This window comes from Carya illinoinensis, chromosome 15 (genome assembly GCF_018687715.1).
Source record: "Carya illinoinensis cultivar Pawnee chromosome 15, C.illinoinensisPawnee_v1, whole genome shotgun sequence".
In the NCBI taxonomy this organism is placed as follows: Eukaryota; Viridiplantae; Streptophyta; class Magnoliopsida; order Fagales; family Juglandaceae; genus Carya; species Carya illinoinensis.
The window spans coordinates 5,450,097-5,522,185 of record NC_056766.1 but is presented as its reverse complement, the minus strand read 5'-3'; the positions used below and the strand labels follow the sequence as shown (position 1 = coordinate 5,522,185).

General features: G+C 35.7%; 4 protein-coding genes across 19 annotated transcripts in view; 2 read left to right on the top strand and 2 right to left on the bottom strand.

The window, feature by feature from the left end:
* LOC122297333 (ubinuclein-1-like) overlaps positions 1–5,465 on the bottom strand; it is a 9,487-nt gene extending 4,022 nt beyond the window's left edge. The window contains exons 1-5 of one of the 3 annotated variants that reach the window (XM_043107368.1): positions 4,915–5,465; positions 3,520–3,606; positions 3,163–3,255; positions 2,954–3,030; positions 1,211–1,811 (exon numbers count right to left, since the gene is read on the bottom strand). In XM_043107368.1, the coding sequence (XP_042963302.1) occupies positions 1,211–1,811; positions 2,954–3,030; positions 3,163–3,255; positions 3,520–3,606; positions 4,915–5,157 (1,101 nt within the window). In that variant the 5' untranslated portion in view covers positions 5,158–5,465. The remainder of the gene's footprint in view (positions 1–1,210; positions 1,812–2,953; positions 3,031–3,162; positions 3,256–3,519; positions 3,607–4,914) is intronic. The other 2 variants (XM_043107369.1, XM_043107367.1) reach the window with 2 other exon arrangements.
* A 27,737-nt stretch (positions 5,466–33,202) lies between these two features.
* LOC122295826 (agamous-like MADS-box protein MADS9) lies at positions 33,203–35,825 on the top strand. The gene is made up of 7 exons (XM_043105083.1): positions 33,203–33,584; positions 33,775–33,841; positions 34,477–34,538; positions 34,612–34,714; positions 34,832–34,861; positions 35,102–35,146; positions 35,386–35,825. Exons 1-7 carry the CDS (start codon positions 33,397–33,399, stop codon positions 35,524–35,526), a joined length of 636 nt encoding a protein of 211 aa, XP_042961017.1. The 5' UTR covers positions 33,203–33,396; the 3' UTR covers positions 35,527–35,825.
* Positions 35,826–42,815: 6,990 nt separating this feature from the next.
* Positions 42,816–63,668, top strand: LOC122296217. 8 transcript variants are annotated; one of them, XM_043105738.1, is made up of 19 exons: positions 42,818–43,059; positions 43,233–43,288; positions 43,433–46,259; positions 46,557–46,677; positions 48,269–48,435; positions 48,577–48,656; positions 49,599–49,730; positions 49,863–49,979; positions 50,743–50,835; positions 56,302–56,379; positions 56,752–56,808; positions 57,439–58,255; positions 58,346–58,401; positions 58,797–58,876; positions 59,045–59,127; positions 59,248–59,327; positions 60,320–60,399; positions 61,658–61,703; positions 61,880–63,668. In XM_043105738.1, exons 3-19 carry the CDS (start codon positions 43,490–43,492, stop codon positions 63,131–63,133), a joined length of 6,111 nt encoding a protein of 2,036 aa, XP_042961672.1. In that variant the 5' UTR covers positions 42,818–43,059; positions 43,233–43,288; positions 43,433–43,489; the 3' UTR covers positions 63,134–63,668. The 8 variants fall into 8 exon arrangements, with proteins under 8 accessions (XP_042961673.1, XP_042961672.1, XP_042961668.1 ...); XM_043105734.1 differs by having other exon boundaries at positions 46,470–46,677; XM_043105737.1 differs by having other exon boundaries at positions 43,433–46,262.
* An 802-nt stretch (positions 63,669–64,470) lies between these two features.
* LOC122296219 (glutathione S-transferase TCHQD) lies at positions 64,471–68,608 on the bottom strand. Of its 7 annotated transcripts, none has more exons than XM_043105744.1 (4): positions 68,590–68,608; positions 67,677–67,711; positions 66,431–66,758; positions 64,471–65,406 (listed from the first exon to the last, which is right to left on the bottom strand). In XM_043105744.1, exons 3-4 carry the CDS (start codon positions 66,637–66,639, stop codon positions 64,815–64,817), a joined length of 801 nt encoding a protein of 266 aa, XP_042961678.1. In that variant the 5' UTR covers positions 66,640–66,758; positions 67,677–67,711; positions 68,590–68,608; the 3' UTR covers positions 64,471–64,814. The 7 variants fall into 7 exon arrangements, with proteins under 7 accessions (XP_042961678.1, XP_042961674.1, XP_042961677.1 ...); XM_043105740.1 differs by lacking the exon at positions 68,590–68,608 and adding an exon at positions 68,407–68,583; XM_043105743.1 differs by lacking the exon at positions 68,590–68,608 and adding an exon at positions 68,350–68,367.
* Positions 68,609–72,089: the final 3,481 nt, after the last annotated feature.

The following is a 72,089-nucleotide window of genomic DNA, read 5'->3' as shown; positions in this document are numbered from 1 at the left end:
AGAAACAAATTAAGACTAGCACAGACATGATACACAAGGAAAAAACTACCATGATTTTTTGAAGAAGAATATAATGTAGCACTTTTTCAGAAAGAGCCAGTATATCCAAAATTTATTTGCAGCATCTTCTAGTTTTCCTTGAACTCAACCAAAGAGAATAAAAGGAGATAAAAAACAAGCTTATTTCAAGAATGCACCAAGGAAATGCCAGGTAAAAAGTATGGCTCCTGCAGCTTCACGTACTCTTTCCATGGTCGGGTTCAAAACCTAAACTTCTACAAAATTGGTCTTACATGTTTTACATATGTCAATTTCTTCAGACCTCAGTCGCTCTCTTTAAAGCCTAGCAAAAATAAATATTTTGATAAGTAAATATGACTCATGGAACCATATGGGATTGAAACTGTAGCTTCACCTTCCATCCCTTCCATATGGAGAAAGGAGTTGATTTTAATCCAAAGAAAATTGACCTAGCTAAAATATAAGACCAGTAGCTCTTCTTGAAATCTTGCATAAATGTTCATCCTCTCTAGTCATCATTCATAAAATGTGGCCTAATCAACAGGGGAAAAAGGAAGACGAGGTTCATAAAAATAACATATATTAGTTTCTCTTCTGACAAATTGATGCGCTAGTTTTATGAACCTGTTTCTCATTACACTTCAAATCTAATTAAAAAAAAAATTCCACACTTAGTTTGAAAATTAAAACAGAATTATAACCACCAAAAACAAAAATATAAATGGCAGATGTTTTTCAATAACATAAAAAATCAACCAATGCGTCAAGGGATCAAAATATGTGATTTGTACATCTCAAAAAGACATGTTAACCTCCACAACCGCACTGTCAAACACTGGAACAGCTACGTCTGTATGCCCTTCTCTTATCTCTCCCCCCCCCCCCCCCCCCCCCCCCCCCCAAAAAAAAAAAAATCCAAGTATCATTTCCTGTACCATGGATCATGAAGTGGATTTTGATCAAGCATACACCAAATAAAATACTAATGTGTTTGAGATATAGAAATGTGTGCACACGAACATCCAGTGCATACAACTGAATCCTCATCCCAGTACATAGAGTTTCAGATTTTGCCTAGCCTGGCATAACATGTCCCCATCATGATGTATGGTCTGTATGTTATGGCAATCAATGCATTAATAAAGGGAAAGGGTAATTTTTTGTTTTAATCAGATAAATAGTAACTTACTGTTGTTTGCATGGCATACTTGTCCACAGAAAAATTGTTGTCAGATGGTTCACGGATGCCATTCTTTTCTTTTGGCCTAATTGACAATTCCAACTGATCGACATTGTTCGATGGCCTTCCAGATAAAGATTTAGATTGTACATGATCACTATTGTCAAGGTATTTATGCTGTGAAGCTTCAAAGGATGCACTTGCTTCTTTCAGTTTGTCACCAGGGTTCCTAGATTGAACGACTCCTGTCTTCTGCCTATCAGCATCCCTTACTTCGGCTAGAGATACAGAAGCATCACCATTAGAAAGTTTTTGAGATACAGAGGGATCAAATATCATTTTGGCATCAACATCAACAGATTTCTTTTTGGAAGAAATTCCAGTAGCACCCAATTGATTCTGGATTTTCGCATCTTGGAAATGTTCACTTGTTACAGCCAAATTTTGTGAGGGACTAGAAGAGTCATTCTTCATATTTGCGGCTGCCGTCTTGTCCTTCCTTACATGTTTAGATGATGCATGAAATTCATCATTTCCACCGTGACCCTTTCCCAAATCTTTTCTGCGCCTCTTCTTTGGTTGCTGGTTAAGTAATACAGTAGGTTCGTTTCTTGTATGAGAAAAAACAGTTCAGTTATATGGGGAAAAAAGAAGCCAAAGATAACAGAGCTTCACTTTCTTCGATTCAACTAATTCAGAATCTACAAAATTGCCAAACAGAATGTTGGTAAAGATAAAAAAAAATTGAAAAGAAAAACCAACATTCATAACATAACCAACAAGTAACTCCAGGAGTAGGTAAAATAATGACATATAATAAATTTTTTTTTTTTTGATGAAATGATGGAAACAAGGAAACATAAAAAAATGAATGATGGAAACTCAGGTGATTTGAAATGATTGTCTGCCAGTTGAAATACTAATTCCTGACAAGGAGTTCTGCATGCTCCCATTTGTTATGCTTGGGAAGAGATGTAGGGGAACAATGAATGCAAGGTGTACGCCATATTCTTGTAGAGAAAGCTTCAAGTATAGAGCTGCAGAGGGTGCCGAGGAATTGAATAATTCTTTCAGACCTTGTGAATTCCCCATGGTTAAGGATTTATTGTACTTGAAGCTTATTGCTTGTGTGAGCATAGGATAGCCTATCTTAATGATTTTATTTTTTCCAAAAATGTCCACCATGGTAATATATGGCCATCCATCATCTATGTTTGGTGGTGGGGGGGGGGGGGGGGGGGGGTAGGAAGCAATTAACCATCATATACCATTATAAACACACATAGCTATGATCTTGAACACCTTATACAGATCAGCCCAAATAGACACATTGACCATTGACTACAATTTGCCGTACAAAAGGCACACCAGGATTTCTTTTTATCTTTTTGACAAACTAATAGGTGCCTAAATTGTTTAATATGCCGATTTAAGCCAAAAAGGGGCAAAACTAACAATTCAGTGGTGAATCTGCTCTGTCCTCAACCTTCCACTCTGCTCCACTGTACCTGATAGCTAAACTAAATCTTCAACATCCCCTCTTCTTTGTTTGGGCAATGTAACCTCAAACTAAGGCTACATACTAATGCATTGGAAAGGATCTACTGTTTGGGTAATGTGCCCTAACCTAAAAGCAGGAAAAAAAAATAGAGTATAGCTACCTAATGTGACTCTGATAAGAGTCATTTTTTTTTTTATGAATGCGACTCTGATAAGAGTCATAGAGTCAAGAAAAGGTTCATAGAAACTCACATGCGTTCCAACTTCCCCCTATTAACAAAAAACCCACCATGTTTTATAGCTGAGTTATCAACTTCAAAATATTCATCCTGCAGAAAAGATAGAGAGACATTACATAAGCAATATATACCTTTTAAGACATCAATTTCATAACAAGAATCCTACCACTTAGAGCTGCAAGACAATAAACCCAGATATACAATAAAAATGATAATACTCACCAGCTCAGCATCATCTATGAAAGAGTCTTCCGTATCATATTGATCATCATCAGGAAGATTGCGTAAATCTTCGTCATCACTACTATCCTTACCCTGAGAATTATTCATATACATATTATTATTTTTTGGATAGTTAATTATTCATATTCATATTATCATATTATATTGCACATATGCTAATATTCTTTTTTTTTTTTTTTTACCGATCAAAAAAAAATATTCTCTTGCACATCAGACAAAAGATAAATATCTCAGAATCAATTGTTCATCTTATATGTCTCAGAATCAATGATTCTGCAAAGGCATCCTAGATAAAAGAATAACAAAGGGAACAGAATGCAGAGGACATGCACATACCATGTAGAGACGTTCAATCTTCTCAATGACGGCACTAAAACGATTTGGAGCAGCTGCATCATTCTCTTCATTCTCAGTTGGCTGCCCCTAGAAGGTGAGGCACAACTAAAAAGTTAAAGTGCATAATGAAACCAAGTTTTCGTGTACAGTGAAGACACAGAAGCAGATGAATGAAAGACAATGTTTGTCGTAACCAATATGGTGTCTATACTGATGTAAATGAAGATGAGTTCACACTCTTAACACCTACAAGGTCAAGCATGCAACCATATAGAATTTTGTAAAGACCAAATGCATGTCTTCATGCTGCGGTATATGCATATAGCCATTCAAAGAAAAGACATCAATACCTGATGTATAACAAATCGTGTGGCAAGAATATGAGAAGATCATTTTTTTTGAGTATTATGTAGAATGAAAGTGGGATTAGGTTAAAAGTTTGGGAAAATCTAGTCCCAAAAAATTCTAGAGAACCATTCAGTAATCACTCGATCACCATACTTACAAAAAAAACTACTCGATCACTATGGACATAACATGCCAAACCAATCCCCAGTTCAGCCATAAAGCTCCATCGGTAGGATTAACAGTATAATTTCTTTATCCCTAGATACTTCTCTGGAATGAAGTATTTGGACGACTAGATATGGCTTGGGTCATGCCAAAAACAGTGGAGGCAGCTTTGGCTTGTTGGGCAAGCTTGAGAGGTCGGCAACCTCTTAAAGCTATATGGAAGATGATCCCTCTTTGCGTTATGTGGTGTTTGTGGCAGGAGCGCAACGAGAGGACTTTTGAAGACCAGGCGAGATCGATGGAGGAGCTTAGAGCTTTATTTTTTAGAACATTATGTAGTTGGGCTATTGCTGTTGACTTCAATGGCATGGCCCTCCACGAGTTCCTTGTCTCTATTGTGCCTACCTAGTTAGGGCATCTTGCCTATTTGTAATACTGGTTTTTGCTACTTGATTAATAAAATTTGTTTATTCATCAAAAAAAAAAAATTTCTTTATCCCTAACACGCTATTCACAACAGCAATCCCTCCAGTTAAGTTCAAAACAATACCTTAAAACTACACATACTCGGAGACAATAACAAAACAAACTAAGCATTGGACATAGTTTCCTTATATCCAAACGAATACATGAGAATAACAATCGCCCACACCCCATCAACAGAAACACAATTAACGGTAAATATGGCGTAAATGTTTCACCGAAACAAGTCAAACATTACGTCTTCCAGACAAAGCTCAATTACACCGTATCCCCATGCCAAACATACCAAAACCCAATTATGTACACAATTACAGACATTACACGGATGTATCTATATGTGTGAGTGTATGTATGTATGTATTACATGTATGTGCAGATATTAGGTTGAGAGGAACTCACCGGAACGATGCGAGACTCGAGGGCAGGGTGGACGTTGGCGGGCGCCTCCGGAACGGAGGAGGAGGTGGATCCATTGACCTTGTTAGCGTCTTTCAGAAGCTTCTTCCACGATACAATGGTGGTCTCTCCGGGTCGAAGCTCCACCGTGAAAACCTGCCGGTCTCCCGCTTTGACAAACGACGACGAAGCCCTCGAAGACTCGCCACCGCCACCGCCACCGCCAACTGCCTTCTCTTCCTCCATAAAAACGAAACAGACGGCGGCGGGTCAAGAATTCTATGGCGTCCGGATCTAAGGTTGGAAAATTGGTATACGAGACGACATACGAGAGCCCTAGCCCTAGGTAGACCGAAGGGAAAGGAAGGGAAAGGCAATTGGTTTTGAGAGAGATTGCGCGGGATACAAAATGTTTTAGTGGAGGGTTTTAATTTTTGATTAATAAAGAAGGAGTATTAAAATGATTTTTAACTGCAACATTTTCTTGCCGTTTGTTTCCTGAGAAAGTGAGAATGGGGTAAGGCAATGGGGTGGGTCTAAAGTCCAAACCCGGTTAGAATTTGGCCTATTCTAACTTCCAATATAAGCCCTTACATATTTTTATTATCCAAAAATTAAATAAATACAATAAATAAATAAAGTTATGATTGAGCCATCAGCTTAAAAACTTCCATTCCATTCCATTCAAAAAAGTGAATAAGGAAGATATTTTATATTTTATTATAAAATTTTACACATAAAAAGGACGATACTACTATACCGCCCAACGTTTTATATTTTACGGTTGGGCTGTCTTTGCCAAAAAAAATCTTTTTATATTTTTTAATATTTTTAAATATTTTTAAAAAAATAAAAAAATATATCAATATATTTAAAATCACTAAATAAAAAAAATTTTGACCAACGGTATACTCTAGCGGCCAACTACGAGTGGCATACAAGCTTTACTCCCATTGAAAAAATATTTTACATAAAATATCCTAAATATTGCAAAACTTATTTCTAACATAACACCTAACTATGGGCAAAAAAAAATTATTAAACAACCTTGAATTATTTAAAGAAATGGACACACTTTCCGCTCTCTAAAGCTCTATTTAGATTGTAAGATGGTTTCATCATATCTAATCTCATTTCAGCTCAACATCTAAATATCATAAATACAAACACTTTTTAATTTAAAATTTTTAAATTTTTCATATAATCATTACTTAATCATTACAACTTTCTCAAACTTATAAACAAAATAAAAAAATAGTTTAACTTTTTCAAATTTCAAAATAAAAATAATATTAAAAATTTATATTCTAACAATATTTTAATTTTATAATATTTTTATTCAACTTTTTTCTCTCTTTTCCCAAAACTCTATAAAATATTTTAACTCAAATTATTTCACTATTATTTACAAATTATTCTATTACTATTCACAAATTTCTTATTTCATTTCATCTCATCTCAATATCCAAATGAGGCCTAAATAATTAATATGTAAACTTTACATTACAAGCCACCAAAGCCGAAACTACTAAAAACTAATAAGGAGCACCTTCATCCAATTTTAATGGTTAAAATATATGAAAAATGTTTCAAAGTAGGTGACATGCAGGAATTGTTTTCAGATAGGCCCAGATGGTAAAAATGTTTTATCTCATCCCATCTTATTATTATAATCTTTTCAAATTCATATACAAAATATAATAAACAATCCAATTTTTTAAATCTCAAAATAATAATAATATTAAAAAATAATATTTTGTTCAATTTTTATCTAAAATTATTTCATCTCATCTTACTATGCAAATCGTAAAAGTTAAAAGTAGTATTATATACAATTATGGAATATGCAAGTTAATAGACATTGAGTTTTTTCATGTGAATCTTAACTTTATCAATTTTTTTCAAAAAAAATACATGGGACTTACACAAATCTAAGAATTGGGTCTACAGGGCAGGCTCCTACATCCATCCCTTTTGGCCCCCGCCTAAGTCAGGCAGGGGCATCCACCCGCATACGATGGGCAAATAGGTGGATTGAAACCGATTTGAAATGTCAAGGGGCGGGTGTGAGACTAGGTCTTGGGCCGAATTTCACTCATCTACCTGACCCAACATATATAATATATATCATATGGATTAAAAACACAAAACAAAAAACAAAAAAACCTACATATAAATGCTACATTTTTCATTCTCTCTTATTTCCAACTTCTTTGTCATCTTTCCTTCATTTTCTCTTCTCTCATATGTTCGTCTCTCCCTTCGTTTCATGCATCAATAGCTGTTTAGTGTGTTCACCATTAAAGGTGTATGTTGAACCCAAAATTTCAAATTTTGTGTAATTATATATCTACACATGGATTTTGATAATAACAAATGAATTCAAAGAATAAAGGAGTCTCAAACTCAAGTTGTTTACCCAATGGAGTCAAGCACATCAAGGAAACAAGTATAAGTAAGAAGGGAACAAATTCACATTAAAGTCATAGAGTAATGTTATAAATCTCTTAAAAATTTGAAATTATGATTAAGGTTCAAAATTAATATTTTATCATAAAGCATTAAAATACATTTTCCACATGTGCATAAATATTTTGAAAATTAAATTTGAAAATTTTGAAAGATGATTGATTATCATCTTTCACATGTGCATACCTTGATTAAATGGTTGAATTTTGAAAATATTAAAAATGATTGATTGTCATCTTTCACATATGCATATTTTATTTGAATATTTTCAAACGTGATTGATGCTTTTTTTGACTTATGCAAAAGGTAGATGATTTTGTTTGAAATTTTTGAAAGTAAAGTGTACTCCTTTTGTCATATACAAAAAGTAAAAGATTAGATTTGAATTTTTTAAAAAGTAAAGTGTACTCATTTTGTCATATGCCAAAAATAAAAGATTAAGTTTGAAGTATTTGAAAAATGAATGATGTTGTTTTTGACAATTGAAAAAGAATAACCTTTTATTTGAATTTTTTGAAAAAGTAAATGGTATTGTTTTTAACATGTGAATCTTTTTAAATTTGAATATAAAATCTCATATGCCTATAAATAGATCATTTGAGAGTTTCACATTTACAACACCATGAGCATATAACATTCATTCAAACCTTTCATTCTCTCTTCTCTAAACATTGAGCCTTAATTCTTATTCATTTTGAGAGATATAATTTGCGCTGTATTATTTTTATTCCACTCATTGAAAAGTGTTTTCTGATAACCTACCTACTATCAGCTCTTGTATAAGTAAAAAGGTGTGCATAACCCTTGTGCTTGTAGAAAATATTCTATACAGGAAATAGTTGAATCACTATGTGTAAGATGATTGTAAGTGTAGAGGGTGTTCTATACGGTTCCTTTGTAACGGTGTTGTTCAAAGGTGTAATAGGTTTCTATCTCCACCTGAAGGAGATTGAATAGTGAATTTGGAAATCCTCAAGGGATAACTTGAGGCGAGGACGTAGCCAGTGGGGCCGAACCTCGTTAACATACTAAGTTTGCTTCTCTCTTACCCTTACTTTTTATATTTATTGATATTTCGTATTTTGTTTATATTTTATATTATATATTTAATTTATAATTGTTATTTTTTTTAATACAACTCAATTCACCCTCCTTCTTGTGTTAGTCATCTGAGCAACAGTGTAAGACTATCTGTTTGGATCGGAAAAACTAACCAAACTGATAATTTTATTGGTTGATCTTGGGATGTGAATTTTTACATTGGACTGGATTGAGATGGACCGAATGTATATATATTTTAAAATATTATATATAATATATTATTTTATCTAGTAATTGTATAAATTAATTATGTAATTTTCATTTAAGGGATCACCATTGACCATATATATAATAAATTTATTTAATATTCATTAACCATATATAAAATAGTAAAGAGATTACTTAATTTTAATTCTCTTAATTTAATTAATTTGTTTATTAATTTTTCTTTCAAAAAAAGAAAAAGATGGACAAAAATGTCAATGGATCGACTGGATCGATAGCTAACGATCTAGTCTGGCAAAAATAATGGATCGAAATTTTTGGTTTGTGGTCCCTTTTGGACCAATAACACCCAATTCATCACCCTCTATTCTCTCCTATTTCTATCATCCATCTTCTCATTCTCTAAGTCAGCTTCTCTATGCTGTCGTGGGTCACGGCCAAGCCTCAATCTGCGACGGTAAGACCATGGCTTGGTCACGGGCTTTATCACTCAAGACCAAGGGCACAACTGTGGATATGTAAGTTAAAGACACGCGACCGCATCATGCCTTTGAAAGTTTTATGACTCATGGTCACAACCATGTCAATCATTGGCCATAAAAGGTTCATTCACAAATCTCTAAAAATTTGTGCACAGATCTTTATGACCCATGACTATAGCCATGACCCATGAATCTGTGCATAGATACAATTTTATAAGTTTGTTTTGGGTTTTTATTGGATTTGTGAGATATTTTATGATTATATACAACTTTATCAGTTTTTTTTTAATGAAAAATGTATTGTTGGACAAGGTGGCCAGATGATGGTAGCGCCAATCCTCTCACCTGGCAAGCGGATGTGGATAGTCACTTTGCCTAAATGGGGATGAGGTGTGGAGGTAGATTTAGGTCCCATTTGGAACTTGAATTGGAGTGAAATCATCTCAGTTCAATTCAATTTAATCTAATTTTAAACCGAGTCTAACATCCAAACACACAACGTCTCAAAAATCACTAAACTCATTTCAATTCAAAATCTCTTTACACGTGGGACTCAACCTTTTTCAACTTCTCATAAATACATCTAAACTTATCTTAACATTCAAATACATCTAAACTTATATTAGGTTGACTCTACAAAATTCACTCAACTATATCAACTTAATTTAACATCCACACAAAAACCTTAGTCACCCTGCACAAATAAGGATGAGGTGCAAGATGTGACGTCTCCAAATCCCCACGCCCGAACACGAGGAAATCGAGACGTCCGGATGGTGACAACCCGGGTCACCATCCCATCGACGGGTGCCAAGTGTGTGCAAGGCAACAAATGTGCACGAAAGAACACGCAGCGGATAACTAAAGTCATAACTAAGTACCAGAATTTTTCTTAACGTAATACAAGCTGTTTAAAACATACATAGATAAAATATTACAAAAAACACAAATACAGCTTTTAAACCAAATTTAAAACATAGCATCAGCAACCCGACGGAGCCGCATCCTCGGGCTCAGCCTCCTCCTCTTCGTCCTCTAACTCTGCACCAAAAGTTATGGAACCAAAAATGGTACCGCAGGTAAGTAAAACCCAAACACTATCAGATAAAAACACATAGAACGCAAACAATATGCATGAAACATGCCAATGCACAAAACCCAAAGACACAATTTTCCACACACGCCAAAAACCCATTTGGCCCAAAAACACATCCTTTCCAGAAAACACTCCAAAGTCACATTTTATCCGTATGCACCATGACCTCCCCTAGGGGTCATCCGCACACCCTGACTCTAGTGCCACACCGCAGAGTACCACCACACATGTGACACCTAACGAGCGATGCCCAGTTCCGTGCCCCGCACGTTCGTAGCCAAGCATCCTCTAGCCCTCACCAGCGAAGGGCCACGGAGTCGGAGCGTAGAGCGATGCCCGGTTCCGCGCCCGGCGCGTTCGTAGCCAAGCAACCCCTAGCCCCCGCTCCCGTCGTCTGACATCACTCAGTTTATTCCGCTCCCGAGTGACCAGAGGAGCTCCACCGGGATAATACCTCATCCCGGCTTGGGGTCGTAATACACACGCACCCGTAAGACCACTTACGCCAATACACAGGCCTTTCACACATAAACAAAAACACACGTGCATGCACCATGAAATGCCATATCAATGCATAATAAGATAACCAACCAACATAAATCAATAAAACAAGCAACTCCGTCCTCCATCCATCCGACCCCCGAACTCATCGGACTCAGTCCGGAATCAACCAACCAGCAAATTAATTAATTGAAAGAGCAATATATACTTAAATCTGAAAATAGGGTTTGGAAAATACTTACAGCGCTTTATGGCAATTTTAGAAAACACGCGGCGTTGCAAACGGCGCCGGAAAAGCAACGTCACAGTGAAAATTCACTGTGGCCGTGGGTTGTGAAAAACCCACTTTTGAACGGGGACAAACTAGGGCTTGGGATTGATAGGGAATGGTCTAGGGATGATTGTGAAGCTATTGGAAGTGGTGGTTGGCCGTGGGTGGCGGCGGAATAGCCGGAAATAGGCCGGATTTCCCAAAAAGGAAAGCTAGCTCGTAGGAGCTGTTCCGGTGGTCGTTGGAGGCCGGAAATAGGTGGGTTAGGACGGCAAGGGACCGGTGATGAAGTGGTGAAGAAATGGTGGCCGGAGGTGGAGCGACGGCGGCGGATCGAGCTGAAAACCGTGCGGGCTTTGAGGAGCTTTTCCGGCCAAACGGCCGGCCGGATGAGGGAGATATTTGGTGGGAAGGTGCGCCGGAGGGAGGGGGTTCGAACGGTGCCGGTGGTGTCGACCACGGTGGCCGGACGGCGGCGGGTCGAGGGCAGAACCAGTTCCGGCGTGGGTGAGGAGAGAGAAGAGAGAGAAACCGGGGGGTGCTCGAGCGGGAAGAGGAAAAAGAAAGAAAAAAAAAAAAGAAAGAAAAAAAGAAAAGAAAGGAAAAAGAAAGAAGGAAAAAGAAAAAAAAGAAAAAGGAAAAAGAAAAGAAAAAGGAAAAGAGATGTAGAGAAGAGATGAGGTCCAATTCTCATTCCGGGAAACAAAACTAAACCGCCAAAAAGAGATTAAAAACCACAAAACGACTAAAAGAAATAAAACACAACGTCAAATAAATTAAAAACTAATTTTAAAACGTAAATAAATTAAAATAATAAACTAATATATTAATTAAAATAAAAACAACCATCTCAGCGAAAATACACTCAAAAGCGGGTCATCACATCCTCCCCCCTTAAAATAAATTTCGTTCTCAAAATTTGTGAGATCAAACATCAGCACCAAGCAGAAAACAATATACAACTCGGATTATACTTGAGAAAATCATACCATCAACCATTTCCACACAAGTATGAATAAAGCTCTCTCCAAATATACTCCTATAAACAATTCCATCACATTTGCACTAATCTCCCAGAGACGCATCACGTCTAGAACTCTTAAAGTGGCCACTTAAACAGAAATCACCATATCCACAAGAACTTCAAAACCGCACCCAACTAAATTCCAACAATTAGTATCTTTCCACAATAAACTGTGTTAACCTCAATCAGCTCCTGTGTTATAACCTCCAAACCTTCATTTTACATTATATCTTGGTAACCTAATAATCACTCCCAAAATAAACCATCAATCAACATAATTTGTACAACCAAATGATTAACTTCTTACTAAAACTTCAAGTCATCACTAATTTTCCAAAATCAGCACAAGATTTAAACACCTAATTATCTCCAAAATATCACGCTTCCGTGCGCACTCTGATAACTCGCCAAAATGCAAAAAGACTATATCCTCATAAATTAACACCCTTGAGTACAAGCTAACTCTAACACCTGGAAGCAAGAAAATCCTTTACCACACTTTGATAGAAAATCATATACTTCCAAAAATCACAGATCTCTATTCATTCCTCAGTTGGCCATCGCTGCTCTAAACGAAAACCAACATTCCGCAAAAAAAAAATCCATTGATTGATGACAGAAACCAGTACTAAACAACCTCCAGGCCCCAATTTGAAAATACATAACATCATCTCAAAATACACCTGTCTCTTCTAAAGATAAGGACCATCTCCAAAAAGCTCAATTCCTTCCCAGCCAACCAATGAGAGCGCCTATAACCTCTATCCGATATCCCATACTTCCAACTCATAACCTATATTATGAATTACATCTAATCTTGCAATAACAAACTCACTATAAACTACCATTGACATCACCTAGATATAATCGAAACGCTCTTGGTAACTCACCCACCTACTTGTACTCTTAAAAACTCTAGTTTTAGCACAACTAATTCCTTCATAGCACTTCACAAAAAACATCTCAAGATAGGCCATACTGTTTAAATCTTCAATCCATCAAAAACTATTAAACAACATTCAAGGATCCTACTGCTTTATTACTTCATACATATGATCATGCTACCCACCTTTGATGCATAAGTTTCAACTTCCAAGATTCATTACTTCATACACCGCACATGGTGACCTAACGATCTCTTTTCAAGTTAAATAACCATATCCCCAATTCTCCCAACTGGATACTTGATCTCCAAAGAAAAGTATAGCCTCACCAATTTAAATTCCTATGACTTAAGTCGCAATTAATTCTCAAGATGAATACAACCGTCGTTTCAAACCATCATTCCACTGGGTAACCCGATTCGACTGTACATTCCGTTCAACTTACCAAACGACTCAGAGCCAAAATCTCTTGAATTTAATATTATCACACAGATCCCTCTTCAACTCCTACCAAGTTAAAAAAAATAGATGAGACTAGGACCAGCACTCCCCAAAACCATACGCACTTACCATTACTACTCATCGATCTCATGTACTCTTGGCCAACACCACAAATCATTCAAACGTACAAGTGATCCATTACTTCCATTTCCAACATCCGTACCTTATCCTCAAAATAAACAAACATTCATTTTCCAAAACCTGCATCATCTATTATCCTCAACTCGATATGAACCAATCCTAAAACCTGTCACTGTGACCTCGAGCTATAACAATTATTGCCAACCAACATTCCATTGAGTAACACGTTTCGACTGAACACTCCAATCGATTCACCACTATCACGTGTCGATCTCATACGTCCTTAGCCGAAACCAATAGTCATTCCAACACACAAATAGTCCATTACTACTATTTCCATCATCTCGACTTATATCCGCAAATCAACATGAATCATTCCTATATTTGCTTAACTTATACCCTTAACATCAGCAAATAACTATCGCTTAAAGCTTTATACTGAAAATGACCTTAAACCTACTAATAATCCGTTCCTAAAAGTCTCCAGAACATGAGGTCTCAACTTCAGTCGAATTCAATACCAACAATTAAACTATTGTTTCCAAAACCTCGATGGATCTATTTCTTCCGAACCGATAAAAATCATTTCCTAAAATCTATCACTACAACCTCGAGTTAACAATAATCATTTTCTAAACTAGCTCGATATCTTCAATCCTCAAAGAAATACACGAATTAGATCATTACTTCCAATCCTCAAAGGAATCTACTCTAGAAAAATTTTCATATCAAAAACTCAACTCGAATCAACCCCATTTTTAATTATTACAAACCAATCACTCACTAGAGTAGATCAAGCTACCGCACTAAGTCTGTAAAACTAAGAACTCAATTCTTATTATAAATCAGTCCTTCGACTCTGCAATTCTAAAACCTTAAATCAAATAAGAATCTTCCTTCGAAACTTCTAAGATCAAAGAACTTACATCCCATAATAGAACAATCGACTCCCAAATCTTTCAAATTCTAAAACATTAATAGATAATAAATTATTTTCTGAAATTCTCAAGATTGGTGGCTTTAATCCAAATCATTCACCTTAAAAGCTTGTAAAATCTAAAGCCCCAGTTGCTACCAAATTACTCATCCAAATCACGAAATCTAAAACTCGAAATTGAATTATTTCCCCCCCAAAGCTTGTCGAACCTAACACCTTAATTACCATAAACTTATTTTCCTAAAATCTATAAGACTCCAAACTTTAAAACTTTGCTGAAACTTCATAAAATTTAACATCGAAATTTGTTGAACTTACAACCTACTACATTATAGACCATTTCATAAACTCCACGGAACCCAAGAATTCAATTATTCTACTTCCCTAAAAGATCACCCAAATCATGCCATTCTCTCCAAGCCTCAATAATAAAAACAAACCACACAAGGCGTTCGTCATTAAAGATTAGATTAGACCCCTACCTGCCATGACTCCAGCAATCTAAGTCTCCGTAGCCTCGCCTCCAACGGTATCAAGAGTCACTGCGTACATTTGAGCACGAGCTAAATGCCTCTGGTTAGTTCTACCACTGCGACGAGCTCCACGGCTTTCTTGAACTCGACTAGAGCACTCACCCACATGGGCTCTATTACAAACTCCGCTAATTGGCACCCGTCCTCCCATACGAACACCTGAGGACGCTTGCGGCCGAATTCCGGTCCGCTGAACAAACTTCTGAGGCGAACCCGAACTACTTCCTTCACCAGTAAAATTTCGCATCTTTTGTCTTGGAGGGGAGCCCATACTCAGATTATTCTCTCGCTCTATAAGAGTGGCCACATCCACTAACTCCTGAAAAGTGGAAACCTTGTGGCCAACTACCATACGGCGTATATCTGGTCGCAAACCTGAAATAAAATTCCCTTAAACATATCCTTAAAGTTCGTTGAACCTACACTCTCCTATACTATAGCCTAGTTACATAAATTCTACAAAACCTTGACCTCAATCATCTTAAGCGACTTAAAGCCAATTTCTCTCCTCATTGCTACGTGAGTTCCCACCTTACAAAGATTGCCTAAACCATGACATTCCCTTCAGACCTCAACATCATACAAGCAAACCACATCGCAAAAATTTCAAGCCTACTACACTAAATGTTCATGCCTAATAATAGAATCTTCGATTATTCCGCCTTCCTGCCACAACACAACCCTTGACCCCCCTTCAAGAGAAACGAGAACAAATAAAACCAACATAAAACCAAAAACCAAAAACACAAAACCACATAGCAAGAAACGAAAGAAACCAGCATGCAAAAATATAACCAAATAAATAAAAACAAGCAAACAAGCTCAAACAAATAAAACAAATAAAACAAATAAAACAACTGTACTTAACATAATTTTTTTTTTTTTAAACACAACTTTTAAAAACATTCTGGTACTGTAACAGCCCGCTAGAAATTCAATTGTGAAATTTCTATTAACTTTAAGAACCTCGTGAAAACCCCATAAGTTTTCACGAATCCATTAATCATATAGGTTTTTGTCTAATTACATAGTTAGTGTTATTATTTACTATGGTATCAGAAGTGTGTTTTTGATTATTGGAGATAGTTAGAAGTGTCAAAATGTATTATGGTTTGTGCCATTAGACTCGGATGGTTATTTAAAGTCTTATGGCGCAATAACATTTTTTCATATTTTCGGTCAAAACGTCTGTTTAAAACTGTAGATATTATTGGATAAAAAGAAATATCTTGAGGTAATTTTCATGAATATTATTGGGTAAAAATATTTTGAGTTGATTTTTATAGATATTATTAGATAAAATATTATGAGATAATCTTTTATAGATATTTTGGGTAGGAGAAACCTACACTCAACTCTCAACTCCAGCCTCATCTCTTCCATATCTCATCCATAATTATCTCCAGCCACCTCTCCCCACGAAATTATCTAATTACACATTCCAATAAAAGATTATCAAACACTCTCTCTCGGACAGCTTTTAGGAGGTCTTTTGCACGCCCATTTCGAAGCTGTTGTAAGTGTTTTATCATAAAGTCTCGTTCATATAAGTTGTTTCTTTTTGAGTCTAGTTTACATGGATATCTTATTTGCCCCATTTGAAGATCATTTGGTCAGTCAAATATTGTATAAACTATAGAAAGGTCATTCTGGGAGATAAACTGGAGAATATGTTATAGTTTGGAGTTTTTGACCAAGCTAATGGATAGATATTGGTCCGAAATTTTTATGGAGTATTGTTAACATGTATATGTGACTATTGGTTGAGGATTTTTGCATGATTAAAGGTTTTGATGAAAGATTTACTTAGATTTAGAAACTTAGAAACTGGAAGAAGAAAAACAGTTTCTGTTTTGAGAAAGTTTAACTCTTTGGTGGTCTAAACCTATTCTAATGACTTTAATAATTTTATTGGAGGATTCTAAGTATCTTATATACATGTTATATTATTATTTTGAAGATATTTGATGTTAGTTTCAAAGATATGAAATTTTATGCAAAGAGATATTCAAACAAGCCAAAGTGTGGATATTCTTGGCTAAATTTATGTTTTGGTTAATTTCTAACCATGTGATCTTGAATTAGAAGCTTATATATGTTTTAGGACATCTTTTTAAACCATGTGATGGTTTGGTTTGAAGATCATATATTTATAAGTCATAGATCAAGATATTTATCAAAACTAGTTGAGGAAAAAGTTTCTGTTTTTGGATTAAGTGTAAAACCAAAAACTCCAAATGTTATTTTGTGATTTTGGTGACTTTGGTTTGATGATTTAAAGCATGGTTGATGTTAGGATGATATTATGAATATGTTAGAAGTAAGATTTGATTTTTTGAAACTCTTGGAGATGTTTTGATTTAATGTCAAAACTTGTGATTCAAGTGCTTGGATCTTTTTACAAAAAAGTTTGGTGTTGATTATTAGCTTTTTCTAAATGGATGTTTTAAGTATGGTTTTGAACTTAGGATTGGAAGATGTTTGTTGCAAAATTTTGGTTTAAGCATGAGTTTTGAAGTTGGAAGGAATTGCAACAAAAATAAAGGGAAATGGCCTATGGATGTTTCAACCATAGTGTGTTCTTCATAGTTGTGTTTTGTTTTAAATTTTTCTGAGTTGATATTTAAGTTTAGGATAAAATTTACATGAGGAATGTAAATTTTAGAAACTTTTAGAGTTAGTATGCAAAATCCTTAAGTTATGGGTAAAACAGTCATTTTTCCACATGTAGAGAGTAAAATGAAAATTTACTCTTTAAGTTAGTATTTTCCATATTTCAAATTATTAGTGATTTAGTTCTAACGTTTAGAATTACTAATTACAGTTCCTCGTGATCGCACTTGAAGTTTTATAAGAAACGCGGAGATCGAGGTAAGTTAGCTTTTAACTTACTAGCAGTCTACTGTGTATGTGTGCTAAATAAAGGAACTACAGTGTATGTATGTGTGTTATCATATATGTCATGCCATGCCAAGTTATCACGTAATTGTCTATTATACAGAATTTATTCTGTTATCAATTTTTTTATCTGTTACATAATATATTCTGTCATGTATTACTGTACCTTACAAGTACGTCATGCTAAGTATGCCATCTATTACATGTATGTCAAGTCATGTAATATTCACTGTTGTAAGTATGTCATGTTAAATATGTTGTCTATTATATGTTATGCCATGTTACGAAATGTTTCTATCTCAAGTTGGTCATGTATTCTAAGTTATGTTCAAGTCACGTTATGTTACGTCAGGACTTCAGTCCTTTCGTATTCCAGTCACATTTCATCTTGAGTACATTATGATGTGTAGAATACATGGGGCCACAACAACTGTGGAGTATGTATTTAACTACAATTGTGATGCGTAAAATACATGGGGCCACAACAACTGTGGAGTATGTATTTTTCATGTTAAGTCAAGTTTGTGTAGAATATATGGGGCCACAACAACTGTGGAGTATGTATTTACACGTAGAATACATGGGGCCACAACAACTGTGGAGTATGTATTTTTAATGTTAAGTCAAGTTTGTGTAGAATACATGGGGCCACAACAACTGTGGAGTATGTATTTACACGTAGAATACATGGGGCCACAACAACTGTGGAGTATGTATTTACACGTAGAATACATGAGGCCACAACAACTGTGGAGTATGTATTTTTCATGTTAATTCAAGTTTCAGAGCAAGTTCATGCTAAGTCAAGTTTCAGATCAAATTCATGTCAAGTCAAGTTTAGTTCATGATTCAATTTAAGCTATGTCAATTATGCTATGTTGTACGCTAAGTTATACTTTAATTACTTATGAATTTGATTATGCATTTATGCTTTTACTGTCATACATGCATCATTAGTCTGTATGGAAGTTTTTTGTTAACTTGCTGAGATTTGTAATCAAATCTCACTGTGGTAGTCCCAACTACCATTCCCCCCCGAATGGTAGATCTTGTTACAGGACCTGAAGGAAGATCAGGAGCTGACCAACTAGATACAGTCGACTGAACGACGGTGCGTCGTTAAGGTTAATATAGTAGTTAAATTACTACTTGTACGATGGAGTTGCATCTCCAGTACTTTTAGATCATAACTATTTTGGAATAGTTCTGTGATCTTAGTTATTCAATGTATCTTTATATATGAAGTATGTTTTAAGTATTTGGGATATTTTAATTTGGTGCATAGTATTGCTAAAGAAAAAAATTATCCGCTGCGAATATTGCATAATGTTAGATGCATGTTAGGATTATTGCATCTTATATGTCATGAACGGGGGCAGGTAACCTTGTGTTGCATGTCTCGACGCTTCAAATGTCCGTCCAATCCCAAACGGAATTTGGGGGCGTCACAGGGTGGTATCAGAGCAATACGTCTCTGGGCAGTAAATCCACATGTCCTTAGGAAATGCACCAAACATTAGGCTTGAAATTTTAGTCGTCAGTAGGCTTGAATTTCTTAAGGTATGAAGGGTAGTATGTGGTTTTAATATATATGCTCGTGTGTTTCAAGAAGGGACACATGACTCGTGATAGAATACCTCGGAATCCTAAGGGAGATAACAATCAAGAGGATCAGAATTTCCCCGATGGATGAAGAATTAGTTGAGGTAAACATAGTTAACGTTGATCTGATTGCAATTGATGGTAGTATTGCATTATTGTTATTTTGGAGTAGGTCAAGTCATTGGAGTTGGTAAATTGTACATTGTTTGATTCAAACGAGTCATTGTTTCTATTAATTGTGGTGCTTGAGAATTCAGCTTGGAAGTTAAATTGTTACCCTAGTGGTAAGAGTAACAATTTTCATTAGAAGTATTATTGTTCATACCAATGTAGATATATAATACATTTTAGTAATATGAGAAAGGATATGTAGGATTGATGAATGGTATTCCACATATTTGGAGAATTGTTTTGATTCTAAAAATACGATAGAAATTGTGTTTGGAAGAGTAATTTGATTAGGAGAAGCTTTAGCCTTAGTAGGATTCATTTATGATAATAGTATTACCACACCGCCAGTAAATGATTTCTGGCAAAGCACTATCTTTATGGATACATAGATCGATTTTCTTTTGAAGACTATTATATGGAGAGTAAAATATTGGTCTTGAGGATTTATGTGAACATTAGGAATAAATTATTTAGAGTTAGAATAATTGATAACTTATGATGGATAGAAGAGTTATGACAATCATAAGAGAGAAAGTTTCAAATTTAAGTTATTAACTGGTCAGTTATCAAAGTACCACCTAGGAAGATGACTGATTGTTGCGATTATAAAGAAGTAAGTTAGTCCTAGACCAGTAGAACTCTTTGAGGTTTTTATTAACTTGAAAATTACTGAGAGTTTGGATATGCATGATTAAATGCATATTTATATGAGTCATTGGATCATGTCATATATATGAAAATCCCTGAAAGAAATAAAATGGAGTACATAAAACATATACCAGAAGATAGAAACACAAATATGAATATTTGTGAAGTATTATTTTATTATCATAAAGCAAAATTACAGAAATTTGAGGCTCTTTGCCTCAATCTTTAAACGTTCTTGCTCTTCAAAAATCTGCATGCCTCTCCTATCTAAAGGAGTAGCCACTCGAAAAGAAGAGTTAAGCAAAGATTTTAAATCTCTGTTCTCTCGCTTTACTGCTTCTATCTTCATGTTGGATTCCATAAGAAGCCTCTGAAGCAGAGAAATACTCTCGTGGAGTTTGTCAACCCCACCAGTCCTGGATTGCAGTCTCTGAGAATATGCGACAATGGCTGATGAGTATCGAGTACTGAGACTCACAAGCTCGTAGATAAGTTCATTTTCTGACTTATTAGTCAGATCATTATTTGATTGCATAATAGCACCTATGGAAGAAGCAGAAACAACTAGGGAACGAGGTGCAGAATACCTCATGTTTTGGCAATGAGAAGATTGCTGAGCCATTGCAAAGTGAGTAAGCAGAAAGAGATTGTAGAGTAAGAATGCAGATTAATTTCAGAAAAGTGAAGAAGATGAGATGAGAAAGAAGATGAACTGAATAATTCTTTTATAGAGAAAATTATGACGAATCACCTCTCGTGAATCATTTCTCTACAAGAGACAAGAGCAATGTAGTATCATAGCTGCGGTGCCTGACAATTACAGAAGAACAAAGTAGTGTCGTAGCTATGCGGCGCCTGACAACTACAGAAGACCTATAAAAATCACGCGGATCAGAGTTGTCTGGTCTAAAACAGGGTGCCACCGATTTTGTTAAAAAGAGAGAGGTTAACGGTTTAATTTTGATGATTTCTTTACTAACTATGGTATTTACAAGAACATTTAAAGTATATCACCTATGCTTTTTTAAAGAAGAGTTTCGGAAGATTATTTACTTAAAGTTTTAGGTTTGGAGAGTATGTCGTTACAACTTGGCCAACCTTGTGCAAAGAAGTATAATATAATTGTTGATTAAAATAAGAGAGTTAAGGAATAACATAATCTCAAAGGTAAATATATACGGGATAGACACCAGGTTGGTAAGCAACACATATTTCTTAACTTGTTATTTCTTACTTATTTCGATTTCGAGGACGAAATCTTTTTTTTAGGAGGGGAGATTGTAACAGCCCGCTAGAAATTCAATTGTGAAATTTCTATTAACTTTAAGAACCTCGTGAAAACCCCATAAGTTTTCACGAATCCATTAATCATATAGGTTTTTGTCTAATTACATAGTTAGTGTTATTATTTACTATGGTATCAGAAGTGTGTTTTTGATTATTGGAGATAGTTAGAAGTGTCAAAATGTATTATGGTTTGTGCCATTAGACTCGGATGGTTATTTAAAGTCTTATGGCGCAATAACATTTTTTCATATTTTCGGTCAAAACGTCTGTTTAAAACTGTAGATATTATTGGATAAAAAGAAATATCTTGAGGTAATTTTCATGAATATTATTGGGTAAAAATATTTTGAGTTGATTTTTATAGATATTATTAGATAAAATATTATGAGATAATCTTTTATAGATATTTTGGGTAGGAGAAACCTACACTCAACTCTCAACTCCAGCCTCATCTCTTCCATATCTCATCCATAATTATCTCCAGCCACCTCTCCCCACGAAATTATCTAATTACACATTCCAATAAAAGATTATCAAACACTCTCTCTCGGACAGCTTTTAGGAGGTCTTTTGCACGCCCATTTCGAAGCTGTTGTAAGTGTTTTATCATAAAGTCTCGTTCATATAAGTTGTTTCTTTTTGAGTCTAGTTTACATGGATATCTTATTTGCCCCATTTGAAGATCATTTGGTCAGTCAAATATTGTATAAACTATAGAAAGGTCATTCTGGGAGATAAACTGGAGAATATGTTATAGTTTGGAGTTTTTGACCAAGCTAATGGATAGATATTGGTCCGAAATTTTTATGGAGTATTGTTAACATGTATATGTGACTATTGGTTGAGGATTTTTGCATGATTAAAGGTTTTGATGAAAGATTTACTTAGATTTAGAAACTTAGAAACTGGAAGAAGAAAAACAGTTTCTGTTTTGAGAAAGTTTAACTCTTTGGTGGTCTAAACCTATTCTAATGACTTTAATAATTTTATTGGAGGATTCTAAGTATCTTATATACATGTTATATTATTATTTTGAAGATATTTGATGTTAGTTTCAAAGATATGAAATTTTATGCAAAGAGATATTCAAACAAGCCAAAGTGTGGATATTCTTGGCTAAATTTATGTTTTGGTTAATTTTTAACCATGTGATCTTGAATTAGAAGCTTATATATGTTTTAGGACATCTTTTTAAACCATGTGATGGTTTGGTTTGAAGATCATATATTTATAAGTCATAGATCAAGATATTTATCAAAACTAGTTGAGGAAAAAGTTTCTGTTTTTGGATTAAGTGTAAAACCAAAAACTCCAAATGTTATTTTGTGATTTTGGTGACTTTGGTTTGATGATTTAAAGCATGGTTGATGTTAGGATGATATTATGAATATGTTAGAAGTAAGATTTGATTTTTTGAAACTCTTGGAGATGTTTTGATTTAATGTCAAAACTTGTGATTCAAGTGCTTGGATCTTTTTACAAAAAAGTTTGGTGTTGATTATTAGCTTTTTCTAAATGGATGTTTTAAGTATGGTTTTGAACTTAGGATTGGAAGATGTTTGTTGCAAAATTTTGGTTTAAGCATGAGTTTTGAAGTTGGAAGGAATTGCAACAAAAATAAAGGGAAATGGCCTATGGATGTTTCAACCATAGTGTGTTCTTCATAGTTGTGTTTTGTTTTAAATTTTTCTGAGTTGATATTTAAGTTTAGGATAAAATTTACATGAGGAATGTAAATTTTAGAAACTTTTAGAGTTAGTATGCAAAATCCTTAAGTTATGGATAAAACAGTCATTTTTCCACATGTAGAGAGTAAAATGAAAATTTTACTCTTTAAGTTAGTATTTTCCATATTTCAAATTATTAGTGATTTAGTTCTAACGTTTAGAATTACTAATTACAGTTCCTCGTGATCGCACTTGAAGTTTTATAAGAAACGCGGAGATCGAGGTAAGTTAGCTTTTAACTTACTAGCAGTCTACTGTGTATGTGTGCTAAATAAAGGAACTACAGTGTATGTATGTGTGTTATCATATATGTCATGCCATGCCAAGTTATCACGTAATTGTCTATTATACAGAATTTATTCTGTTATCAATTTTTTTATCTGTTACATAATATATTCTGTCATGTATTACTGTACCTTACAAGTACGTCATGCTAAGTATGCCATCTATTACATGTATGTCAAGTCATGTAATATTCACTGTTGTAAGTATGTCATGTTAAATATGTTGTCTATTATATGTTATGCCATGTTACGAAATGTTTCTATCTCAAGTTGGTCATGTATTCTAAGTTATGTTCAAGTCACGTTATGTTACGTCAGGACTTCAGTCCTTTCGTATTCCAGTCACATTTCATCTTGAGTACATTATGATGTGTAGAATACATGGGGCCACAACAACTGTGGAGTATGTATTTAACTACAATTGTGATGCGTAAAATACATGGGGCCACAACAACTGTGGAGTATGTATTTTTCATGTTAAGTCAAGTTTGTGTAGAATATATGGGGCCACAACAACTGTGGAGTATGTATTTACACGTAGAATACATGGGGCCACAACAACTGTGGAGTATGTATTTACACGTATAATACATGGGGCCACAACAACTGTGGAGTATGTATTTTTAATGTTAAGTCAAGTTTGTGTAGAATACATGGGGCCACAACAACTGTGGAGTATGTATTTACACGTAGAATACATGGGGCCACAACAACTGTGGAGTATGTATTTACACGTAGAATACATGAGGCCACAACAACTGTGGAGTATGTATTTTTCATGTTAATTCAAGTTTCAGAGCAAGTTCATGCTAAGTCAAGTTTCAGATCAAATTCATGTCAAGTCAAGTTTAGTTCATGATTCAATTTAAGCTATGTCAATTATGCTATGTTGTACGCTAAGTTATACTTTAATTACTTATGAATTTGATTATGCATTTATGCTTTTACTGTCATACATGCATCATTAGTCTGTATGGAAGTTTTTTGTTAACTTGCTGAGATTTGTAATCAAATCTCACTGTGGTAGTCCCAACTACCATTCCCCCCCCGAATGGTAGATCTTGTTACAGGACCTGAAGGAAGATCAGGAGCTGACCAACTAGATACAGTCGACTGAACGACGGTGCGTCGTTAAGGTTAATATAGTAGTTAAATTACTACTTGTACGATGGAGTTGCATCTCCAGTACTTTTAGATCATAACTATTTTGGAATAGTTATGTGATCTTAGTTATTCAATGTATCTTTATATATGAAGTATGTTTTAAGTATTTGAGATATTTTAATTTGGTGCATAGTATTGCTAAAGAAAAAAATTATCCGCTGCGAATATTGCATAATGTTAGATGCATGTTAGGATTATTGCATCTTATATGTCATGAACGGGGGCAGGTAACCTTGTGTTGCATGTCTCGACGCTTCAAATGTCCGTCCAATCCCAAACGGAATTTGGGGGCGTCACAGGTACTATCTACGGGACATGTGGTTTTACCCAGAGCCAAACCGCTCTGATACCACCTGTGACGTCCCCAAATCCCCACGCCCGAACACGGGGAAATTGAGACGTCCGGATGGTGACAACCCGGGTCACCATCCCATCGACGGGTGCCAAGTGTGTGCAAGGCAACAAATGTGCACGAAAGAACACGCAGCGGATAACTAAAGTCATAACTAAGTACCAGAATTTTTCTTAACGTAATACAAGCTGTTTAAAACATACATAGATAAAATATTACAAAAAACACAAATACAGCTTTTAAACCAAATTTAAAACATAGCATCAGCAACCCGACGGAGCCGCATCCTCGGGTTCAGCCTCCTCCTCTTCGTCCTCTAACTCTGCACCAAAAGCTACGGAACCAAAAATGGTACCGCAGGTAAGTAAAACCCAAACACTACCAGATAAAAACACATAGAACGCAAACAATATGCATGAAACATGCCCAATGCACAAAACCCAAAGACACAGTTTTCCACACACGCCAAAAACCCATTTGGCCCAAAAACACATCCTTTCCGGAAAACACGCCAAAGTCACATTTTATCCGTATGCACCATGACCTCCCCTAGGGGTCATCCGCACACCCTGGCTCCAGTGCCACACCGCAGAGTACCACCACACATGTGACACCTAACGAGCGATGCCCAGTTCCGTGCCCCGCACGTTCGTAGCCAAGCATCCTCTAGCCCTCACCAGCGAAGGGCCACGGAGTCGAAGCGTAGAGCGATGCCCGGTTCCGCGCCCGGCGCGTTCGTAGCCAAGCAACCCCTAGCCCCGCTCCCGTCGTCTAGCGACAACTCAGGGGACATCACTCAGTTTATTCCGCTCCCGAGTGATCAGAGGAGCTCCACCGGGATAATACCCCATCCCGGCTTGGGGTCGTGATACACATGCACCCGTAAGACCACTTACGCCAATACACAGGCTTTTCACACATAAACAAAAACATACGTGCATACACCATGAAATGCCATATCAATGCATAATAAGATAACCAACCAACATAAATCAATAAAACAAGCAACTCCGTCCTCCATCCATCCGACCCCTGAACTCCTCGGACTCAGTTCGGAATCAACCAACCAGCAAATTAATTAATTGAAAGAGAAATATATACTTAAATCTGAAAATAGGGTTTGGAAAATACTTACAGCGCTATATGGCAATTTTAGAAAACACGCGGTGTTGCAAACGGCGCCGGAAAAGCAACGTCACAGTGAAAATTCACTGTGGCCGTGGGTTGTGAAAAACCCACTTTTGAACGGGGACAAACTAGGGCTTGGGATTGATAGAGAATGGTCTAGGGATGATTGTGAAGCTATTGGAAGTGGTGGTTGGCCGTGGGTGGCGGCGGAATCGCCGGAAATAGGCCGGATTTTCCAAAAAGGAAAGCTAGCTCGTAGGAGCTGTTTCGGTGGTCGTTGGAGGCCAGAAATAGGTGGGTTAGGACTGCAAGGGACCGGTGATGAAGTGGTGAAGAAATGGTGGCCGGAGGTGGAGCGACGGCGGCGGATCGAGCTGAAAACCGTGCGGGCTTTGAGGAGCTTTTCCGGCCAAACGGCCAGCCGGATGAGGGAGATATTTGGTGGGAAGGTGCGCCGGAGGGAGGGAGTTCGAACGGTGCCGGTGGTGTCGACCACGGTGGCCGGATGGCGGCGGGTCGAGGGCAGAACCAGTTCCGGCGTGGGTGAGGAGAGAGAAGAGAGAGAAACCGGGGGGGTGCTCGAGCGGGAAGAGGAAAAAGAAAGAAAAAAAAAAAGAAAGAAAAAAAGAAAAGAAAGGAAAAAGAAAGAAGGAAAAAGAAAAAAAAGAAAAAGGAAAAAGAAGAGAAAAAGGAAAAGAGATGTAGAGAAGAGATGAGGTCCAATCCTCATTCCGGGAAACAAAACTAAACCGCCAAAAAGAGATTAAAAACTACAAAACAATTAAAAGAAATAAAACACAACGTCAAATAAATTAAAAACTAATTTTAAAACGTAAATAAATTAAAATAATAAACTAATATATTAATTAAAATAAAAACAACCATTTCAACGAAAATACACTCAAAAGCGGGTCATCACACAAGATGGGTGGCCACCCACTGCATATAGAGTAGGTGGCACCCTATTAAGAATGTCAATAATTTTGTTAAATACTTTGATTATTTATGAACCATCAAAGATTTTTTGTAGTAATTCATGATCATAAAAGATGTTACAAGAGTCGTTGGATAGAGGGTATAAGAGTAAATCTATTTCCATTTTTGGTTCCTAGCTACCAACTTAAGCAATGTATTAAATACAATCATCAAGTTGGTTAAAGGTTTTTTAATAATACATTGATGGTTAAAGGAGTTTATATTTAGTAACAAACCTAAACTAAAATGAACACATTATCTGTTGTTTTAGCTACTTTTATGAATATTTACATATATATTCCTGTTTGAGCTATGAGTACTCCTCTGCCCTAAACCTCTCTCTCATGAGTACTAAAAAAATCTTCTGTCCGGTACCAAGCCAGGTCAGCAGTGAACGTGTCCCTCTATGGTCAATTTTGGAGAGGTCAGGTCTTGCATCATTCCATGAGGCTTTGGGTGGGGACCACCATAATCAGTTTTGTGGCTTACCATTACTATTGATTTAATAACCAAAAGAGAATTAATGGGAGATATTAAGAAATGTGGAAGGGAATGAGTTTGTCATATGTGATATTTTAGATTGATATCAATGGGTTAAGATTTTTATAGGTGGTAGGGTCACAGGGCCACATGGTCGAAAGACAGAGGCCCAAAAGCAAAGAGGAGTTTTGTAATAGGCAAATCAGGTGAGATGGACAAACTCAACGGGGGTAAAAGGTTTAAAACTGGACGTAGATACGAAGGGATTATATAAAATAAATTTATAAATTGATATAATTTTATATAATTTATTATATATATTTTATAATAAAAATAATTTTATAATTTAATTTATAGCATAAAATTACACCAGTTGTATATTTATTTTTATGTAATCATTTTGTCACTCAAGTATTTTTTTAAAAAGTTTGACAAAGTATGATATACTCAAAATGTTTCAATTAACAAAGTATTAATTACTATGAGAGTCGAAAAGTGGTGAATAATGTTATTTATTATCTTAATTTTTATTAGATTATTAGAGACTATTTATTATATTTTATTTGTGAATCTATTATCTAACGTTACATCATAAGATGATGCGAAGACGATAAATAAATTTTTTCTATAATAAAACATAAAATACCGAGTATTTGTGAATTCGACTCAAATTTTTAAATATAAGTGCTACAACGACTATAAAAAGAAATTTTAAATAGAAGTGCATGCTAATATTTCTCGGTGAATGGCTGTTGTAATCTTACCATAGCAGTGCATGATTCTTGCACTGGTGTAAATAGCATATCTGTTCTTATTTTTGGTGTTCATTTCCTTATAGTTTACTTTCTATACGGCTAGTAGGTCTCTTGATCATCATGACGTTCTACGATTTTCTTTTCTGTAAAACATTATCCAAGTAAAGAACAAGTGCCCATACATTTCGTAGGCTATTTTTCCTTTCAGAAATGCTTTGGGTCTCGAATTCGGGACTCAAATTGTATTCCGAATTTTTTTTTTTTTTTACTTAATGATTAAAGAAGTAATTTTTAGTGTAGTTGTAAATTTAAAAAAAAAAAATTTAAAAATATAAAAAAGTAAATAAAAAAAAATTACCTTCTTGAGTAGATATTCGGGCTATATCTCTCGGTACCATTTCCCTTTACATGGTATCAGCAGCGCGCCCAACGAGGCCATTTCCGTGGCTTCCTCATCCTCAACCTGAATTTCAGATTTGGAATTGTCAGCTTGAATCTTCGTTTTCGAGTTAAGCTGTGCAAAATCTGCAGCTAGGGGACAATTATATTTAAAAATAGGTCCAAACATGGTAATTTTTGTACATGAGCATTTATCTAAAACTTTCCAATTTGTCACTTGTGATAGGCCTGATTTAGACATCTTTTACTATTTTTTAAGCAGTTTGGGAGAATTTTCTTACATTATTTTCGTTATCTGTGAAAAACAATATTTTCTATTTTGGTGTAGTTCTGAAAAGAAAGCAACCTATTTTCTACTCAACAAGACAGCATGCACTTTCCAAGAAGCTTCATAAATATTACTTAAATAACTTCAAAATAAAACAAAAAAAACTTAAAAATCCTTTCTCCAGAAGATGGCTTTGTCCCTCGTAAGGCCACTTCAAATATAGGAAAAGAAACATGGGTTAATGATCTGCTCGATCCGGGTTTTGAAGAGTATCGATCACGATTCAAGGGCTGGGTTTAATAAGCGAGGCAAGTGCATGGGGAATCAGCAAGCTGATTAAAAAAAGCAGAAAACCAGGAAGAAATATTGCACGCTGAGTAAACTACAAGCAAGTTAATGTACTAGTCGTCCTTATAACTCTGATAAAGTTGAGATTGCACGTAAAGCTAGCTGGATTGAGCTTTCTTATATTCTCAGGTCTCTTTGGTGAAGTTAGCTAGATGTTACATTGACTGGAAAAGGAAGTACTCATGAAGATGTAATGCAAGACGACCTTCCTTTTAAGCCATTATAATCTCATGCAATGGGATGGAGATGTCATATATATGTTGGTTTAGCCGGTTCCCTCCACGCATATGTTACTTCACAGGATGGGCAGCGACGTCGGGTGGGGTGGAAGTGGCATCGATCTATCATCGAATTATTCATCGACCTATCTCCCTGATCATCACATGGGAACCAGCTTGCACATTATGCGGCTAAACTAATATATATATATATATATATATATATATGTATATATATACGTGGGGTGGGGGAAAATCAATTTCCTATGATCTGTGCATCATCAACATGAGTGGGGTGACCTCGCCACGTACGCAAGGGATGGCTCTTGGCCTATGTGGAGTTAGAATCACCATGGGAGGGAGTTCTTGTCGCACGTTCATGAGCTAGGATCAGATCGTGTGTGACAAGAGCATGCAAGTAATCCCGACGATCAAGCAAGATCGTGTAAAAAAGCTCAAGATCAAGAAGACTTGGAACAATTCAAAACTTGCACATTAATAAAACATCAGCTTCAAGTTCAACTCTATGTTATTATAATGGTGGTCATTATCCTTCTATTTAAGTGTTTTACAATAATTTAAACTCTTCAATATGTGTGGAATTGCTATGTAAACACCTTATATTTATTTATTTATTTATATAGTATGGACTGGTTTGTAGATATATATAGAAAACAAGCCATATATTACTCTACTGCAAGTACTCATTACTTATAATATTATATTAGAACAATAAGAAGAAAAAAAAAAAAAATGAAATCAATCACACACAATACAAGATTTACGTAATTCGATAATATATCTACATTTAACGAGTTGCAGAGAATTTTATTATATTAAAAGTTAAATACACAATGTGGCAATACAACTCATTAATTAAAACATGCTTTCCCTTGAAGAAAATATTCAGCTCATTAATTTCCTAGCACGTTTTTTTCCTTAAATGAAGCACCTTGGATCAAGTAAGAGCACTAACATTGGACTCATCAAATTTATCTTCAAAATTTAATAAAAAGTACACATTTTTCATAAATCCAAAACCTTCATATCTATAATTCCACATTGAATTATCATTAGATTCATCAAAATAATATTATAATATTAGTTTTTTAATAATAATATTTTTAATTTTTTTCTTCATATTTTGTAATTATACTAACCATATAGACATTAATAGTTTAGTTTAGTACTTAAATAATTGATTCCCAATTAATTTAGAATAAAATAAAATAAAACCATTGCCTATTAAAATTAGAATAAAATATTAGTTTGAATGTGGAATAGTAGACCTTCAAATTTGAAGGAAGAGTAATAATTACTGTAGCTCAAAGTTTCCTAAATACTTATTTGATGAATCCAATGTAGGTTTATTTTAAGTAAATTTATTAAAATTTAAAGATACATTGACTTTTGATGAAGCCAATGCTAATGCTCTAAGGAATTTATCTTCAATTGTCTCCACTTTCTAGCTCATTTATTTTCCAATATCCCTTTCCCCCAATTTTCCGTTTGGATTGAGAAATCATTTAATCTCATTATTATAATTTTTTTAAATTTTCATATAAAATATAATAAACAATTCAACTTTTTCAAATCTCATTTCAACATTTTCAAATTCTAAAACAATAATAATATTAAAAAATAATATTAGAGTTTTGCTACATACAAGCACAATCACGTACTAATCTGCGTACCAATACTAATTCTTTCATATTTAAAATTTAAATTAACACTGTTTTCAATAAAATCTACTTTTTGACCAATCACATTAAATTGGTGCTCAGATTAGTGCACAATTATACTTGCAACTAGATTTTTCCATAATATTATGATAATATTTTATTTAACTTTCAACTTTCATGATCTAAAACCATCTCATCTCATTTCATTGTCCAAACAACCCCTTAGTTATTTCAGTTTAATTCCTTCCATTTATTTTGCATAACTCCCTTCAATTTAAACGTTTTGTTTTGACATGCATGCACAAATTTGGTGGGTCTTAATACTCTCTTGTAAGACATAAATTAAGTACCAATAACTTATAATCAAGACTTGTTTCATTAATATAAGGCTTGCTTCTTCTTCTTCTTTTTTTTTTTTTTCTAAGCAATATTAGGTACATAACATTGCTGATCATTAATTCCTCGTGTTCCTCTCTCCATATACATCATGTGTTATTTCTCTTCCATGTGAAAACTAGCTGCTGGGACCTTATTATATCCATTTCCTAATGTTACTAATTAGGGTAACGTAGTGTTCAAACCCCCATGGATTTTAGAGAACACGACCATATAGCTTTGCTAGGGGGGCCGCCAATACCAAATTAGGGTTTAATTAATTTTTGTTGTAATACCTCATATTAATAAGTATTGATAAGGTTAAGTGATGTATGAGATTCTATTTTGTTTAAGAATAATAAATTTTTGCTCTTTATAATGTTTCTAAAAGTGTTCTAATTATATCATTGAGTAGTCATTTTCGAGGCACGACAAAAAAAACTACTTTTTTTAATCAATGACAAGAATGTCGCTGAAAATAATAGCAAAATGGACATATATACTTATAATTTCGGTAATTTTTTGATTATCTCATCGAACTGTTGCTGCCGTTAAAGTTCCCCAAATAACATTTTATGGCTTTTAAAAGTTGGGGTTTTTGCACTTGAATGAGTAATGCTAGCGGGCGCTCATCGTTTATTGTTGGGCATACCACTAATGTAAATATTTTTTTCCTTTTTTAATATTCTTAATTATTAAGAAAAAAAATTAAATAATATATAATTTTACTAATAATCACTTCTTTTATCATTAAACAAGAAAAATTAAAATATTTCAAAAATGGACTAATTAACTACCCATTTGAATTTGGGATTTGACATTTAATTAAAGAGTTTTGTTATATACAAGCAAAGTTGCGTATTAATCTGTATACCAATACTAATTACTTCATACTTATAATTTAAATTAGTACTTTTTTTTAATAAAATATACTTTTTAATCAATCACAATATATTAATATACAATTATGTTTGTAATTAGATTTTTTTTTTTAATTAAAAGGCATTGGGTCTATACCCTTTCTTTTTCAGTTCATGACTAATATTGTCACCACAAATTATACAAAATGATCACTTTGATTTGATGGTTTAGATCTTTTTGTTTTAACTTATTTAGTTCCATCACTCAAACGCAAGACACGATCGATCACCTTCACAGAATACATACAATCCCCTGATGTACGACATGCAGTAGTTCCACGTTTTCCGTATCAAACATAGTCTTAGTTCCCAACTTGACACGCTTAAAGCCTGACTTAAAGCCCTAAAAACTAAAAAGTGTTTCAGTCAAAGAGGGGTTTTATTTTTTTGTTGGTTTCATTGAAACCCTAAAAAACCATCAAATTGATATCAGTCACGTAGTTAAGGGGAAAGAGTCAGATAGAGAGAAAAAGAGACCAATGGTCAAGAAGGTGCAGTGAAACTAATAAGGCCAATAAACATCAGATAAAAGCAGTTGGCCTAGCTTTTACAGAACCCATAAACAAAACCTTCCCTTCTGTGTCACTTAGAAAGTTTCTTGTCCACCAACTCAAACTAGAAATGCTCCTGAACTATTGCTTTCTGGCCTCTGTACGTATTTATTAAGTTCTCTATATCTTCCTCTCTCCTTCCTACAATATTTCATAAACAAGGAGAAGAAGAAAAGGTGAGTGAGGAGGAGAAGTAAGATTGGGAGATATGGGGAGAGGCAAGATTGAGATCAAGAGGATAGAGAACTCAAGCAACAGGCAGGTCACCTACTCAAAGAGGAGAAATGGGATCATAAAGAAGGCCAAGGAAATCAGTGTTCTATGCGATGCTAAAGTTTCCCTTGTGATCATCGGGAGCTCCGGAAAGATGCATGACTACTGCAGCCCTTCAACTCCGTACGAACTCTTTTTTCTTAACTTTTGTTTTCCTATATATATATATATTGATCTCTGGGTGCTTTGGTTTTCTTTGATCTTTGTTTTCCCGGAGAAAAAGGTACAAAAAAAAAAGGTGTTTTCTGACTCTCTCTCTCTCTCTATGTGGGGGTTTGGGGTATATGGGAAATATTATATTTTGATGATGAAGGCTCGTTGATCTCTTGGATGATTACCATAAGCAGTCTGGGAAGAGGTTGTGGGATGCGAAGCATGAGGTGGGTTTCGAGACTCTCTCTCTCCGCCGGTACTCTCTGCCAATCTTTTACTTAAAAACTTCTAATGCATGGTTCTTGCTTTGTCCATGGGAAAAGGACCTGGTTTTTTTGCTAAAAGTATGTTAAGAAACATGAACTAAGAATTTTATGAACAGATCCACAAATGGGATGCTCTCTCTCTCTCTCTCTCTCTCTCTCTCTCTCACGCACAATATTCCATTGTTTTTCACCGATCGAGAAAAAAAACTAAAAACTACATGTATTGTAACATCTATAAACAGATCTGGTAACAAAACATTATTCCCCACCTTCCTTTTCCTTGCTAAAACATTGCAACAACCGAATGCATGGATAGGCGCCGTTACGTATAATAAATGTATTTAATTCGTGGACAAGATGATCTACGTCTGTCTTATGCAGTTTCTTGACTAGAAGAGTAGTAAACAGCAGATATACAACTTCTACTTACCAGATCTGCAATTTGGTTTTTCTAAAAAAAAAGAAAAAAGAAAGTAACCAGCAGATCTGGTAAATAAATTCTGACTCTCCAAGAATTTGTATATTTATTTTTGTTTTTCCTTTTTGCTGTTGAGACAAACTAATTTTTAGTGGTTCCAAACATGTCAAACTCACAGAACCTCAGCAATGAAATTGATAGAATCAAGAAAGAGAACGACAACCTGCAGATTGAGCTGAGGTGGGCGTTTTTCTTATGGCTTTAGCTCTCCCTCTCTCATTCTCTCACTTATTCGTGTTGAAGTGTGTTTCAGGCACTTGAAGGGGGAGGATATCTCATCAATGAACGACGCCAAAGAGCTCATGCTCCTGGAGGAAGCCCTTGAAAATGGTCTTTCCAGTATCCGCGAGAGGAAGGTTAGAATCCAAGTACTAGTTATTTGGCCTAAAGTCTTAATAGGGCATAGATCGAAGAGATGGTTTAACGCCATTTGTTTTTTGTTTTTTTGTTTTTTTTGTGTGCATGCATGGCAGATGGACTTCTGGAAGATGGCTAAGAAAAATGTACGTGAAGATCATCAATGAAAGACTTCACCATATTGCCTCAATTGAGCTTAATTTTATACTCTATGAATGATGGATCAATTAATTATTAGCAATATTATCTTGGTAGCCTATAATATTTTGTCTTTGATAGTTGTTGAATTTAAACATGCAAAAGAGCTTGTCAATCTTCCTAAAGTATATATATGGAATATTTGCTCATCTTTGCTTGACATTTCTGCCTGGATATTGCGCATGCAGGAGAAGATTATGGAAGAGGAGAATAAGCACCTTAATTTGATTCTGGTATTAATTATTCTCCCCATCTTTTCTTCAAGCATGTCTGCACACGAATGTCAGTGCATGAATCGTATGATATCTATCAAGTATTCCTGTTGCATGTAAACGTAGTATATATAGTTGTTGTTAATATTTCCAAAACTTGTTCATGTTTGTGAACATAAAAACTTTCATATCGATTGCAAATTCCATATTTAACACCCTAAAGATCATCACTAATTCCCTGCTTAATTTTCTGCAAGCAGCACCAACAGGAGATGGCGATGGGAACAAGCAGAGATGTGGACGATGGCTATGAGCAGCGAGTGATCAGGGACTATAATTCTCAGATGCCTTTTGCCTTCCGTGTGCAGCCAATTCAGCCAAATCTACAAGAAAGGATGTAATAGGAGTAGTAGTACTACTGATGCTCCTGATGGAAGATATCGATCTAATTAAGCTCGATCTGATCTCTAGCTTGCTAGCTAGCTAGAATATCTTTTGAAAAATAACTTTAAAATAGCTTTATTTCCATGCATAGTTTGTAACAGCTAGCTAGACTTGATCATGCATGCATGCCCAGCTTTGTGCTAGCTAGCTTCTAATATTTATGCTTGTTATAAGTACTTAGTACTTAATTAAACGTTCTAGCTACCCTGATCTTATAAATAAAGTGTGTGAACTTGGATTGTCGTACGGCTACTAATTCATCATGTTGACCTACTATGGTATATTGGTACAGCTAATCTTATACTCTAGATTAATTATATATAAACTTGTTTTGGGCTACTTAATTATATATATATATATATATATATATATATATATATATAACATGAACTACACATAATATCCTCATATCTGATAGCTTATCATGATCACGTCAATATATATGTACAGATTGATAGGATCGAGTGGAATAAGGTCATATATACTCGATCCTATCAATATATATATACTTTATATATTGTGCTACTAGCGTATATATACATTTATTGTGCTATATATTTTAACTTGAATTGTTAAACTACTAGTTAAGAAGCATTTACCCATTGTGAAATAGAGTAAATGAAGAAAAAAGAAAAGTAATATGAAGAGAATGAACTGAAGTCTAGAAAACTGTTGCACAAGATTGTGATCCTTACATTTACAAGTAGCTCTCTATTTTATACACAAAGAAAATAGAGGAGAAATGTACAACTGAATTAACCAACCAATGAAAATATTACATGTGTCCCACCTCACTATTTTACAGTACACTAATCTATAATAGTCCCTCTCAAGATGGTGTGTATATATCATGCACATTCATATTCTTAGACAACAAGGATTCAAATGTTTTAAAGCCTAAAGGTTTAGTTGTCAAATCTGCAACTTGATTAACAGAAGCAACATGTGAAGTAGTGAGTAAACCTTCTTGAATTTTCTCATGCACCAAATGACAATCAATTCAATATGTTTATTTCTTTCATGATAAACGAGATTGGCTGCTGTACGAAGTATAGCTTGATTATCACAAAATAAAAGTGCTGGCTAAGGATGTAATTGATGCAGATCAGTAAGCAATGCTCGAATCCAAGTAATTTCACACATTATGAATGCCATTGATCTATATTCAAGCTCTACAGAAGATCTAGAGACTGTATATTATTTCTTGGACTTCCATGATACAAGTCAATCACCAATGAAAATACAATACCCACTCACTGATCTACAGGTATATGGATAACTAGCCCAATCTAAATCTGAGAAGGCTTTAATATAATATTTGAAGAAGTTGGAAAAAATAGGCCTTGACCAGGAGCTAACTTTAGATATCTAAGAATTCTTAATGCAACTTGTAAATGTGGTACAAGAGGACTAGCCAAAAACTGACTTAGATGATGAACTGCATATGTAATATCTGACCTAGTATGAGTTAGATATAGTAGTCTGCCAATCAATCTTCTATAGGCAGAAATATCATCAACTATGTCACCATTTTCTTTTGACAGTTTACTATGAGTATCCATGAGAAAAAGAACTAGTTTGGCAGCAAGTAAAGCAGCATCTGAGATTAATTCTAAGGTATATTTTCTTTGAAATAAAGAGATTCCCTTTTGTGAGCTTGCTAGTTCCATTCGGAAAAATTTTGCTAGCCCCAAATATTTCAACTTAAACTGAGCACTTAGGCTTGCTTTTATAGATTCAATGGTAGTCAAATCACTACTAGCAAGAAGAATGTCATTGACATAAAGCAATAAGACCACAAACGAATTTCCTTCCTTTTTAGTAAACAAGGAATAATCTGCTTTTGATTGTTAAAAACCATTATCAAACAGCACAGATTTGAACTTAGAATTTCATTGTCTTGAGGCTTGTTTCAAGCCATATAAAGACCTTTGCAGTTTGCACACTCTTGTGTCCCCCTTACTAAGATAACCAGGAGGTGCTTTCATGAAAATTTGTTCATCTAAATCTCTATATAAGAAAGCATTATTGACATATAAATGAAAAAGAGGCCAATTATGGATAGCAGCAAGTGTAACACACTCCTGACAGTAACTATCTTTGCAACAGGTGAGAAAGTTTCAAAAAAATTTAGACATTCCTTTTGAGTATACCCTTTGGCAACAAGTCTTGCCTTGTGTCTCTCAATTGAACTATCATAATTGTATTTAATTTTATGTACCCACTTACAACCTATAGGCACTTTATTGGGAGGTGATTGGTAAGGACCCAAGTGTTATTAGATTCTAATGCAGATAATTCTGCAGACATAGCAGCTTTCCAATGAGCATGCTTAACAGCTTGGTGATAGAAAGTAGGTTCCAATTTAGAAGAGATAGAAATAGAGAAGGCTTTATGAGAAGGAGACAATTTAGAGTAAGATAACACATTAGAAATGCTATGTTTAGTACATGAATTAATAACAGGATCTTTAGAAAGTGTTGTAAAGCTAGAATCAGCCAAGTTGCAATGATAGCTTTGCAAGTAACTAGGTGGCTTATGCTATTGAGTTGATCTTCTAAGAGGTGGAAATTGCGTTTCATCATTTAGGGATAGAGTATTTGTATTTGCTGAATTGATTTGATCAACAGAAGATAATTGAGATGGAGATGATTAAGAAGGCATAAAATTCTCAGTATAGTCATAAACTATTTTGGGAAGAATTGAACTGGCATTTTATGACTTTCTAATTGAAGATGAATTTCGAAGTTGGAACTAACATTTGAAGGATTGGACTATGAAATAAATGGAAAATTTGATTTATGAAAAATTACATCTCTTGAAATAAGAAATCTATGATTTTCAAGATCAAAGAGTTTGTACCCTACAAAAATGCATTTTCTTGCTCTGGAAGAACATTTGGTTCTGTTTTGGGCAAGAGTGGATGCATAACACAAACAACAAAAAACCCTCAAATGTTTATATGATGGAAGTGAATTATAAAGAATCTCATGGGGTGTCTTGTTATTTAAAACTAAAGATGGAATACGGTTTATGAAATAACAAGCAGAGAGTATGCACTCTCCCCAAAAAACTAAAGGTATATTTGATTGAAATCTTAAAATGCTTGCTACATCTAGTAAATGTTGATATTTTCTTTCAACTATGGAATTTTGCTTAAGTGTTTCTATACATGATACTTGGTGTATAATTCCCTTTGAAGCAAAAAAAATCTGTCATTCTAAACTCTAAACCATTATCACTTCTCACATATTATATTTTTGTTCCAAACTGTGTATCGATCATATTATAAAAACCAATGAAAATATTCCTAACTTCAGATTTTGTTTTCATCAAATACATCCAAGTAAATCGAGAATGGTCATCAACTAAAGTAAGAAAATATCTAGAACCATTATGGGTTGGAATAAAGAATGAGCCCCATATATCACAATGAATAAGATGATAAGAAAAACTTTCATTATATGAATGAATTTGGAAATGAAGTCTTTTATGTTTTGCCAAAGGGCAAACTGTATAATGATCAAGAATTTTATCTAAAAAGGTAATGTTTGGTACATTCTTGGAAAAAAAAATATAGTCAAGATATAGAGGGATGACCTAATCTAGAATGCTAGACTTTAGAATTGATAACAAAAGTAACAAGATTTAATTTGGATTGTTGAGTCTCAATAGCAGTAACACCTGGTTGTTGCATTATATAAAGTCCAGTTGACCTTCTAGCTATCCCAATCATCTTCCATGGGGTAAACTCCTAAATAAAATAAGAATAGGGTAAAAAAAAAAAAAAGCATTTCTGCGATGAAGTAAGTTTGTTTACTGATAGTAAATTGTATGAAAAAGATGGTACACAAAGTACATCTTTTAAGACTAAATTTTCAGAACAATGCCAAGATGAGTGATTGACACAGTGTCACCATTTGGAAGTTTAACTGAGATATTTAAAGATTTGGTAATGGATGTGTAAACATCAATAGAGTGAATAATATGGTCTGTAGCTGGTCTGTAGCTCCTATGTTTACAATCCAACTAGTATGAGATATCAAAGAAGAATTTAAAGCATTGGAAGAAAAGCTAGAATGGAGGGATATACCTTGAACAGATTGAGAATTAGGTTTAGAAATGACATTTGCTGCTTGATGATTGACATTATCAATTGATTTAGATTATGATGGATTAAATCTAGTAATTTTTAACAATCCTCTTGAGAGAAAGGCAATTGATTGTAAGATTCAAAAGGTGTGCTCAAAGTTTGGCCTGTGATTTGGTTAGCTGGTCATGTAAACTTTCATTTCTGTCAAAAATTTGTCGAATTATGCATGAATCCAAGAGGATTGCCATGTATTTTATAACATTTATCCACTTTATGATTGGTCATACCTCAATGAGTGCAAAACAACTTCTCTTTCTTTGGCTGCTGCTATTTATCAGGAACAAACCACCTCATTGCTAAATTGGAATCTTGTGTTTTACTCATAAAAGCTACAATATTCATCATACCATTCTTGTTGATTTCTTGTTGTTTCTCTTCTTGAACTATTAAAGAAAAAACCTTATTTATATCTGGTAAAGGCTCTATCATCAGAATTTGTTCTCTCACATGAGAAAAACAATAATTTAATCCCATCAAGAATTGAATCACATCTTGTCTATCTTGGTAACTCAAGAAAACTCTAATTGCACTACAAGAACATGCTTGTAAAAGCCCCACAAGAACAAGTAGGAACTTGATTGTAATCAAGCAATTCATCCCACAAATATTTAAATCTTGTGTAATAATCTCTCACCGACATATCTTCTTGTATTAAAACTGATAAATCATTTTGTAATTGAAAGATTCTTGACCCATTTCCTTGTGTAAATTGATTCTTCAAATCTTGCCACATATCTTTGGCTGTCTTTGCACAGATAATACTACTAGCAATATCTTTCGACACATAACTGATAATCCAAGAAGATACCATATTATTGCATCTTTCCCACAACCCATATGGAGAGTCTGTGAATACCAGTCGAGCAATCAAGCCATTTACAAAACTAATCTTGTTCTTTGCTTTCAAAGCCATTATCATAGAACTACTCCATGTATAATAATTTTCCCTAGTGAGGACATTGATACCAACATAGCGCCAGGTGAATCACCACTTTGTAGCTGATAAGGAGAATTTGCAAAACTCTCCATACACGAAGAAGAAACGGAAGCTTCAGTGACCATGGCAGAAGACCCACTAAGGTATTTGCTTTGACATCATGAAACAGAGTATACGAAGAAAGAAGAGAAGTAATATGAAGAGAATGAATTGAAGTATAGAAAATTGTTATTTAAGACTGTGATCCTTACATTTACAAGTAACTCTGTATTTATACATAGAGAAAACAAAGGAGAAATGTAAAATTATAAAACTGAATTAACCAACCAATGAAAATATTGCATGTGTCCCACCTCACTACTTTACAATATACTAAACTATAATACATTGATTTTATGATCATCATGGCCTTCATTACTCGATCTGCGAGAGCTATCTATGTTAATTTTTATGAGTTTTTTTCTTTCTTTGAAATGTTTGTTTCTTAGTCGTATATATGCACCCATGCACACAAATGTGGAAGTGATCATGTCCTTTAATATTGCGAATGTGTTCCTTGAATAATTTTGATTGCATTCGCAGAAAAATTGCCATTAATCTTCATGTTGACCCAAAAACATTTAAGTTATTCACATTTATTTGTTCAAATATTTGTTGTACTCATCGCCAATATTGGCTATATATCAGGATTTCCTGAAAAGTTATCTCCAATCTAATATTTCAAGTATAGCTTATAATTAATATAGGTAATTATATTTAAACTGTTCCAATTAGAATCCTAGCTCCAAGTTGTCCATTAGACTAACTAATAATCTAATCTAGATAATATCATTTGTAATCTAGGAATGGCTAGCTAATTGATCATGATAAAGAGCAAGTCAACTCAAAGTTGGTCGGAATATAACCAAGAATATATATATATAACTATAGCCATCTTGAAAGATAGTTATTTTCTTCCTATTATACATGATGATCTTTGCAAGAGTCACGTTAGCTCATATGACGAAAATGGAGCAAAATTGACCCATTTTGATATGGAAAATGCTAGTTGAACTGATAAAAATGATCAATAAAAGTGATTGATTGAATTTTTTTATTTTTTATATTTACTAATTAAGAAAGTGACTATTAGTGAATTGATATTTTTTTTATTTTTAAAAAATGTTTAAAGATGTATAAAAAATGATTGAAAGAGGAAAAAAAAAAGTGCATTTACATTTATCGGTCAACTTCCTTAATTAAATTATCAATCCGAGTAGCACGATACTTTTGATATATTGAGAGGAGGGGATGACGATTAAACCTCGACCGAAATAGTAAATGGATTAGAAGAAAATAAAGAAAGAGTATAATATAACATAGGGGAGAGTGAAAGGAAGAATTTAATGACTTATTTCTTCTCGATTGACTTATAAAGAAAATGGTTCATTTGGATTCAGAAATGAGATGGGATAGTTTTAAATTAAAGTTGAAAGTTGAATACAATATTATTAAAATCTTATTTTTTAATATTATTATTATTTTAAAATTTAAAAAAATTGAATTGAGATTTGAAAAAGTTGAATTGTTTATTATATTTTGTGTAAGAATTTGATAAAGTTGTAATGATGTCATGAAATAAAATAAGATAAGATGAAATACTCTCTAAATCCAAACCAGTTCTTAGATGTTTCTTAAGAAAAAATAAATCAAAAGTATATTTTTTCAAATCAAAATTATTTACTTTGATATATATTAAGTTTTTCTTTTATTCGAACCTGTTTGGTTATTTAACCACTCTCAACTTATTTCATTTAATTATTATAATTTTTTTAATTTTTAACATAAAAATTAATAAATAATTCTAATATTTTTAAATTTTAAAATAATAATAATATTAAAAAATAATATTTTAATAATATTTTATCTAAATTTTAACTTTCATTTTCCTTAATCTTAACATTTAATGAAATAAAAGGAGCTTTTCGATCATTTGACAATTGACGTCAACAAACAAAAAGTAAAAAAAAAAAACGATTAAAAAAGAGAAATAAAGTAGAAGACAATGATATAAAGCGCAGTGACTAGAAAGCCCTTGGAGGACACGTGTCGTCCAAGTCCCAAAATTCCACGCAGACAACCCTAAGGAAACTGGTTGTATAGGGCTAAAACGGTCTATCTGCAGATTCAGCACCAGAATTTAGTGACCGGTCGGAGACCTTTCTTTCTGCTTTCTTCTGACTGTTTTTGTCGACGACCCCGACGTCCCACCCCAACCAATTCTCTCTCTCTCACTCTCTCTCTCTCTCTCTCGGCCGCGCGCGCGCTGAAAGGAAGAAGGAAGAGTTAGCATAATATAGGAAACCCATTTTGTTTGTTTCGTTATTTTTGCTTTCAATCTATTGCCTGCACGGTGCACAGGTATTTGCTTCTCTCAATTATATTTGCGCGTCATATTTTTGTTCTTTTTCGGATTGGTGGGGCTTTGTTGATGTATTTTTTAATCTCCATGTGTATACTTATGTCGATATTAGTAACCGCATTATGGTTACAATCTGACTTTTAAGTTTTTTTTTTTTTTTTTAAATGTGCAGAGTGATTTTTCTAGGGTTTTCTCTATGCGGTTAGAATTCAAACGGCTTCGTCGCAGGTACTGATTTTATGGTTTTTTTTTTTTTTTAGTTTGAAGAAGTTTGGTGATTGTTAACAGAGTCAGGGCTTGATTGGACGGTGATTGGGGCATTGCATTTATTGGTCCCGGTTATAATTGGTTTCGGAATATTATATTGATCAGGTTTTCCGATAAAGTACTGGGTTTGCATTGGATTATGATTAATTTCTTGAGTTGTAGATGGGCTCATGTGAAAATTTGGCTATAATTGAGAAACCGTTATGTGGGTCAGTTCTTGAGCAGAACTTGAACCTAGAATTTTCAGTTCCATGTGTATCGGAGCAGCGGTCTGGCTTGGAGGTGGCTCACAGATTGTTTGAATCTAAGGCTTACCCCCCAAATGCTGTGGATAGGTGTCAGGATTTTTGTATGGTTGGTGATACTGGTGTGAGCTCCAGTGGGATTACAGAGGCGAAGAAGGCTTTTACTACTGATAGCGATGGATTGGTGATTGAGAGACAAAATGTGCATGATTTGATGCTGGAGAATGTACAGGGCAGTGAATGTAGTATCAGAGGGGACTGTATGATTGAGATTCAGACTCAAAATGTTGCATCGTGCCTAGAGAATAGAGGATCTCAAGGTGAGTATGACTGTGAAATGCCTTTCAAATCTGTACAGATGACTGGTTCACAGGGGAATTTTGCTCAACTGGATGAGATAGATCATAGGAGTGTCAGCGTTTCATCACCAGGTATCATGGAGGTTATCAATGAGAAGAGTGGTGATTTAGCTGGGTTAGAGACCAATGCTCATAATAAAATATCTTCTTCAGACGGTCGTGAAATGCCCTTGGAATTAATACCAATGACTGATTTCCCAAATGGCTATGCTCACCAGCAGGAGCAGGGGGACACTAAGAACATTGGTGATCTTCCTTTGGAGGTTATGGATCAGAAAAGTGATGCTTCAGCAAGGACAGAAGCTGATGTTCACAACTGGATTTCTCCTTCAGAGGGTGGTGAAATTCCTTTGCAAGTCTTACATGCACGTGACTCGGTGAGCTATGGTGAGCAGAAATGTGATAAGAGTGATGAAGAGACTGTTGGTGAGCTCTCTGTAGAAAGGGTTAGTGGGATTTTTCAAAGAACAAGTGATATTGATACATCCTTTCAAGCATTGCCTCCACAGGGATGCCAAAGGGCCTTGGAAAGTTTACATATGTCTGAATTACCAAGCATCTCTGCCCAACAAAATGATTGGAAGAATGATAATGGTGTTTGTGGTGTTTGTGTAGAAAGGGTTCCAAAGGTTGTGGAGGATAAAAGTGATATTACAACTGTTGAACTGGGTACCACTATATTACCATTAGAAGAAAATTCCTGCAATTTAAAGGAGGGTGCTGCCAATATGACTCATAACTGTACTTTTGAGAAATCATTTTCTGCCCCATCTTGTCAACCCCTCAGTATTGCCAATCCTAATACATCAAAGGACAAGACAGATGAGGATATTATTACTTCTCTTAATTCTAGCAGTGTGGCTGAATGTTCTGGACATACAGATAATGAAGGAAAAGATACTGTCGGTATTGGTTGTGGTTTTGAAACCAAATGTCCTGAAGTTGTGTCCTCATCTTCTCGAAGGAAGGGCCAGAGAAATAAATCAAGCCAAAAGATTAATAAAAAGAGGGCTGAAAAGAAACGCAAGAACGCATCCCATGTTCTACACCCGTGTGGAAGTATTAAAATTGTTTTGGAGGCTGCAAGACTGAAAAGAAGCTCTTTGTCAAAACCAGCTCGTTCTTCTATTTGGGGATCATTGGAGAATATCACTCAATTTTTTGAGCAGAGTAATGGGATCTATGGGTTCGATCAAGTACAGAAGAAAGGATTGGGAAAAGCAAGGGGTGGCCGACGAAGTGGAAAGCAGAACAAGAGGCAAGCAAGTGGAAGCTCACAAGGGTCAAGGGGAAATTGTCGTGCTTCAACTAGTCGTGTTCGTTTGAAGGTTAAAGTGGGAAAAGTAGCAGCTGAAAGTTGTCTGAACAATATAGATCCAAAGTTTGTTGATACTTCAGTATCCTCCAATGTTAACATTAGTGATTATGGGACAGATTTGTTTTCTGGAACAGGTTTAGAACTTCCGAAATTTGCCGGTTCTATTGAAGATAAATCACAGGAAGATGGAAAACTTGCAAATAAAGACACTGAGGGAGCCAATACTATAGATAAGGCACCTGGTGATGCAGAAATTTATCTTGGGGTTCCCTCCCATGTATTGGTCGATGCATTGGGAGGGGCAATTGGGAATAGGTGTATAGATTCTGGAACTTCTCCTGATTCAGAAGTTATCAATTTGACTCCAGATGCCCAAGTCACTCCAAGACATAATTTATATTTGCATGACGCTCTTTTGAGTTCCTCCAAAGATGTTGCTGCTCAAGAACATCGTACTAACAGTAAGAGGGGTAAGAAGAAGAGGATCCCTCATTCACGTAACTTTGTTCTGCAGGATGGATCACCTGGTCCAACTTGCATAAACAAAGCTAAAACATCGAAGAAACAAGGATGCAGACAACATATGGGCGATATACTTTGCTCTGGAGAGATTTTCACTTCACTCACCAGCGCAATTGCTTCAAGCAACTCGTCAAGCAACAAGGAATTGTCTATGGAACCATTGGTTTTTCCAAAAGAGACGGAACACATAATGCTTGGAGAGGCTTGGAAAGAGGAAAGTGCTGTGGAAGCCAAAACGCATTCCATCCTACCTGTTGAGTCACATGATTCCCAGAATTTGCCTCCTCCTACGAAAGCTATGGTGTGTAAACTTTCAAAATCTGGTAGAGTGAGCAAAGGCAGGTCCAAAGGTTCTGAATCAGCTGACAAGAGAGGGAATGTGCGTAGACAAAAGAGGGAGAAGCAGCCGAAGTCTGCCAATAAGTTAAAAGTCGAGGAGAAGGTTGTTTGTAATCAAATCTTTCACAAAGTGGAAAGTCAGCCAGAAGGTGGTAATACTCTGCCTGTGGCCATGTGATTTTTTTTTTAACCATTTTAGGACTGGCAATGTCTCCCCTGGATGTATAATAATTTTGTAAATGTGTCTTCACCATGTACACGTGCTCAGCAAAGGATGTTGTTTAACTCTTCCCTTTGAGATACTTTCAAATTAGGCAGTTCAAAGTCTGCTTCTTACTTAGCTTGACTTGATATTGTAGGAGATCACAATGTTGATAGCGTTGGGAAAACTGACACTGTTGACAATATTGCAGTCACAAACAAATCTAACTTGAACGCGGTACCAGGTGGCTTAGAGGAGCAGCATCCACCCCCCCGTAAGGCGTGGGTTCTATGTGACGTGTGTCATAAATGGCGTCGTATACCAGCTCTGCTTGCAGATTTAATTGATAAAAAAAATTGCACATGGTACACCATCTTTTATACCTGTCTTTACCATTACAAACATTCTATAGTAATGTAGAAACCTTAAGAAGCATGGTATTCACATCTTTGTCAGTGTATTAGATTCTAATACATTTTTTTATAAGTAGATTGTCATACATGTTTTATTCATTGAGACAGTATCTTTATTGAGTTTTTATCTATAATTTGGGGTAAAATGGCTTAGTGATTACTTACCAAAAAACGTTTGGGATGATAATCACTTGGTAGGGAAAATATGTGAATAATTTGATTCTATTCATTTGGTTTGGTGCTGGCAATTACATCCTTTCAATTCATGAGAGATGGCTGAAAATTTTCTGAATGCAAGTATGATTTATTGACTAACTGAATAAAAGAAAGCCCAGGCAAGCAAACACTTTTCTCATGATGTAGCTAGATGATACTGGAAATTCTTTAACTTCAATATTGTCAAATCTCCTATCACATAGGCTTTATCTAGGCTCGGGATATGCTTAACCTCTAGGGGTTGCCTGAAGTGGTCAAAGCCTGGTCTTGATGGTATGCTCCCTCCAGGTCTAAGATTCGGAACCATGAGTGCAAACAATTTCTAGGGACCATAAGACTGGAAAATTTCCCTTGATGTACCTAAGGTGCACTTGCGGGAAACTCATTGCCGATGACCTGTGCACCCTTGAGATTTAGTCGGGACTTTACACCGGACACCCTATGCAAAAAAAAAAAAAAAAAATGTAAATAAATAAATCTTGGCTTGGGATATGCCTTCAATAGGAATTGGACACCTAATTTTCTAGTAAGGAAGCCCATGACTAGTAACTGAAAATTTTCAACTGTGCTTGTTTTAAGGAAGTTTTTGTGGTGGGTCACTTGCAGTTTCCCAATGATTTTGCTTGGTGGGATGTGGATTTATCCAGAGTTGCACAAGATTGGGAACCTGAGAAGGAATGGTTAATACAAACTTTGTTGGGCCCCTTCAAAGCAGGGGATGTTTGAAGCGAGCTCATTCAATAATGTGTTATCTTACCATAATGCAACCCATTCCCATAATTTTATAAATCTCATTTAAGGGGGAGGAGAATTTCATTAGGTGTGCCTGCTTCTTGTGGAAGAAAAATGCTTGGATCTAGAGTTAAAATGAAACTAGGCATATAAAGTTTCAAACAATGTTACCTATCAAAAAGAAAATGAAGTTTCAAACAATGAATTTCTTGGGCACAAGAGAGTTCCCTCCTTGCTGGTTGGAGATCACCCGTTTCAGAACTTCCAAATCTCATTGCCATTCCGAAACTATTGGTACCATTTAGTCTGAAGATGTCATTTCATTCATTTAAGTACTTTTGTACATACCGATCAAAAAAAGTGCTTTTGTACATCCAATCAGATGCAATTCATTATTTCTATTTGTTATATGTTTTTGCCTTTCACTTTTGGTACATGGAATCATTAGTGGTCCATCATTTCAGTATGTTATATGTACTACCTTCAACTTTTAAGGCGTACATAGTTAATATCCATTCCAGTTTATTATTGTCTTTCCAAACTTATATTTAGAATTGAGCATTTGATTTTGCTTTGTGTATTTTTATATTTAAAGGACATGTAAGGAAAACCTGGATAAAGCCTTTGCTGATTGCTCAATACCTCAAGAGAAGTCAAATGCAGATATTAATGTAGAGTTGGATATATCTGATGCCTCTTGTGAAGAAGATTCTAATGATGCACCTATAAATTACAAGGGATTGGAATGTAAGCGATCAACAGGTAAGTGGTATTTGCTAGTGATAGCGGATTGGTAAGATCAAATACAAGCTTGCAGCCAGGATTCTATTGAGGTCTTATGCCATCCTTTTATTTTTATATTTTCCGATTTGTGACATTTTTTTCTTTTTTTATTGCCCTCAGGTTACCAAGAGTCAACTTTTCAGCATATTTCTACGAATGAGTTTTTGCATCGTAGGCGTAAAACTCAGACTATCGACGAGGTATGTAATTGACATTTAATTTGAATTATTGGGCTATTTTCATTTCAATACTCATGTATCATTTTTCAGTAGATCTTCCAAGATTCTAGCTTTCCTTAAAAAGGATATGTACTGTAATTGAGTTGCATAATCTATCCTGCTAACAAAGCAAACCCTTTGTTAGTTTTCAACATCCAATTTTTGCACAAAACATTTCGACATTGCCTCCATTTTAACTAGTGTAATTTGTGAGAATTATTTTTCTATTGAATGAAATATGTATAAGTTATCGTTTACGTGGACTGACATGTCCTGTGGCATAGCAAATTAAAATATTGCATTGTTAAAATATTAAAAAAAGGGTACACTTTACTGATAAAAAAATAAAAAAGGTACACTTAATTGGCATTTTGATGGACTAATTTTGAACCCAACTAATGAAGCTGGTACCAGTAGATTTTGGATAATGCGATCCGCTTTACATTTGTTATCCTCACAGGATCAATGGTTTAAATTTGGATTCAAATAAATGATATTCCTTTCCCCCTCATGCAGAAAATATTGTGCTTGATGCAATTAATCTCTCTCTCTCTCTCTCTCTCTCTCTCTCCCTCCCTCCCTCGTGTGGAATGTTTAATTTCACTACTGGTTCAGAATTGCCTTATTGTTTTATCTTTGCGTGGACATTTGAATATTCTCTACTTTCATGAATTTTCTGTGAATGATGTTGATTTACTGATTTGTTAGTTTTCTTGTACATGTTCTTTATTCTTTATATTCCAGCATAGTCAACCACTTATCTATCCTGACTACAGTACTAACTTTACTTTGTTTTAATTATTTTTCCCATTGTCTAAACTTGGGCGTGTGATCTTGATATGATGGTTTTGTTACATGCAAAAGGCATGGTTCTTTAGGTCAGTTTATTTTTTTCTATGTTTATATATTTTATAATTTCTTCAGATAATGGTTTGTCACTGCAAGCCATCTTTGAAAGGCCTATTGGGTTGTGGAGATGAATGCCTGAACCGAGTTCTTAATATTGAATGTGTCCAAGGCACCTGCCCATGTGGGGAGTTTTGTTCAAATCAACAGGTATTTTAGCTGTTTAGTACTGCTAGCAATGTATTTGTTTCTCTTGGTGACTTATAAAAAAAAAAAATTGTTTCTCTTAGTGAAATTAATTGCATGTAAGGGGCATTATTGAGTCCAAATGCTTGTTTGCAGTTCCAAAAACAGAGGTATGCTAAGCTGGAATGGTTTCGAAGTGGGAAGAAGGGTTATGGGCTAAAGTTGGTGGAGGATATATCCAAAGGGCAGTTTCTTATTGAATATGTTGGAGAGGTAATTATGGAACTCTCTCTCTCTCTCTCTCTCTCTCTCTCTCTCTCTCTCTCTCTCTCTCTCTCTCTCTCTCTCTCTCCATGTTATTCTAAACATTAGTCTGGAGGTGTCTTTTCCTAGTGATAAGTCCCCACTAGCATGGAGTGTGGGCTGCCATTTGATTAAAATCTTACATCGAATTTATTGGTGGATGAAATACAATATATTGATTCTTTGCACTAATTATTAATTTGACATGGTTGTGCTATACTTCTGCAAACGTTGAACAAAACCAGTTCATATGAAGTTTTGTTTGCTTTCCACATGAGCTGTCTGTCTGTCTGTCTGTCTGCCTGTCTCTCTCTATCCGACCTCTTTATAAATAGAATGAGAACTTGGTGGTGACCTAGCCCCCTCACTTTTTTCTGCACAGTTAACCTGCATGCACTAAACAGATCAATTGGCGAAAGGAGAATTCGTGTAGCCCAATTAAGTGGGTCAAGGCTTAGTTAAGTTGGCTACCAACATAAGCTCAATTCTGTTTTCCATAAATCAAAGTTGGCACAAAAGTGGACTTTCTTCCTTAATGGAATGAATCTCTCAGTGTTTTATGAGAGCAGAATATTTAAGGGATAGGAGTTTATCTTTGCCGCCCAGCTATATATACTCAAGTGCCAACTACTCAAATGCTTTGATGTGTGTGTGCACGCATGTAGACTTGGAGGTGTAGTGTGTATCTGTAACATAGCTTTCTCTGACAAAGATTTCTGTTATATGGTTACAGGTGCTTGATATGCATGCTTATGAAGCACGGCAAAAGGATTATGCTTTTAAGGGTCATAGACATTTCTATTTCATGACATTGAATGGCAGTGAGGTTTGGATCTGTTCTCTTTATTATTATTATTATTATTATTTTAATTCAAGTACATTTTTTGTTTGATTCAAATTTGTTGGTAGCATGTTGTGATTCGAAATTCTTCTATATCATGTTTAGAACTTCTCAGGGTTTAATCCTCAATGAGAGTATTTCATGACCTTAAGTTCTAAATACTTACATTTATGTGGAAGCTTCAGCAAAAATATGTTCTTTTAGACTATTTATGTGGGCTATTGTTATAGATTTTAATGGTCTCAGTTTTCATGATTTCCTCATATCTATCTGTAGCTCCTAACTAGGTGCATTCTATTGTATTCTACCAATGTACTTGGGCAATGCCTATGTTCATATTAATAAAACTTATTTTACTTATCAAAAAAAAAACTTCAGTAGTGATCTATCTATTATTCTTCATGATGTCCAATTGCTTTGCTACTTGAACACTATGGCTCCTGGAATTAGATATTCAATTTCTTAGGTTAACGATGTTGTCTTTCGGTTTTCTCTCCGCACAACCTTGTTACCGATGAGGTTTGTTGGGTTTCAACGGTGAGATTACTGCTGAGTTGAATGTTTTTAAGCGAGATCAGTGGGATGCTGGTGCTTCCAAAACACTTAGTGATGGAATAGAATCAAAGGTTTTTGCCTTGTTGAAGGATGGAAATTTTTTGTTCATTATTGAGAGGAGTCGAAGGGTGGTGAAAGAGATGAGGCTGGGAATTCCTATGGTGCAATGGTTTTCCAAAACATTGGAGGAATGCTTGAAGGGGGAAAAGAAGGATTTTTACACAACCTCAAGGGAGGGTACCAAAAGCTTCATTGAGCAGAGGTGTCAAAATACTTGTAGCTGCTACATGGCTCTAGTGGAGTACGGTGGTGGTGGCAGATGTAGTTTCATTTTCATACTTGAAGAGTTGGGAGGTAAGGGCTAGAGGAGAATGGTAGAATGCATTGTGGGAGGCAATGAGATTCAAAGCAGAGGAGGGGTAGTGCTAAGGCCATTGGTGGCGGTGAAACAGAGTTGCTCGTATAGGGAGGCTCTGGTGTAGCAAAAGGTACCGATGCATCCCATAGTGTAGAATAGGGGTGGAAAGGCTCCACCTACATTTGGGACAGCAAGTGCACAGTGGAGAGGTGGGGGGTGGCAGGCTTGTCGTGGGTCAGGCATAAGGTGCTACCTGTACCCTTGGGGAGGGTTTGCCCCTTGGAATCTGCCACTACATCCTAGGGGCAGGGCCCTCGTTTGTGTGTTGGGGTGCAGGGGTGGACCCATGGTCCGTCCACCCCTCCATCCACGATTGTCCCAACCAAAAAATCACAAAAAAAATAAATAGATCAAACACAGTGGAAACCACAAAATAAGACAACTCAACAATGAAAAAGTTACAAAATACAAATCAAATCCACAACAATACACATTGAATTGGAACAACAGAAACAACAAGAAAAAAAAAACCTAAACACAATACACAATCTGGTGGCTTTGAATGCAAACGTTGTTAGATTCTTGCCATGCCCCCAGAGAGGAAAGAGAGAGAGAGTGGGGAAGAGAGAAGAAGAGGACGAGGGCCGTGCCACTACGGTGACTGCGATAGGGTAGCGACCGAGAGAGCCAGAGAGAAAAGGGTGGGGAAGGGGGGAAACCCTAACCCCCCCCCAAAAAAAAAACCAAAAAAAATGTTGCCCTTTTTTTAATTATTTGTTGCCAAAACATTGTTTTAGTAACGAATATTTTTTTATATATGTATATATTTATATATTTAAACTTATAAATATATATTTTGGCAGGGGGCGAGCAAGGTTGACCATGCCGCCTTGAAGGGGGGGGGGGGGTGGTGGACACAAGGGGGCGGTGCCCTGCTGCCCACCACTAGTCGGGCAAAGGAGGATGTGCACAATTCCTTGTTGGATGTGAGAATGCAATTGTCGTCAATGCATGCAAGGGTTGATTCTCCAATACAATGTGTAGAGGATGAAAATCGGAAGGGTCTGGGCTATGAGGTTCGTGGGTCCAATAAAACAGGTGAGCAATTAAAGGGTCCTAGGCTAGTTTCAAAGCAAATGGGCCGCTTTGCTCCGTTGGGCTTTAGGTTGTGGGGCAAAATAGAGATAAGGCTAAGGCTGGAACCTAGCTCGTGTGGAGAACTAGAGAGGGGGGAGAGGCTGGTCCTTCTACCAACAAGAGTTAGTCAACCTCACCGGACAAGGTGCCGAAGAACCCATTGGACTTGCGAGAAGGCATCGAAGATGCCGAGGAACCCATTGGACCTTAGAGAAGGTGACAAAGGAGTTGAGGTGCCGAGGAACCTCGCTCACGATTCAGTCAACCCATCGGACTCGCAGGTGGCTGAGGAACTATCTATGGTGGTCCGGAAGAAGAATGTGGAGTTGTTGATAGCAAACCCAGAGATGGATCTCAACATTTTCTCACCGGCAGACATTGGATATCTGGCACATCACACATAGACAAGGCCAATGGGTAGTAGGGAAGAGGCTCAGGGGTTTTTCTTTCCAGCGAAGGTCTCTGGGCAGTTTCAATTAGTTCAATGGATGGTATCTAGGGCAGAGAATGGTATGGGGATTCGGGAGGAGAAGTTAATGAATTTTGACTTTTCGTCTAAGTCAGAGCACGTGAACTATATTCTTCAGATGGTGTATAAGGAGGCCGAGGTGGACCCAGAGCCATTATGCACCTTGTCTCCCTTGCTTGTAACAGGAGGTTCACCATTAGTGACTCCATAAGTGAAGGATATTCATGATTGTGTGGGGATTTCTTGTTATGGGTTTGAGGAGTAATTCAAGGCATTGCTTATTGCTGTTGAGGCGGGTCATTTTCAATCCCCTAAATATGCTTCTAGGAAAAAGTGGGAGCTGAAGCGTCTCACTTGTTCGATCAATTATGACGGTTGGGAAGGGAGTACCAGCAAAAGAAGATCGAAGGGAAATGTTGTTTCTTCCCATGAAGCCTAGAATTCTTTCTTGGAACATTTGGGGTCATAATGATCCCAATAAACGCATTCGGGTTAAGAATCTTTTACGCCACTGAAAATTGGATATTGGTTGTTTGCAGGAAACCAAGATTGAATTCATGGATCGTAGCATCATCACTAGTATTTGGGGTTGTTCATTTGTGAGATGGGTGTACCTTGCTTCTAAGGGAGCATCTGGGGGTATTCTTATTATGTGGGACTCGAGGGTGGTTGAGTCTATCGAGGAGTGTGTTGGAAACTATATGTTGGCATGTTGTTTAAAAATGTGGCGGATCGTTTTTGTAAGTCTTTTGATGGTGTGTATGTTCCAAATGTGAACAAACATAGGAATGTTTTATGGGAGGAGCTTGCGGGTTTGGGTAGTTGGTGGAACTTACCATGGTGTATTGGTAGTAACTTTAATATTACTCAGTTCCCTAGTGAAAGATCGGAAGAAGTCCGGCATAGCCAAGCAATGAATGAATTTTCTTAATTTATCTTTGATATGGACCTGGTGGATTTACCACTTGTTGGTGGCGTGCACACTTGGTTTAATAATAGGGTTTGATCTCGTTTGGATAGATTTTTGGTGTCTCCTTCATGGGAGGCTCATCACTCTACCTTGCTATAGAAGAGATTTGATAGAGTTTGTTCGGACCATTTCCCTATTGTACTGGATTGTAGAGGCATTCATAAGGGTAAAAGATACTTTAAGTTTGAAAATATGTGGCTGAAAGTTGAGACTTTGTGGAGAAAGTTAGGTCGTGGTGGTCCTTGTATTCTTTAAAAGGTTCTCCAAGTTTTATATTGGCTGAGAAATTGAAAGCATTGAAGAGGGACTTGAAGAGGTGGAATGCAGAAGTCTTTGGACATATTAATAGTAAAAATGGCCCCTTATGGAAAAACTAAAGGATTTGGAAGAAAGGGAGGTGAGCGCTCCTCTTTCTGAGGAAGACTCTTGTAGGAAATTATCTATCATTTGGAAAAGGTGCTACTAATGGAAGAGATTTCGTGGAGACAAAAGTCACGTGCCCTTTGGCTGAAAGAAGGGGACCGATGTACTAAATTTTTTCACTGGGTGGCTAATTTTCATTGTAGGAATATTGCCATTGATGTGCTTTAAGTTGAGGGACATGTATGCTTTGATTTTGATGCTATTAAGAACCATATTGACAATTTTTACAAAGACCCTACTAAAAAATCCCCGTGGAGACCCAAACTTGATGGTATGCCTCTTGAGACTATTGACCAATTAAGCTCTATGTGGTTGGAGAGACCATTTGAAGCAGAGGAGGTTCTTTAGGTGACTTGTGAGATGGTTAAAGATAAAGCCCTGGGTCCGGATGGGTTCTCGATGGCCTTCTATCATGATTGTTGGGATGTGGTGGGGGAGGATATTGTGCAGGTTTTTCAGCTCTACACCTTTGGTAAATTTGAAAAAAATACTAAGGTTTCTTTTATTGCTCTTATCCCTAAGAAAGTTGGGGCAATGGAGGTGAAATATTTCTGGCCTATTAGTCTCATTAATGGGGTGTATAAGATTATCTCCAAGGTGCTTGCCAATCGCACAAGTGCTGTTATGAGTAGTATTTCAAAATCTCAAAATGCTTTTGTGAAGGGGAGACAAATATTGGATTCGGTTTTGATTGCCAATGAATGCCTAGATTATAGACTCAAGGAGGGTACACCCGGGCTTGTGCAAGCTAGACATGGAGAAGGCTTACGACCATGTTAATTGGGATTTTTTGTCTTATTTACTTGGGAGGTGTGTTTTGTGGATGGATGGATTTCTTGGATTAGGCATTGTATAACGACTGTTCGTTATTCGGTTTTGGTGAATGGAGCACCGGAAGGCTTTTTTAACAGTTCTAGAGGATTAAGACAAGGGGATCCCCTCATTGTTAGGGAAGCATTGAGCCCTATGTTTGGAGCAGCTGTTAATGGAGGTTTCCTCATATTGTACTTAAAAAAGATATGTATCATATTGTACCTGTAGAGAAAAAGATTTGTATCATATTGTTGGTTGTTGTCATATGTGCAATCACAATGGTAAGACCATGGATCGAGATTTGCTACATGGACCTTGGGCTAGAAAACATATATTTGTTAACAATCCTCTTTTTCATGAAAATGATAGCAAGTTCTCTTGAAGTCAAATCTCCACCATGGCCTTTACTACATGTAATAGTATTTATAAGTTCTTCAATTGCACCCTACTTTAGCTATTCTTCTTTTGATCTGCATCACATTCTGGATAAATTGTGCATATGACATAGATAGCAAAGTAAGAACAGCTAATGCTAACAGGTAGATTGTACTCCTCCACAAATACAGCTACTCTTCACCATTTGCTTTTATACATGCAGATCAAAATAAGAATAACATATTTTGGCATTGGCTATTCATATGTTGATCTGCATCACGTTGTGCATAAAATTGCTTAGTTAATTTCTGTCTCATGATTATCAGTCATTCATGATTTCCATTATTTCAGGTAATAGATGCGTGTGCAAAAGGAAATTTGGGCCGTTTCATTAACCATAGCTGTGCCCCTAATTGCCGTACAGAAAAGGTGAATTGTGTTATATTCTGACTTAAGGATGAAGAAACTTTCTGCTATTGCATTCTTGTTATATGTTACTGCAACAACTTTCCTTATCCCAAAAAATTAGGGTAGCTGACAGTTGTCACTGATGAACTTTGCATAAATGCTATTTGTGATGCACTCCCCCCCTTCCATTATCGCATTTTGATATGTAAGAACATTGGGTTCTTATTAAAAAAAAAAAATGTAAGAACATTGGGTTTCTTTTTCTTTAGAAATGCACCTTTTAACCTCATTTTATTAGTCTCAGGTGCTTGAGCTTTAATCCCCAAATGTTATTATTGATCAATTTTCCTGCTCTCTTATAAATACTTATTTATTTAAATTCTTTCTGAGCAGTGGATGGTGAATGGAGAAATTTGCATTGGACTATTTGCATTAAGGGATATTAAGAAGGTATGCTTGCACCTTGCATTAGTTACTTTCATCCCTAGATCTTTGGTTGTTGTCCCCATGAACACACTATATTTCTATGTTGACATTTCTGTATAGCCATATCTCAATCCCACAGATTGCAACCACATATCAGCAGAAAATGTTTCAGAAAATTTTCCTTTTGAGCTATATATGTGTGATTCAGATAAGTATATATAAAATTTTCTGAAGCTTTTAAGGTGTGATTTCCTTGCCCTTAAAGGTTTGATTTCCTAGGACAACTCAGTGTGATTGCCTTGGCTAGATTCTCCTTTTGTTTCCAATTTGGTTTCAAACAACCTGCTGCTAGAAAAGCCATCAAGATTCACTTTTTTAACATCAAAACCAACCAAGACTTCATCAAGGAATTTAAGTATATGATGTGGATCAGTGCTAGGAGCTTTCTGTAAAATATTCTGGTTAAGAAACAAGTGATTCTGTATTTGACAAATTGAGACTGAGAGGTTATAATTGTATTCGACGCATTTGGAAGTCTAATGCTGCTCTTCACGGTCTCTCCTTTGGAGACATTGTTACTGCCTAATTGTTTTCTCCCTTCGTTGTTTGCATTCATAACTATCATCCCCTATTAAGCTTCAGTTGTTGTATCAGGATGAAGAGGTGACATTTGACTACAACTATGTCAGGGTGTTTGGGGCTGCTGCCAAAAAGTGTCATTGTGGTGCACCTCAATGTAGGGGCTATATTGGGGGTGATCTTCTTAATTCTGAAGTAATTGTTCAGGGTGATTCGGATGAGGAATTTCCAGAACCTGTGATGCTTCTTGAATATGGTAAAAGTGTAGATAGCTTGGATAATAAGATGCCTAGGGCCAGTCCCTTTGATTGTGCCGAGATTCAAACTGCCAAGAGTATATTAAAAGCTAGACGTGGAATGCATAAAGCCACAAATAATGTTGGGAAATTGGAAAGTACCATAGAAAAGGATGCCATGAATCAACCTGCTGCTTCCCAATTACACAGTTCATTGGATCTGGAGGTATCCAAGGAAAGGTTACCATCTTTTGTTCAACCAGTAGAGATATCCCAACAAACTGAAGATGTAACAAGCAAACCAATGCCTGCTGTTCAGAAAGAGAATTCCAGAGAAGAGGAGACTGTAAACAAAGCCTCATCCTATGCAGATGGATTAGAAATTTCTCCAACATTGACTCTGAGCAAATCGTTATTTGATGGCACTGATGCTAATATGAAGTCCAAATCTGACACAGTTGAAGACAAGCGGATTTCATCAAAATCACGTTCTCAGATGAGAGTTTCTCGATCATCTAGTTCTGCTAAAAAAGGGAAAATGAGTAGCAATTCTCTGAATACCAACAGAGTTCTGGTGACAGCCACCAAATCTCAGCTGCTGTCTATTAAACCAAAAAAATTACTGGCAAGTTCTTCTAACAGCCGCTGTGAAGCAGGTTTGCAACTTTCTATTTTACTTGTCTTGACTATTCGTTCATTTCACAAGGGATACAATACTAATGGTAAGTGCCCTTCGATCCTCACAGTTGAAGAGAAACTTAATGAGTTGCTGGATAATGATGGAGGGATTAGCAAACGAAAGGTATGCAATTTTAATATTATTCAAGTTTATAGTTTTGATTTAGGCAGCTCAAAGGATGATGTTTACAATTTTGCATAGCTTGTTTTTATGTTGTCTCTTTTTTACTATTTTACGACCATTATGTGTCTAAATAATTGAAAAATTGTTATTACACCTCAAGAGTGTTTATATTGACAATAAAACGTGTGTTTCCATGTTAACCTGTTGCTCTATGTAACTCATAACTTTATATCCTTAATATTTATTAATTTTACATCTGCCCCCTGCATTTTCTTCCTTTTTCTGAAGCATTTAGTCTCACTACAACTAATACGGGCATCTTTTGCATTTGTACCTCATATATCCATGTGAAGTTGTGGGTACTCAATGTTTTAAGCCATGTTATTTTCTTGCAGGATGCCACTAAAGGCTATTTGAAGCTTCTGCTTCTCACTGCAGCATCAGGTGATGGTGGCAATGGTGAAGCAATTCAGAGGTAAATTTTATATTTTTCATTTTCATTGGATTTTGTTATATTGTAATTTACTTCACTTTCTCATGGTATGTAGGTCATTGATTTATATGTGTGTGTGTGTGTGTGCTTGTGCAAGTTTTTATTTGATAACTTTTTATCAATTGTTTTCCTGTTTTTTTGTTGTTGTAGCAATCGAGATCTTTCAATGATCCTTGATGCTCTTCTGAAAACAAAATCGCGTGCAGTATTGATCGATATAATTAACAAAAATGGTATTCTATCCTGTGCTTTGTCACATACTCTACAACTAGTTTCTGTGTTGTTGGGGGAATTAAAGATACTGTAGTGGTGCCTGCATTCCTTTAAAGAATTACCGTTGGTTTGTTTTTCAGGGTTGCGGATGCTGCACAACATAATGAAGTTTTACAGGAGGGATTTCAAAAAGATTCCTATCCTCCGGAAGCTTCTCAAGGTGCTTCCATTGGGGGCCCTGGATATCTCAATGGATTTCGTTTTCTTTGATCATGACTATGGAATTAGAATAGCACATAGTCTTTTGCATGAAAAATTGGTTGGCACCTGTTAATCGTTGAGAAATGAATGCCTTCTTTGGAATTCCACAGTTCTGAAGGAAATTTGATTCCTGGCGTTTTCCTCACACTTCTATCATTTTGTCATTGGTAAGAAAAGAAAAGCTATAAAAAGGGGTAATTCAGGAAAGAATGAAAAAAGATTGACTTTGACACATTACCTGGAAGTAAAAGACATGTTGCGTTTGCACGGTCTCCAAGGTTCCTTGTCATTAAAAAAGGGGGTTTTATGGCTGTAAAAGTTTGATGAGGTAACATAGAAGTTTCTTTTGCATTTGTTTCGACCCTGTAATACCATCTTAGAACATTTTTTTGAACATGACATGAGGTTGCTTATTAAAAACAAAAAACGAACATCACATAAGCATGCCTTTTACCCAAGTGCTCAAAATATGAATGTCTTCTATAGCTTGACTGAATAAAGATGCAATGAATGTTGCATCATACCATGTTTTCTGATGATGAAGGAATCTTTTATGACCACCATTGTACTAGGTTGATAAGATTCCGTTTTTCATAATAATAGTTGATGGTATCAAAGTATAATGCTGGCTAGCCACTCCATCACTACATAAAAAATAATGAACTTGTAAAATTTTTGTTTTAAAGATTGTGTTAGTCTTACCAATGGACTAAATGATGCATGCTGTTTGAAAATGGGTCAGACTTCAATCTGGAGGGTTAAACTGTTTTTCAAATGACTGGCCAATATTTTGCCTGTTCTAATTTGTCGCTGGGAATCTTCTGCGTGAGTGCATGTATGTTTATGGCTTTTTTTACGAGTTTGATTGGGCTTTAGTAGAAGCTAATAAATGGGATTGCTGTCTTTAGGCTTTTGAATGGGGAATAGAAAACTGACGTTCCATTTGTGCAGGTCTTAGAGTATTTGGCAGTGAGGGACATACTTACAACTGAACATATTAATGGGGGTCCACCTTGTCATGGAATGGAGAGGTTAGAATATATTATCTAATTTTTAAATTGAATCTTCCTACTATGATGTATTGGACTTGCACCTGGATTATTAATATGTTTGTTTATAAGATCCTTCCAACTGCATTATGGTGGTTAAAACTTTTGGCGCTACAAGTTTTCTCCACTTTTCGCATGCACATTAACAGAGGGAGGGACTTTTTGAAGGGGCATTTAACTGAAAACCAAATGGGGAAGGAGTATGTAAATTTAAAATATAACGAGGGGGAGAGGATGTAGCTTTTGACAACTTCAAAGGGATTGTCCTCAGTATGGAAGTGAATTTTTTTGTATCTTACAAAGCAAAAGGAAACCAAATTCAGAAGTATTTTAATGTTTGTGCCTATATATAGGCTTCTTTCACCATGGTCATAACGTAAGAATTACTGCTAGCCTGTTGAACATAAATAGGCATAAAAACATGAGACTCTTGGGAAGCCTATATGTCCAGGGAAAAAAATTGCCCAATTGAAATTACTGTATCTGAAGCATTTTTAAATTGTTGAGGTTGGCTGATTGCCATCCCCCAGTGAATTCACGGACTTCTTTATGCCCATAATTATTCCCCAGCTTATTCTTGGCTGTAAAGATACATGTTTGCTAAAAAGAAAATAAGAATAGGACTAAGAATTTCTGGATCTTTGGTGAATGTTGGATATAAATATTTTTCTGCAAAGATGTGATGGCATCCAAGTGCTCTTCAAAAGCTTGAATCTTATGGCTTGTTTAGATTATCCTGAAACATGTTTTTGTTCATAGTTTGTATCACTGTGATGCTCACGTGTAACTGTAATTAAAGTGGCTGGTGGAAGGACATTGTATTTGACTTTATTAGCTTTCTTTTATGTATGAACCCCTAGGGGTTGGCTCAAGTGGTAAAAGCCTTGAGTTTGGGGGGTATGCTCCCCCCATGTCTAAGGTTCAAATCCCCTTAGGTGCAAACAATCTCTAGGGGCCATCGGACTGGGGGATTTTCCCTTGAATTACCTGAGGTGCACTTGCAAGAAATTCTTTGCTAAGGGCCTGTGCACTCTTGGGATTAGCCAGGATGCTGTTCCTACACATCCGGTGCCAATGAAAAATATTCTTCTTGCTTTTATGTATGGGTCTGAGGGTGGCCAAATCATAGATTTTCCTGCCAACTCAAACCAATGATTTTTTTTCCTACTTAATTTAATGAATTGTTATGATGGGCATGCTGCTCTTATTATATATCCCTGAGACGCGTGTTTCCGTGCAGCTTTAGGAAGTCAATCTTGTCACTGACAGAGCATGATGACAAACAGGTTTTTTTGGCAAACTAATTCCTTAGCCTTTTGAATTTCAACTAATATGCGATAATTCTGTCATTTGGCTTATCTTATATTTATGGTTCAGATTGTTTCGGAATTCATTAACTGATTTCTGTCTATGCATTCTCTTGGGTGAGGTCTGAATATTCACTGTATGTATGCCTATGCAGGTACATCAAATTGCACGGAACTTCAGAGATAGGTGGATTCCTAGACCTGTTCGAAAACTTAGCTACTTGGACAGAGATGATGGGAGGATGGAGATTTTACGGGGTTCGAACTGCAACAGGTTTTTGTCATCAAACAATTATTGGCATGATCTAGATGCAAGACCTACGGAGGCAATTGATTGTGTGAATCAATCAATGGTTGCAATGCCCTCATACGATTCTGGTAACCAGGAGGGTTGCTCTGCCCCTTGTGTAGGTGGTTGCCTGACTAGTGAGAGAAAAACACGTAAACGTAAAAGCCGATGGGATCAGCCGGCAGAGACAAACCCAGGTTCGAGATCACCCCTGAAGGAACAGAAGATTGAGTCTTCATTGATGCAGCAATTTGAATCCTGGCCATTACAAGGAGGCAGTGTTGAGGAGGCTCTGGATCATACGGACACAGTAAGCAGAAAGAATGGTAATTTCAATGGTTGTGTTGATGATCACTCTCAGCAAGATGAAGCTCTTAGGGCTGACCATGGAAGTCAGAACATCCCTGACGATGTTCCACCTGGGTTTTCATCTCCCCAAGCTCAGGGTTTATCATATGCTTCATCAGCTGCTATGGATCTCCATCGACAAAATGTTTGCCATATGAAGCGTCCTTTTGATGCAGTTGTTGGACAGCCACAGGGGAAGTTCATTTCTTGCCTGCCTGTCTCGTATGGAATGCCCTTGTCAATCGTACAGCCTTTTGGCACACCCAATGCAGAAAGTGTAGATGGCTGGTTTATTGCCCCTGGCATGCCTTTTCAACCTTTTCCTCCATTGCCTCCATTTCCCCGGGATAACAAAGATCGTCCAACTTCTCATGCTTCTAATCCTTTGTCGATTGATCAACCTGCAGTAGGACAAAGGAACGGCCATTATCCCACCCCTTGTCACGCAGATGAAACCCTTAAAAATTTGGACATTCCAAGTTCACATAGCCAGCAGCCATTTAAGCGAGTGAGGGAATCCTCATACAGCTCGGGAAGGAGGTATTTCAGGCCAGAGAAATGGAATGCTCCAAAAACAGTGCCCCCATGGCTTCGGAAAAGGAATGGGTGGGGACAGGTGGCAGACAGCTTGAGAGGTTCTTCATGCGGCAAACGTATAGGAAATGTAGCAAATGAGGCGACCAACTCATATTTACCAGAGGATGTGAGCTGTAGAGGAGAAAAGGCTGGCAATAATTATTATCAGCATTCCCAGAACCAAAATCATCATTGATTTATAGAACAAATTCTGAAGATCTACTTGATTTCTTCTATACTTTCCATTCTCAATTCTTTTGTTTCCAAGTTTATATCTAATGAAATCTTAATTAATTTCAGAATTCCAGTCCTCTTAGTCTGTTATACCATACCCAGGTGAAAGAGCTACCCCCATTCCAGTCCTGAATAATAAACTCAAGAGTCCACCCCTCGAAGTGAGTCATTCATATGTATGTATCATTTTCTCATAGAAATTTGGAAGGCTCGTGCATTTTTAAGAACAGAACAAGAGACCATGATCGATTCTTTTGTGTCTTCAAGTTATGCTCCTATTTTTTTGGGCATGATGATGCACAAGACAGAAGATGGAATTGTTTGACTGTTGTGATGTTGGAAGGATTTGTCTCCAAACCGAGTTTGGATCTCTAATAGCCTGTTGGAACTCAAAACAGTATTATTGATCAGTTCACTGACTGGTTTGTTGTAAAGGGATTAAAAGGATAGTTATTGTCTATTGAAATGATTGTGACAAGATACTGTATTTTATTTTATTTTTTCTTTCCTTTTTTTCATTTAATCTGGTATATTGTTCTGAAATATTTGATCAATTCTCCACTGGGACTTTGGAGGAAACTACTCACACAAAAGATAGAGAAAAGCTAGCTCACTCTACCTCATATCAGCCAGCCAAGAAGGGTGTTCACCTTTTCACATTAGGCTTGGCAACTCCTTGCCACGCTTTGCTTTTCTTTCTTGAGTAGTCATCTAAATCAGGTTCAACTCAAATTATGGTGTCAAAACTAACCGGAGTTGGCTCAAGCGGGAAGAATCTTGGTGGTTCAAAGTTCAAACCCTTGGATGCAAAGTGCAAACAACATTTAGGAGTGTTGAAAACCCAATAATCTGCCAAATCACAAAACCAATAATCTACCATTGCAACTCTTGCAGCATTCAGGAAATGCCTTTCTATAAGCTTTTATATCATACATGTGGGCAAGCATGCTGCTTTACTGGTATGCATATGCGAAGAGCATTCGATTCATTAGATTCAGGTGGGAAAGGCTAATCTCTATAGTAAATCAACTTAGAATAGCATCATGAAGATTGTGCTGAATTGAGATTCAAAGTGAGAGGGCTGACAACTTGAAGTTTCTGAGTCACAAACTCGCTACAGCAGTTGGATACCATCTCAGCTCAAAACCTTGATACAACAAGCTGTTGGGTTAAACCATATCTCAATCTTATTCCTATTGTCTGGTATGAAACTCAATCACATAGCAATCATAACAGTAATATGTAAAATATTTAATAATGGAGGAGGAGATGGGGAACAGAGAAATTTGATCCATCAGGTTAGAGCAATCAATCGATTATATCTTTGGTAATTGTCACCTGTCCTTCAGTTTTGTGAGGAAAAAAAAAAGGTAAATACACAATCTCCAAACACTTTTTTTCTCACTGTATTTAATGTCACGAGTACATAAAAAATTTTGCTGCAAGATCTACCCTCCAATATGTTGTTAATAACCCACTCCTTTTCACACTTCATCTCCATTTACCGACTCAAATCCATGTTCACCACCAAAAAAGAGAAACACCATGAGAGAGAGAGATAAAAGTAGAAAATCGAGCACAGAATTTTCCCTTCCATTTATCTGACAATTCATTCTATCAACCCAGAGCTATAAGTAGTTCAGTCAATATCTTTTTAGCATACTTCTGATACGAACAAAGCACCAAGTTCTTATTAGTGTTCTGTACCTTCCCCAGCCATCGAAGTACTTCCCAATAACCTGTTTATAACTAGGCCTCTGCTTGACCAAAAGCCAGTACTCAGCAATGTTTGGTCGGCTCCTTATATATTCATCTTCCAAATCCAAGAGTACTAAGCGAGCCAGTACTGGAATGAGCGTTACATCTGCCAGGCTAAATTCTTCCCCCGCTAAATATGCTGTTTCATTCAACTGTGTTTCAACTTCATCAAGAAGTCTAATTAAATGCTCCTTGTTCACTCGCAAAACATCCTGGTCTTTCAACTTGTCCTCTGTCTTGTATGCTTCTCTCAGCTTTTGATGGTAAGCTCCTGCTAGATCAGGAGCTTCAGCCATCCGAGCAATCACCACCCGCCTTATGAATTTGGACACGTAGAAGCGGTCCTTATCTGGGATGTGGGAAAGTGTGAAGAACTTTGGGTTCCAGTCTTGTATCTTTTGCATCCATTCAACTACTTCTCTGCCACTAAAGGAGACACCACCGCCTGAAGAGACAACAGCAATTCTTTCTATATACCTGAAAAATTCTCTAACTTATTATCTCCCCCATCTTTGATGAAGGCAAAGTAAAATTGGAGACAATATCAAGTATGAATGCCTTCTACACACCCAAAATAAGAAAGCAAGCATACTGATTAACGAAACTCAGAGATAAATCATAACACAAGTAGTTTGTCTTATTTCCTGGAAGAAGTTTCCTGAAAAAGGCAGTTCAATATGGAAATAAATATAACCACAAAGTTACTGTATTGATTTAGGTGTCATCAGGTTAGCCTGTAACATAAGAAAATCATGTTTGCTTGATCTCAGTCATGCAAAAGCTTATCTATAGGTAAAGCCTTGTCAATAAAGTTCTTAATTTAAAATGACCTTATCTAGTCGTTTCATGGAAAATATGTTTTCCCCACCATATCAACTTCATCATGGTAGATAAGCTGACTGAACTGGAAACCAACCACAAGGGACAACTGGCTATTGGATTATTAACATAATCAAGAACTAAAGAAGACGTGCACTGGGCACTTGCAGTTCCAGAAACCACATCCACAACAGAGTCAATAAGCCAGTCCAAAACATCTAATAGAATAAAGCAAGCCACAATGTGCAGGTTGAGGTGAAGTGAGAAAGTACAGCAAGACAGAATTTGAGTCTATAAGAGTAAGTTCCAGGGCCAGAGAGTACCAGAGAGATGCTTTACTGTATATTTCAATGGAAGAAATTATTTTTAAGGTGAAGCTTTGTTCTGTTGGTGAGTGATTTCCCACAGACTTGTTTAGTTTTAACATTGTATGAAGAGATTCAACAAACATGACTCATCATATTATAGACTAACTCGAGAGGATCCAGACACATGCCTATTCATCGAGATGTTTCAATTCTCTTTAACAGCTTTAAAGGTAGTTCAATTGTTGTTTGTTTATCATCATCATAAAATATCACCATTTATTATTATTAGAAAAATATAACTAAGTTAAAATGTCATGATTTTTATTTTCAAAATTAAGATTAACAGTAAAGGGTAAGTGAAGGATTTGACATACTGGATTATCTCAATAGTGTTGAAAATGATATGAGAGCCATTCTTGAAAACTGGAAGTTTTCCACTCGGGTTCATTCTGAAGAATGAGGAGTCCATATTCTTGCCTGTTATGGGATTGACATGGTATGATGTGTAATCAATGCCTTTCTCTTCCAAAGCAAGTCTCACCTTTTGGCTATCCAAAGAGTATGGATGATGATATAGCTGCATGATTTTATTAACATCAGCTCCTATGACGTTACAGGAACTGTTATAGGTCGAGCTCTTTCATATCAACTTCAGACGTCATACACAGGGATCAAGAAAGGAGAGTAAATAAAAGCCTGCAACTGAACGATAACAGGGAGATCAATTAGCATATAATTTTCTCCAAACAAATGGATATGAAATTAAAATACTACACACATAAACCCACAAATATTAATAAGAAAATATGGTGCTAAGGAATAACATTTCCAGAGTAGCAGCTGAGACAGCAACAAATACTATACAAAGAATGTTTTCTTCATTGTACATGTACTGTTTTAGTAAAGGCATCATACTTATCCACAAAAGCAAAAAAAGAAAAGGCATTCTATCAGTCTCAACCCCTACGAATTCAACAACTTATCACTGAGATTCTCGGGTAATATTAAGTTAATAAGTAGACTCCAGAGACAGTTTGCACACTTAAAAGTTAGAGCTTTTGTAATATTAGTTGGTCTCATTGTATCTTTCTGTTAAAGCAGACCCTAAGAAATTATAGTGTGGAGACATACAACCTTGTACTATAGCATTCTCAATTAATATAAAGCTTGCAAATAAGACTACTGCAACAGTTTACAAATAAAATTATAGCTGTGCTCATTGTGCCTTTCTTCTGCATAACATAAATTAATACAAATAGATATACCATTAAAAAGGAAAAGAGGAAGGAGTGTGAGTAAGTGAGGCGCAGAGAAATGTGAGAGGGAGAGGGAGCAGAACAAGTTCCATAGATCATCTCTTCATTCTGAGTTTAAATCTCCAAAAATGTTATTAAATATGCTTCCATTAAGGAACCAGAAAGTGGAGGATCATGAATGTCTACAATATGTTAAGATTTTCAAATGAACTTTTAAGCTGAGAATCGTTCAAGATTGAACAAAGAGAAAATCATTGATCATAATATTTTGTAGCTTAGTTTTTTTTTCTTCTATCTTTATTTTATAGCGGCTAATAAGAAAAAGCAAAAGGTGAGAAGATAGAGTAAGAAGGATTTCATTTACCGCAAATCGAGTAAAGATAGGATCACACAAGGAGTCTGCACCAATCAGGGATGATTAATCAGAAAACTCCTCGACTCGGAATACCAACATAAATAAGTCAATAATAAGAGAAATGCATCTACCCTATTGCAATATAAGACTCTTGTTTTCTTCTTCTTCTTATTTTCTTTTTGTTTACTTTTCGTCAACCAAGCATAGGATTAATACAGATGCTGCATCAACTCCAGAATGGAAGAGGAATTTCTAGGTGATACGAGCTTGAGTTCGATCAAAGCAAATTCATGAGAAAAATACAAACCAATGGAACATCATGCGAAATACAATAATTGCAGTTAAAAAATGCAAATTCACATAGCACCCGCGATTCAGAAATACATTCAATGGCATATCCTGCAAAACACACAATACTTCTCCGAATAGGCAGGAACTGATCGACAAGGATTACTCGCAGCAAATACAAACAAACCCAATAGAATAAAATAGAAATGCAAAACCACAGTTTAGAAGCTTCACCAGAGAGAGTTACGAGAAAGAAAAACAATAGAGTAATCACAGATTAACCTCCTTAAACCAACCAGGAGAAAGATTCAGAATTAAGAAACAAAGATCACAGCAAAATTCAAGTCAAAGCACACAAACCGAGAAACACAACAAGTAAAATAATCAGCTTTACATCACTACTAGGAAAATCTAAGGCTTGAATTTGTGCAAGAGACTGACAGAGACTTACCCAGAAGGCTTGGAAACATCGACAGGTGAAGGGTATGAGACAAGCACACAAAGAAAGACCCCTTTTTAAGAGCTCTTAGTAAAAAGACCCCTTTTTGGAGGACTCAGAAAGGAATTAAAAAGGGTGAGCGAGAGAGAGAGAGAGCGCCAAAAAGAAAAAAGGGTAAAAGAGAGAGAAGAATACAATAGGAAGAATGCTTCCAAATGGAAAGCGAGAGAATCTACTGTGATCCATACGCTAATGCCTCAACAGGCAAGAAGGAAGAAAATGTAGGGCTACTCGCTTGGATACGAGGTGTTAGACGTATACGCTAAGATTGACTGAACACGTGTACGTGTTGGCCAGATTCTCTGCATGGTAACTTCTACTGTGAAGGTCTTCTGAAATCCAACCAATTCCCAGCAAGCACTAACGTGTTAATATTTGTTTGGAGAACTAACTTTCTCTATACTTTTGCTTGGATTGAAAGAAAAAAAACGATAATTACTAATATTTGGCCCCCTAAATGAAGTTCATACACAATGGATTGTAATTTACAAATATTGCTTTGCCAATGCCAAAACTTAAAAAGAAACCCTTTTCTTGATCAAAATCATAAAACACCAAAACCTCCTTTCATGCAAATTTTTATCAACAAGTCAACACATGATGTCATGATATATATATTCTTCTTGCTTTTTGTCCTGGTTGGAATAATGTCTGAAGGATTAAATTCATTGATTTTACCCTACTTGTAAATCTCAAACTTTTATGATGATTATAATATTGATTAGGAGGGACCCGTGGAAGTTCTTTTGCTAACACCAGTGAGGATGGCACATTGCTGATATAAAAGGAGGAATAACTTTTCTAGGCCACCAAACAGCTTTGGTTGAAGTTTGGACACGTGGAACATCGTGGGGGCAAATTCTGGGCCGTGCGCATATACGCAATCTTAGCGTAAAAGTTCCGAATTAAAGGTTTTATTGAGACAATGTATCTATTAAATTATTATTATCAAGTCTTTGATAATTGGAGATATGGGGAAGTTGGAACAACTAGGTCAAAGAGAGTTCAAGAAACCCAATCTAGACACTTCTTCAAGTTAGGTAAGTACTTAATAAATGCTATAAATTCGCTGGATTCTCTCGTCTGGCTATATTTCCTTGTTTAATTTTTGTTTCTTAAGACGAAAATTTTGTTGTCTTGAAGTACATCCATCATTTTTTTATTTTTAAAAATTTTATATACAGTCATTTTTATTTATTTTTTACGTACTCTATAAAGATAACTGGTTGTATTACTTTTTTTTAATATAAAATAATTATTTTGATCAATCATATCAATAGAGTGAGTAAAAAATTTTTCATTTCAAATTATTTATAATAATGCTATGTATAGTTCTACGTGCACTTATTTTTTTTTTTAAATGAGCACATTATTAAAAGTAGTAAATTTTTTTTACGTAGATTTTAGATTTATTTATATTTTTAAAAAAAACACACATGACTTATACACTATAGAATTATATAAATCGTTTCCTAATTATTAAAACTGTCATTTGAAATATTACACTATTTTTAATATCAATACCTAACCGATAACATTTTGACCAATAATGATCATTAAAATCAATGATAAATAAGTTTATAGTGTTAAGAATAAGAGAAATGATATTTACAGTTGTGATTGTGTAAGCAGCGTGCAGTCGCTTTAAAAAATGAATTAATATGAGACACATATGAAAAAAAATTAACTTTTTAATCGTGAATCCCACTTTTTTTTCAAATTGATTGCGCGGCGTTTGTAATTCCACGACTGTATATAGTATTGCTCTAAAAATAATGTCTTATATCTCATAATTAACTATACCTATACTTGTTTTTAGGTGCATGGGTGTGAGAAATTGTTCCATGAGTTGTGTGTGTGTGTGACAATAATTGCTAATAAAAAAATAAAAATAAAAATAAAAATCTGTTTCTAAACCAATGATTGGAGTCCTAACAAGTGGCCCAGATGCAGCTTAACTGATGGGCTTTTCAGTGATGCCCTAGCTTTACACTGGGCCTGATAGAATTCCAAAGATGTACCTCAGGGCCTCACAAAATGAATCCAAGCAAGTATCAAGGAGCTTGATGGATGAGCTTGATGGATAAACCCTAAACCCGTCCCATCCTCTCTTCTTCATATCCACTAATGCTAAGAAGGGTGCTCTTGAAGTAAAAGTAATATCATTCCGTTCTAGATGAGAAATAAGAATCAAATATCATTTTAATTATAAGTTCATCAACAAAGAAGGGTATGGCTCAATAAGGTTATTATTAAGGTCATGAATTCGAATATTTTTAATAATAATATTAAAGGTATCGAAAATTCGTGTTTACCATTAATTCACAAATCATTCATGAATGTTATATCCTCGATGAAACTATAATAAGATCATGGCTTGTTTTTGAAGAAAATTAAGTTCTATTATAATCACGTAGATGATAAACTATCACAAGATACACATCTCAATCTAATGACAAGTTATATCATTGAGTCACATCATTAAAGGTTATATTTTGTTGCACTTCTCCTCCATCCCTAAAACACAAAACAAAAGAATTAAGGTAATAAAAAAAGGAGAGAAAATAATCTCTCTCTCTCTCTCTCTCTCTCTCTCTCTCTCAAACACAATAATGCAAGTATGGCTATGCAGTCCTTGTTGAATTTTGAAGATCAAAACCTCATAAACAAAAATAATACTAGATACAGTCGTGAAATATGCAAGTGTCACGTATTCTATTTAAAAAAGATTAAGATCAACTAAAAAAATAATTTTTTTATATAAATTTTATATTTATCTATTTTTTTTAATGAAAATACACGACGCTTGCACACTATATGATTGTATCTAACATTTTTCCGCTCAAAATATCTAAAACTTTCACGTGCATTGAGAAAGAGATTTACCCACCGATAGCTTGGGACCATAAATGTAGGTCATGCGGTGACCCATAACCAACGAAAACGTGGTCACATTGATTCAAGGGCCTCTCCTATCTAATGTTTTGAAAAGGAACACTCCTTCAGTCCTTCTCCCCCAACCAATTTTTTCATATATAATCTTCTGCACGTATCTTTCTTTTGGGTCCAAGACACTGTTCAAGGACCATATATTTCAAATGCTGCGGCTAGGCTTGAATTGGCTGTAGTACAGTAAAGTAATACTTCTTTGAGAAATCTACTTTTTTTTTTTTTCCCACATTTTAGAATTTATTATTTTAGTGCCTTGCAACTATAAAAAAAAAAAGAAAAAAAATAGAAAAAATTAATTTTATTGGTTAAAAATAATTATAAAAAAAAAAAAAGTTATTGAAGCTGTAGGCTATAGACCCCCTATTGATCATTCTCATATAGTGGGCTTATCGCAAAAAATTCTCTGACATGTTCAAATTGTTAAGAATATAATATAAATAATTAAATCTATATTTTTTTATTTGTTGAAATTTTTGGAATAATGAATTATTTCACATGGTATATAAGTTCTAATCTTGACTTTACACCTTACCACATTTAATTAAATATTTTACATGTTAGGCTCACTTATTGAGGGGAAGTTTGTCCCACACGTAAGGGAGAGTTTTAAGAATATAATATAAATAATTCGTTTGATTATACAAATGAGATGAGATGATTAGATGAGATAAAAGTTAAAAGTT

Excerpts from the sequence above, each read along its gene's own strand:
- LOC122296219 (XM_043105744.1), bottom strand. The coding sequence starts at position 66,639 with ATGCAGCTATATCATCATCCATACTCTTTGGATAGCCAAAAGGTGAGA. Across the intron at positions 65,407-66,430 it reads AACACTATTGAGATAATCCA|GTATATAGAAAGAATTGCTG; the intron begins GTATGTCAAATC and ends AGAATTTTTCAG.
- LOC122296217 (XM_043105733.1), top strand. The coding sequence starts at position 43,490 with ATGGGCTCATGTGAAAATTTGGCTATAATTGAGAAACCGTTATGTGGG. Across the intron at positions 58,256-58,345 it reads TAACAGCCGCTGTGAAGCAG|TTGAAGAGAAACTTAATGAG; the intron begins GTTTGCAACTTT and ends CGATCCTCACAG. Across the intron at positions 59,128-59,247 it reads CGATATAATTAACAAAAATG|GGTTGCGGATGCTGCACAAC; the intron begins GTATTCTATCCT and ends TTTGTTTTTCAG.
- LOC122295826 (XM_043105083.1), top strand. The coding sequence starts at position 33,397 with ATGGGGAGAGGCAAGATTGAGATCAAGAGGATAGAGAACTCAAGCAAC. Across the intron at positions 33,585-33,774 it reads TACTGCAGCCCTTCAACTCC|GCTCGTTGATCTCTTGGATG; the intron begins GTACGAACTCTT and ends TTGATGATGAAG. Across the intron at positions 35,147-35,385 it reads AGCACCTTAATTTGATTCTG|CACCAACAGGAGATGGCGAT; the intron begins GTATTAATTATT and ends TTCTGCAAGCAG.